Source organism: Tripterygium wilfordii, chromosome 20, assembly GCF_013401445.1.
Source record: "Tripterygium wilfordii isolate XIE 37 chromosome 20, ASM1340144v1, whole genome shotgun sequence".
NCBI classification, from domain to species: Eukaryota; Viridiplantae; Streptophyta; class Magnoliopsida; order Celastrales; family Celastraceae; genus Tripterygium; species Tripterygium wilfordii.
In genome coordinates, this window is record NC_052251.1 from 6,820,248 (window position 1) to 6,892,336 (window position 72,089).

At 39.0% G+C, this 72,089-nt stretch overlaps 2 protein-coding genes and 1 non-coding gene across 3 annotated transcripts; 1 reads left to right on the top strand and 2 right to left on the bottom strand.

Annotated features, from left to right (window-relative positions):
* Nucleotides 1-15,392: 15,392 nt before the first annotated feature.
* Nucleotides 15,393-18,055, top strand: LOC119986894. The gene is made up of 7 exons (XM_038831586.1): nucleotides 15,393-15,722; nucleotides 15,861-16,233; nucleotides 16,317-16,931; nucleotides 17,043-17,189; nucleotides 17,268-17,327; nucleotides 17,511-17,644; nucleotides 17,927-18,055. Exons 1-7 carry the CDS (start codon nucleotides 15,393-15,395, stop codon nucleotides 18,053-18,055), a joined length of 1,788 nt encoding a protein of 595 aa, XP_038687514.1.
* LOC119987607 lies at nucleotides 15,771-15,877 on the bottom strand. The gene has a single exon (XR_005465494.1). It is a non-coding gene; the product is annotated as a small nucleolar RNA R71 (small nucleolar RNA).
* Nucleotides 18,056-44,289: 26,234 nt separating the features above from the next.
* On the bottom strand, nucleotides 44,290-45,004 carry LOC119987336 (disease resistance response protein 206-like). The gene has a single exon (XM_038832215.1). It carries the CDS (start codon nucleotides 44,995-44,997, stop codon nucleotides 44,425-44,427), a length of 573 nt encoding a protein of 190 aa, XP_038688143.1. The 5' UTR covers nucleotides 44,998-45,004; the 3' UTR covers nucleotides 44,290-44,424.
* Between the last annotated feature and the right edge of the window lie 27,085 nt (nucleotides 45,005-72,089).

Here is a 72,089-nt window from a genome sequence, read left to right on the forward strand (position 1 = left end):
AGTATAAGAGGGTGAATGTCCTATGTGATCTGTGATTTCATGATCCAAAAAAATCTCTGGCCAGAGTAGGAGAAAGTTAGAAAAAGAGTTTCATACTTTACTCGTGGATTATGTGAATAAAGATCAGATGCATATGACTTGGCTTAGGGCTTGACATTATCCATGCCCCGTATGTCTTGCCGGGACATTGTCTGATAGAAGGACCAAATTGCACGCCAACCATGATTGAAAGGTTCGCCAACATATTCGATATAATCTAGGTAGCCATGACATACTACTAGGTGTCACTCATGGTTTATGGAAACCTTGATCATTTAATTGCTCGAGAAGAATTAAAAGAGTTCTAATTCGTTTGCATAAATTGAAAAGAGTTTCAATTAGCACATCAATCGTTGATGTTCCATTACTAGATTATGTGGAACCTATTGATGTCACACACAATAGCGTGCGAAGAATCTTTGTAATTAAAGATGGTATTTTATTATATGATAATAAGAACATACTAATTAATTATTTGATAATTAATTATGCTCTTGAAAATAATCAATTGTTGATTATTAATTTCATATAATTAAGTGTTAATTATATTGAATTGGATTAGGATTAGGATAAGCTTTATTAGATAAAGTTGTTAATTATTTGTTTTATGAAAAAAAATATTTATGATAATAACTAATTATGAATTATTACTTATCCTAATAATAAAAGGAGAGAGGATCTTGACCATCGGATGAACAAGATCCAATGGTTGAAATTTAAGCTCTTAAGATTATCAAGATAATCTTAAATAAATAGAGGTGTAATTGATTTACAACTCAATAATTGTTTGTGCCATGTATGCTACTGTGCCCAAGGGGATTGAATCCCTTAGGAGAATAAATACATGCAAGGCGGCAATCAAGAGAAGGGTGGCGTGAAAAGGATCAAAGAAAGTCTTTTTCTTTTCTCTATTCTTCTTACTTTCTCCTTTACCGATTTCCGTTGTTGATCAATCAAGAAATTTCAAGTATTTGTCTTGCTTGTTAATCACTAAGAAACAAGTTTCTAAAGGGTGGTGGCGTTCTATTTTCGTGATCTTAAAGAGAAGAAAGGTTCATCTCAATTCAAGAGCATAAGGTGCAAGATTGTCAAGAACGTCTTTCTTCAATCTTGACCGTTTTCAAGAGCGATTCAAGAAGTTGTTTTGGACCTTTCTTTTTGTGTTCCAACATACTCTTGCTAGCACAAAAGAAGTGTTTGGAGCTTCCATCTATTCCAAAGGATCGTTCTTGATCGGTTTTGGAAGTTTCAAGATTCGACGTGCGTGTGTGGACTAATTAGAGGCCAGGCACTTGAACGGCTTGTGGTGAATCGAAGATCTTGATTGCTGAACATTTGTGGAAGCAAGGAGCTCAATCTAATCTCTAGAAAATCTGGTTCGTTGAGTTCGTGAGCAAGGAACACAAGGTACAAATCTGAACCGCTAATTAGATGACTATAGAATAGTCCTTTTCATGCATGTATGCTAATTGATCCTGCTCAGTCGCATAGTAAATAAAATTTTAAATTTCCGCTGCGTTAATATGCATAATCTATCAGTTACCACTCTTGGTCCTCTTCCTATCGCCCATTGCCTTGGACTGGGGGTCTAGTGTTTAAGAACATTGAACTCAGCTGGTGTTGATGCTAATCTGATGGCTACGCATATAAATATTATTTTTTTTATTTTAAGCTCTGAGTGATGCAGGGTGAGATTACTGACGCAAAAAATCAACACACAAGTAAAGAAAACAACTCTTCTATAACCTAGCGAAGGCAACAAGTAAAGATTATAGGTAATTCACCTCACACGCTTAGGCGGCCGTAGTTCATATCAAAATCAATAATAATCCAAACGAATAAAGTACCGAAATAAATAGGTTCACGCAGGAACCCTATTAGTTAACTAACAAAAGACATATCTGCCCAAAGGCTTATTAATCAAACTAATTAATTAACTTAATAACTAACAAATAACTATTTAGTATCACGTCCAGTCCATGCGAGACTCTGCCCTTGACGCCTACGATCAAAACCCTCTAGGCAAGTGAAAGCCATGTCGTCAGTTGCATCAATTGCATTTACATCATCCTCCCTAGGTAGGAAAAAAGTCGACCCTGACGATAATGGGCCATTCAACTCAGAAATCTCAGGTACATACAGAGCAAGGTGATGAACATTAAACACATCATGGGTCTTGAGAGTGAGTGGCAGTTTTAGCCAATAGGCATTAGAATTGGTTTTCTCAACCACCTCTACCATACCAATTTTTCTAGCTGCAAACTTATTATACGCACCGGGGGAAAAATGATCTTTTGTCAGAACTGCCCATACAAGGTCTCCAATAGAAAACTCCACCAAGCGTTGTTTCTTGTCGGCAGCCATCTTATGGGTATGTTGAACCTAGACCATAAAATCCTCGCCCTTGACATTGGGTTGTGAGAGATTAGGTACAACAACTAATCCATCGAAGCATGAGGATTATAGCCATAGATTATCTAAGAAAGACTAAAACCATAACTGTAATTTGTAGACCGGTTATAAGCAAATTTGGCCTGATAAAGGCACTGATCCCACAACTTCGGGTGTTCTCCTATTAAACAACGCAAAAGGAAACCCAATGAATGATTAACGACCTTAGTCTGGCCGTCTGTTTGAGGATGGTAGGCGCTACTAAAGTCCATCTTTGAATTAGAGAGATGCCAAAGACAAATGCCAAAAGTAGCTAAAGAACCTCGTGTCACAATTGATAACCGGTAAACTATGGCAACGATAGACTTCACGAAAAAATAATTGAGCCACGTGAACATCATCTGAAGTCTTCTTACAAGCAGTGAAGTGAGCCATTCTACAAAACCAGTCAACCATGACAAAAATGGAATCATGCCCCCGTTGTGTCCGAGGAAGTCCCAACACAAAGTCCATACTAATGCAAGACCACGGCCATCAGGGACAGGTAATGGCATGTATAGACCAACGTTGGAGGCACTCCCTTTGGAAACATGACAAACACGACAACATTCAACAAAATGCGCCACTTTTGCGCATAGATGGCCAGAAATACCATTTAGCAACTAACTTCATTGTCTAGGTCTGGTATTTTGAAAGAAATCGCGAAATGGGTGTTTTAAAACAATTCTCGGGGTGCAGATTTAGGGAAGTGTCCGGATACCTATAGACCTATGCCTAAAAATCACTCTGTTTCAGTTTCTTCTATAACTGTCCGGACGGCTTTTAAAAACTGTCCGGACGGTTACCTCTGTAGTCAAAAATTTCAGTTTTAGAACCACTCGTACACCCCCCTAATCACTCGGTATTAAATTCTAACGATTTTATATATATATATACACATACTCAACACATGTTGGTCCTACCTAATTTCTAAAAGGAAGGAAGTTCGGGGTATTACATAGAGTATCTTAAATGGAAACGATTTTGGTATTTACTAATTGGAAGAGTACTCGACCCGTTGTCATCCCTAAGATACACTATTCAATAACAAACTCAAACAAGAGTTCATAGAGAAAGAATTCATACCGGATCAGTGGAGGTCATGACATGGCCTGGAGTCTTACTACCCATAACCTTAGGTCCCTAAAACACAGAACCTAACTCCGATACCAAAATGTAACGCCCCGACCCAGAATGCGTTACTTTTGATACCATTTAATCAATCTACTAATTAACTCAATCATTAAATCATCAAAAATTTCGACAGTGTCTCCCTTATTACGGAGAATGTCAACCTGGAGTCAATGCGCAATAAATATCACAAATACATCCTTAAACCTAGGCAGGGCCTCAGACCATCTAACAACTCATATCACAAATAAATTCTCAAATCTAAGTAGGGCCTCGGGCCACCTAAACAACACATCAATAATCACATAAAATCCACACACAAGACCATTTAGTCGATACCATCAATGCAATGGGGTAACCCTACAAGTACAAGCAAAATCAGGACAAATGGTCCACAACCCGGTACAGGAGTCCCGATCACACGGAGCATTCTCCCAACAGTCCAACCATCCATCGAATTGGCGTATCAATTAACAGTTCTCAAACATAGAGATTCGAATACAACAAATACTAATATCATAGTTAATTACTCAAACCATCTAGATTCTAATATTCTCTAGGGGCCTATCCATGTCACGCACGCTCCTTCTGATCCGTAACCCTGCATCAGAACTAGACTCACCTGCGAGGAAGGAATAAGAAAAGAAAGGGTGAGTGAAAAGCCCAGTAGGGAATAATAAAGAGTGAATAATCAATATCAAGGTTGAAATATCAATGAAAGGCACAGATGCATCAATATGACAGCTAACATCATGAACAACAACACACAAATAGATAACAACATCATATGGGATCCTGATCCGACCCACTGGTATCCCTGTACTCAACGGGACTCTAAACAGCCCAACGATAAGCCGCATGGTGTCCAAGCACATATGGAATCCTGATCCGACCCACCGACGTTCTTGTACTCATCGGAACCCTGAATAGCCCAACGACATTTCACATGGCATTCAAGCACATCTTCAATGCATGTCCAACATAGCTATGCAATAAGGTATATATACAACCTACATATATATACTATTACATGATGCATGTTCAAGAATACTTCATGCTGAATAGAACATTGAACAAGTAGGGTATGCAATATAACTCAAGAAATCACAAAGTGGGGTTGCTCTCCCTTAGGTTCAATTAAGGCAAGAACGAAATCATAATGAACAATGGGAAAAGATGAACGTTCTTAATAGGAGGACATCTTCAAAGAAAATAGCAAAGGGGTGAAATTTTCCTACCTCGCATTCCAAAACCAGCTATATAAAACCAATACTCAACCTTGAATGGTTCGGCCTCAATCGACCTTTTCTTACCCAAGACTTTCCAAGTTCTTGAACTTCATCTGCTCAAACTTGCTATTCCAATCAACAATAGAATCTAGAAATATAATCATAAATAAGTCTAAATCAACCAATTAAATCACTAATTTTATCTAACTCAAAGATTTTTTCCCAAATCTACAAAACCCATGAAACCCTAGAATCCCAAATCACCCAATCTCTAGATACTAGCTTTTAGGTTTAAGAAAACTTACCAAGGTTGTAGAAACAAGTAAAAGGAAGGGATTCAAGCTTCCTTTAGGCCTCGAATGATTTAGAAACTCATGGATTTGAGTTTGGGTTCAAACCTTGAAAGATTAGGACAAAGAGAGAAATTTAGGAATATGAAATCTAGAGAGAGAGAATTCCTAATCCATCTTGAATCAATTTGAAAGAGGACAATCTTACCTTGGTTGATGATCTTGGATTGATAGAAGGGAGGAAATTTGAGAGAAAATGGAGTTTAGGGTTTGTTTAGGTCGGGTATTTGTGGAGAAATTGCAAAATGGGGGTTTTTAAACAATTCACACGTGCTGATTTTTTAAGAGCTATCCGGACACTCTGGATGGCTGTCCGGACACCTCTGACTTTTTTGGCATATCTGCATCCATTTTTCTATGGTTGTCCGGATAGCTTTTTCTAAAGCTGTCGGGACAGCTACACCTGCAAATCAAATTTCTGCTTTTAAACCACTTGTATACTCTCAACTCATTTGGTATTTATTTTGAATGATTTTTTTAAACCCCAAATGTGACCATTCACACATGTCTACCTAGCTCAAATGGATATATATATATATATATATACTCAACATATGTTGGTCCTACATAATTTCTAAAAGAAAAAGACGTACGGGTATTACACCACGTACCCTAGAAATAAAACATATTCTTTCTTAAAAGAACACTTATTCAATGTGGCATAGAATTTCGCATCCCGTAGCACATTCAACACCTATCAGGTGACCTACGTGTGCCTCCATAGTGGTACTATAGATTAGAATGTTGTCAAAATATACTATCAAAAACTCCCCGATGAATGGCCGAAAGATTTGGTTCATAACCCGCATGAATGTGCTTGGTGCATTAGATAATCCAAAAGGCATCACTAGCCACTCATACAACCCTTTCCACTTCTTGAATGTCGTCTTCCACTCATCTCCAGGGCAGACTTGAATTTGGTGATATCCACTCTTTAAATCAAGCTTAGTAAAAATCGTGGCACCACTCAACTGGTCGAGTAAGTCTTCTAATCGTGGTATGGGGAACCTGTACCTCACCGTGATTTTATTGATAGCATGACTGTCAACACATATTCACCATGTTCCATCCATCTTCGGAGTGAGTGAGGCAGGAACTGCACACGTACTAAGGCTCTCCCGAATATGGCCATTCAATAATAAAGCTTCAACTTAACGTCGCAATCTCTTTATGTTCTTTGGGATTCATGCGATAGTACGACCTATTCAGAAATGTCGAACCTGGGATTAAGTCAATTTGGTGTTGCATGTCATGCAAGGGTGGTAATTCATTAGGTAGTTCGTTGGGGAAAAAATCAGTGAACTCTATCAACAACTCCTGCGCTGCACCAGGCATTTCATGCTCCGGCACGACCTCTTTGCCCACTAAGACGAATATCACTTCTGCATCTTTAGCCTCCATCATAAAGTCTCATCTTGACAATAAGTTTGTATTCATAGCTATCGACGATGGAATTGGAATTTTCTCTTTCTTGACCGGATACAAGACCGTCTTGACATTATTAAAAACAAAACTATAAGTGTTCAATTTACCATCATGAGTGACATTACGATCGAATTGCCAGGGCCTTCTCAAAAGAAGATGGCACACATTCATATCCACAACATCGCACTAGACCTCATCCACATATCGAGTTGCCACTTAGAAAGGTACCAAACACCGCTTAGAAACTCCTACTGCGGCTCCTTTTTTTAGCCATGACAATTTGTAAGGTGTGGAAAATTTCTCAGTAATTAGCCCAATTTTCTTGACTACCTCCTTGGCGACTATATTCTCAAAACTCCCAAAATCAATAATGAGTTGACATACCTTTTCTCTAATCATACACGTTGAATTGAAAATATTATTACGCAACCATTCTTCTCTAATATCCTCTCGGGGTGAAAGGAATACACGTCTCAACATGAGCAATGAACCATTATCCCCATGGACATGCTTCTCCTCATACTGCCCTTCCTCATCAAAACACGGGTCCTAATCAAGATTTATCTCGTTGGCCACTGGTGAGTCCTCAGTTTCCACAAACAAACCTTTACCATATTTCTCACCCTTCCTACAATTAGCTATACGGTGTCCTACCTCCCCATATTTGAAACAACGCGATCTAGAACTTGACCCACGATTTGCTTGAGTGCCCGCAGGTCCCCTACTCTGCATGGGTTTGGATGCAGCCTCAGATGGTGTCATGGCCTGTGTTCCACCAACTTGTCGTCCGCTAATTTCGCCCTCCAGCACTCACATTCTCCTAGTCATTGCCTTTTCTAAGTGTAGTGCCTTTTGGTGTGCTTCAGACACTGTCATGGTATCTAGAAAATTTAACGAGTCTTGAAATTACTGGCGCATACCCCTAATGTATCGTGACACCAGTAAATCCTCAGATTCATTCACATCCATCCGTGTAATAAGCCTATAGAACTATTCCGTGTACTCATCAATAGTTCGGGTTCCTTGTTTGAGGTTCTATAATTGTTGGTACAAGGTTCGCATGTAATTGTACAAGGTTCACATGTAATTGACGCATACCCCTCTATACTCTACTTTATTTGAACTGTTGTCACCATGCCGCAGCTCATCCTCTGAAATGGGCTGCCACTAATGGCACACAACGATTGTTAGGAACTTATTTGAACTCCAAGATTTCTTCGACTGAGCGATCCAATCTAATAACTCCTCAGGTTGCAAACATCCTTGAAATTTCAGTATATCAATTTTAAGTCCTGCTTCCCATATGCTATTGTCATGCCATTCGTAGGATCTATTTCTATTACCCCCACCGACAAACATATTCGTCATACTCTCTTTGTCACTATCATATACCTCAGATCTCGTAGCTTGAAGATCTTGGTGGCGTCTCTGGTTTCGATCTGCAGATAAGTTGGCCAACTGTTCAGTGATAGTTTTCAGGCGCTCATCCAACAGATCCCAACGCTAATCTATTCTTCTAACTCGTGCACCTAGTTATCTTCTTATGTTGTTTCATTGCGTGCATAAATCTCTTCCAACACTACTCGCCTCCCTCCACAGCCTCTTCCTCGAACCATGACTCCGATACCAACTGAAATAGCGTGATATTATTGACACATAAATCAACACACAAGTAAAGAAAACAACTCTTCTATAACCTAGCTTACGCAACAAGCAAAGATTATAGGTAATTCAGTTCACGCGTTTAGGCGTCGTAGTTCATATCAAAATCAATAATAATCCAAACGAATAAAGTACCAAAATAAATAGGTTCACGCAGGAACCCTAGTCATTAACTAACAAAAGACATATCTGCCTAAAGGCTTATTAATCAAACTAATTAATTAACTTAATAACTAATAAATAACTATTATATTATCACGTTCAGTCCATGCGTGAGCCATGTCCGTGACTTAGCCTTGCCCCCAATGTCTGCGATCAAAACCCTCCAGGTAAGTGAAAGCCAAGTCATCAATTGCATCAATTGCATCTACATCACTGAGTAAGTGCTTCGACGAGAAATCTGTTTTACAACTCACCTTGTGCGTTATTCTTAGACTTTCTATGTTATTGTTTCATTTTATTTCTTTACTATTTCCATATATTATGTATGCTCTATTTCTATTTGATATTCTTGTAATTTTTTTTTTGTTTCTTGTTACAAAACCTTAATTGACGAATTCATATCACATACTTTTGTTGCATAATTTGAATTCTTTTTGACAAGCCCTGTAATACCCCGAACTTCTTTTCTTTTAGAAATTAGGTAGGATCGACACGTGTTGAGTATGTATATATATATATATATATAATCATTATAAATTAATATCGAGTGATTTGGGGGATGTACGAGTGGTTTTAAAACTGAAATTTTTAACTACAGAGGTAACCGTCCGAACAGTTTTTAAAAGTCGTCCGAACAGTTATAGAAGAAACTGAAACAGAGTGATTTTTAGGCATAGGTGTCCGGACACCTCCCTAAATCTACACCCCGAGATTTGTTTAAAACACTCATTTTCGCGATTTCTTTTAAAATACCCGACCTAAACAAACCCTAAACCTCATTTTCTCTCAAATTTCCTTCCTCCCATCAATCTAAGATCATCAACCAAGGTAAGATTTGTAATACCCCGTCTCTATAAAAGAAGATAAAAGTAAAATAAAAATAAATAGGGACTTAGTTATGAAATAAATAAAAAATGAGGGTAGAAAGAAATTTCAAAAGGGTTTAAAGGATAATTAAAAAAAAATCAATTTAGGGTCAAAAGTAGAAATGGGAAAATATTGAGTTTTAATTAAAAAAAAATGAAAGAGAAAAGGATGCGGTAGCACCCGATTCTCATAAATAAAATAAAAAAAGATTTGTTTTATAAAATAAAAGAATAAAAAAATAATAGAAGAGAAAAGGATGCTACTGCACCCGTCTCTCATTTTTACAAAAAAGACAAAAGGGTTGTCTTTCCCTTTTCCCACCACCACCTCCGGCCAGCTGCTTCCGGTGACATTCTGGCGAGTCTTCCGGCCGGCAAGATACTCTTCTCTCTAAGACCACACACATGCTTCAGTTTCTTACAAGAAAATAGAATAATTAAGGTTCAAGTGTTGGTTTTGAATCAACTCTAGAGAAGAGTTTGATTTCTTGGATTGAAGACACTAACAAGTTTCAAGGTAAGTATTATTAATTTTAATTGTTCTATTTAAGGTTGGGTTACAATGAGAAATAATATATGGTGAGATTAGATTGTTTAACCTTTGAATTTAAGGTAGAATGTGGATTTCTAAGAAATTAGTTGAATTTTAGAGTATGGAATGTGAGACTTGAGTGATTGGTGAATATGGAAAATTTAATGAAGTTTATTTTATTGAATAGGTTAGTGAATTTACGTGGAGTATACGTTGCGTTTGTGGTAAGAATTTACAATTCGTTTTGAGGTAGGGAATTCTCTCCATTTTTGTTGAATTCTTCAAGTTTCATAAAAATATCTTGAATTTCCTCTTCTTTGATATCTTACCATTGTTTCATTGATAAATTCATTTGGACTACTCTTTGTTTGTTCCAAAGAGGGTCAAGCCCCTATTTTATCCATGTTATTTGTCAATTCTACAATCAATTATTCTTTGTATATTAAACCTTGAAAATGTCAAGTTTGATTGACATGTTTAAAATGCTCTTCATGAAACGTGTGTGTATGTGGACATTGCACTCTTTTGTACATTATTAGTGACATGGTGGATCACCGAGTATGGACTTGGGTGGTTCACGTTAGGTGTTGGTGGATTGGAGGTTAATATGGTTTTTGGGCCAAGTGGGTGCTCCGTGAGATCGGGACTCTTGTGCCGGATTTATGTGATGGTCAGGTACTAGAGAACTGCGTGGCGGCTCTAGTGTGGCTTTATGTGATTGACTCGGTACTAGAGAACTGCATGGCGGCTCTAGTGGGGTCTTATGAGATTGTCATGTACTAGAGAACTGTGTGACGGCTCTAGTGTGGCATTATGAGATTGACATGGTAACATTGTGATAATGATTGAGGAGTCATTGGAGGTGAGTTTGAAGGTTCGGATGGGTGACCGGGTGCATATTTTTGGATTGACATGTTGTTGCATTTACTTTCTTTGAATTCAGCCTTTCATTACACTCTATTTATATCCCTACTGGGCATTCGGCTCATTCCCTCTTTTCTATCATTTCAGGAGAGTTGTTTCTGATGCCGATACTACAGATCAGCAAGAGGGGGCGTGACCGTAATGCCCTGGACGGTGATTAGCATGTGTTGGACTTTGGATGTCCTCTGTTAGTTTGGGATTATATATATATTATGAGATTGTTTTCGAAATTTATGTTGGATGACTAGGAGGGTGCTCCGGAATATTAGGACTCTTGTGTCTAGTCGTATGGTTGTGGCAGTGGACCCTGAGGGTCTTGACTGGATTGATTCGGAATGTTTTTGGATGTTATTAGATTATTATGAACTGGTTGGGTTTTCTGTATATGTGCAGGATGTCATTCTCCAATTTATGGGAAGATGCCGTCCTTTTTTCTGCTCGGTTTACTGTTATTGTGTCATTTTCCTTTTCTTCATGCTCCGAGGGTCGGGGCGTGACAAGATTACCCTCTTTCAAGTTATTTCAAGTTGGATTCCTAACTTCTCTCTATAGTTTACATATTCTTAAATTCCTCTCTTTATTCTAATCTTTCAAGGTTTGAACCCAAACTCAAATCCATGAGTTCCTACATCATTTGAGGCCTAAAGGAAGCTTGAATCCCTTCCTTCTACTTGTTTCTACAACTTTGGTAAGTTTCTTAAACCTAAAAGCTAGTATTTAGAGATTGGGTGATTTGAGACTCTAGGGTTTTATGGGTTTTGTAGATTTGGGGGAAAATCTTTAAATTTGATGAAATTAGTGATCTAATAGGTTGATTTAGACTTGTTTATGGTTGTATTGCTAGATTCTATTGTTGATTGGAGTAGCAAGCTTGAGTAGGTGAAGTTCAAGAACTTGGGAAGTTTTGGGTAAGAGAAGGTAATGAGTTATTGATTTATTGGATTAATTTGTGTTAGATATGTGAAATTGAAGTTGTTTATATATTGATTGGAGGATGGGTTTACCGAATAATAGGTCGGTTGAGGCCGAGAAAAGTCAAGGTTGAGTATTGATTTACATAGCTAATTTTTGGAGTGCGAGGTAGTGAAATTCCACCTTTATTATTCTCTTGAATATGTTATCCTATTACGAATGTTTCTCTTTCCCAATGTTCATTAAAATTGGTTCTCGCCTTAATTGCACCTAAGGGAGAACAACCCCACTTTGTGATATCCCTATTGTATGATTTGAATTATATCCCGATATGTGTAGGGATGCCGGTGGGCTAAGTTAGGATCTCGTATGGTGTGGTTATCTACTTGTGTTTGGTGTACATGATGTTAGCTATCATATTGTTGCATTTGTGCCTTTCTTTAATATTTCAGCCTTATGTTATTCACTTACTCTTTATTATTCCCTACTGGGCCTTTTGCTCACCCTTTTCTTTCTCCTATTCCCTCCTCGCAGGTGAGTCTAGTTCCGGTACTAGGGTCGCGGATCAGGAGGAGGGAGTGTGACATGGATGGACCCCTGGAGAGTGATAGGACTAGATAGTTCTAAACTTGATTTATGTTATTACTATTTTGGTCGTATCTATATTTCTTAGTTGAGACGTTGTGTGATATCCCTATTCTTGATTGGGGAATTGACGGTAGGGAGGGTACTCCGTGTGATCGGGACTGCCGAACCAGGTTTGTGGACTTTGTGTCTTGACGATTTATTTGTTTGCTGGATTGCTATTTGTGTTGGATGCTGATTATATATGTTGTTGTGTGGAGAAATTATGTGTGACTGTTAGGTGGCCTGAGGCCCTGCTTAGATGTGAGAATTTGATTGATTGTGTGATTTGTTAGGTGGCCTAAGACCCCGCTTAGAATTGAGAATTAAACTGTGATATGAATTGTTAGATGGCCGGAGGCCCTGCCTAGGTTGTGATTATATTAGTGATTTTGCCGCGTGTTTACTCTAGGTTGGCATCCTCCATATTATGGGGAGGTGCTGTCAAAATTTTCGGTGTTGTGATGATTGAATTTATTATGGTTTGATTTAGATGGTACCAAAAGTAACGCATTCCGGGTCAGGGCGTTACAAGCCCAATATTCTAACATTGAGCATATAAATCCAAATCACCTATAGTTATTGTAACAAAAATGTGGCACAAAGATACCACACAACTATAATGTAGTAACCGGTTTTTGTCCGATTGAAGAATAATTAATAAAAGAAAAAATATACGAAAATGCAAAAATTCAAAGTTCAAAAGCCTGTTTCTTGGGTCCACAAGCTTACAAAAATCCAAAACCTGTTTCTTATACAAACAAGCCCACAAATATTCAAAAGCTCGTTTATTGGACCCATAAGCCCATAGAGATCCATAATTCAATTCTTGGGACCAAAACCCATAAAAACTCAAATCTTAGCCCAATGCAACCCAAAAAATAGATCTAAAAAATAAAAGAATTAAAAGTAATGAATAAAAAACCTTAAGAGGGAAAATGTGGTACCTTTATTAGGGTTTTACAAAAGAAGAAAATGTTAGTCTTGAGGATTTTAAAAAAGAAAGAAAAATAGGGTTTAAGGGGCATTTTCGGAATTTAAAAGGAAAATACAAGTTAAAGAAGAAAAATGGGAATTGCTTTTGGGAGGGGCCACACAACACACAAAAAAAAAGAAAAAAGAGAGAATCTAGGGGAGAAAGGAGAGACGGGAGAGGCATAGAAGGGGGAGAAGAAAAAGGAAAAACATAGAGGAGATTTTGCGAGAACAATCGCAGCCGTCACACACTAGTTGACAAATAGGTTTTGGGAAGTGAATCCACCACTGCTGGAGAAGAGATCGGGAGGAGAAAAATCAAAGAGAAATAGCAGAAAAAATGGGAGAAGGTAATGATCCATTCATACTTTAATCCTTGGTATATCTCCTTGGTTCTTTTTCTTTGATCTTGTTTCTATATTTTTCGGGTCCCATTTCGGTTTTGCTTCCTTAAACTATGACCGATTTCGATTTGTGAGGCTCTGTTAGCATGATGGTGATGCCGATTTTCTCTTGGTTGTGAGGTTTGATCTGGATGTATTTGTTTGCATGTTGTGTTCATGTCGGGCTGTAATGTCTTGGTTTGCTTATTGTACATATATGCCTTTCATCTATATTTGGTTTTAAAACCTACTTTGATACGTGATCGTACTATATTTTACATATTTTTTGTACCTCAATTTACACTTCTTTTTGTCTCTATTTATGGGAATGGACATGAATATTGCATAATTTATCTTTGGTTTGGTTTGTAGGTTAATTTGCACAAAATGGTGAAAAAAAGTATTTCTTGGACCTATGATTTACGCCCAACGGAGAAGCCCACAAATTCAAGGATTATTTCAAGTCCAATCCTAATCAAACAAGAAAAGAGGGCATTGTAAGGTTTCCTAAAAAGAAGAATAAGAAGAAAATCAAAAGAAGACAAATTAAGCAAAGAAAGGACAAAGGAAGGACTTTTGTTGTTCAACTCAAAGAGACTTCTCGGGCAAGCAAATTAAGCAAGGAAAGTGAATCTTTTGAAGAGTGAGAGAAGGAAGGCAAAAAAAGGAAGCTTTGATATGAAGGACTTTGAAGGAAATATTTTGGCAAGAAGAAAAAGGAAACAAAGAGACCGAGTCATGCAAGGAATTGGAATTAAAATTTGGCATTAATTGAAGGAAGCTTTTGTCACTATAAAAGGGAGTCCTCTACCACAATAGAAGGCACGAATTGGAGTGCCACATTCTCTAGCTTTTGTTCTTGTTCTTGTCTCTAGTTTTCTCTTTCTTTTTGTTCTTGGTTCATGATGTTCTCATATTTAGTTTCCTTGTGTTCTTATAACATGAGTAGCTAAACTTCTTTGCTAGGGCTTGATGTAGCCTAGTATGATTATTGCAAGTACTTCAATTAATTGAATGCATAATTTTGGTTCATGATTCTTGTCTTTAATTTCTATGTTTATAATCTATTGTTTGTTTGGTTGATTGGCCACCAAATGAATGCTCAATTAGATTCATCTAGCTAGGACTAAGGAACGAACCGAATTCACGTGTCTTAGTGGAACTGAAATTAAGGAAATCAATTGTCGACTGCCATGAACAAGGTTTAAGGGATTGATTGGTTGTTATAGTTCTTTAGATCGTAATGAGTTGTTAGCCTTGGGTTAAAAACTGCGAACCGAACAGGATTAATCCATTGTTAATAATATTTGTTGGCACCGCGAACGAACGAACCAACATATTTAAGAAATAATTAACCGTTGAATCAGAACCATAATTGTGTGTTTGTTAATTGGATGCTTGTGATAGGATTACTAGGTGAAATCATTGCCCTAGTGTTCTTCTCTTATTGGATACAAAATCTGAATTTTATTTCTTTGTTTTTATTTAATTTTATTACATCAATCATTCTCCTTTTTTCCCCAAATCTCAATCATTCATCACGTTAGGTACATAAATTAGATTAACTAGTCTCCGTGGGATCGACCTCGTACTTGCATACATTGTACTATTCGTGGACTCTTGTGCACTTGCGAGAATTATTACATCAAGTTTTTGGCGCCGTTGCCGGGGACTAGTTTAGTTTAATTGTGTACTTAGCTTTCTTTTTAAATTTTTTTATTTTTTTTTTATTTTTCAGGTTGTAAGTAATGGCGGTGGTTGTGCAAGCCGAAACGATGGGTGATCTTGACATCCCCACCATTCCAGAATCTCCATCTTGCATCGTACTTCCGACGGCAGCTAGGAACTACGAGCTCAAGACCATACACTTTAACATGATGCCTTCTTTTCATGGTCTAAGTTCGGAAGACCCACTTAGCCACATTCGTGAAATTTTGAATATGGTTTCCAGCATGTCTTTGTCTACAGGAGTTACTGAAGAGCACTTGAGGTTGAAGATCTTCCCTTACACTATGAAGGACAAAGCAAGGACATGGCTTAATGGTTTGAGGCCGGGTTCACTGGCGACATGGACTGAGGTACAAAATAAATTTTTAGAAAAATTTTTCTCAACTCAGAAAACTGATGCTCTCAGGGACAAAATCATGCAATTTGAACAACAACTTGATGAGTCGTTTTCTGAGGCGTGGGAGAGGTTTAATAACCTGTTAACTCAGTGTCCCCATCATGCTTTGCCTTTATTAGTGTTGATGCGTATTTTCTACAAGGCACTGACAGTTTATAGCAAAGCTGCAGTTAATAATTATGCAGGGGGATCGATTAGGAATATGACCCCAACTGAATGTCAAAATTTATTTGAGAGACTAGCTATTGAGACGCAACATTCGAAAGTCAGAGGTAAGCGAGCTGGTGTGTATGAACTTAATAATTCCGACACTTTTGCACCGAGATCGCAGGTTGACGCCATTGCTAGTAAGTTGGACATGCTTCTAGCGATGAATGGGCGTACAATTCAACAAGAGCTATGTGTCATATGTCATGTTCCTGGCCATGCCACCATTACATGCCCTCAAGGAGTGGATTTCCAGAGTTTGTGCAAGAGCAAGCAAATATGATGAACTCCTACAATCGGAATCCAAGGTTTGATCCTTATTCTAACTCCTATAATCCAGGTTTCCAGGCACATCCAAACTTTTCTTGGAAAAACACCCAGAATCAAGCCAATCCACCTACCACCACATTGGAGGACATGGTGCGACAATTGGCTATCAGTCAACAGAAATTGGAGGCTCAAGTGGGGCAAATTGCAGAGGCATTGAGTCGAAGAGAGGCCAAAAAATTTCCAAGTCAAACTGAGATCAATCCGAACACTAGAGAGCAAGCCATGGCAATTACCGTTTGTGATGAGCAGCAAAGCCGAGTTGCTACAGATTTTGGAGAACAGAAAGCTGTTGATTATAATTTGAAAATATCAGTAATATCGAACAAGATTGTCACATATCAAGCAAAAGAACAGCCACGATGTACAGTCATGAATGGTTGGTCTGACCCCGACAAACTTGCTCCACCCGTGAGACCTTATGTCCCTCCAATCCCGTTTCCGGGACACCTTAGAAGAAATAAAGAAGAAGTGCAATCATTACAAAAGACAAACCCGAAGAGGGACGTGGAACCTTCTGCTGTGCAAGAAAAGAATGAGTTGGATGAGAATAAGGTGGTTCAACTAACTGAAGAGTGTAGTGCCATATCACAAACGAAGTTGCCGCCAAAGCTTAAGGATCCAGGGAGTTTCACTATACCTTGTTGCATATCCAATCAAAATTTTGAACATGCTTTATTGGATTTGGGTGCATCAATTAATCTAATGTCTCTTTCTGTTTTTGAATCTTTGAATGTAGGTGCACTCAAAAAGACCTCTGTGGGCATACAATTGGCCGATCGATCTATTCGATATCCTAAAGGAGTACTAGAAGATGTTTTAGTTAAGATACATGGATTAATTTTTCCGGCTGACTTTCTAGTACTTGATATGCGAGATTGCCAAGGTCATGGAGAAGAAATTCCATTGATTTTGGGGCGACCATTCATGAAGACTGCAAAGATGACAATTGATGTGTATAAAGGCACGCTAACAATGACAAATAATGAAGAAACAGTGACCTTCAAGCCCAAGGCAGCACAAGGTGAAAAATCAATGGAGAAAGTGCTCACTATTAAAGATTACATTGTGGAGAAAGAAGGACATCCAACTGAGGTTGAGTCTATGAATCGACCTAGAGTCATGCCATACGAGAGAGGTAAGCATACTCCCGCCATTGAGTCCTTTCCTTTATCCACTAACAAGTTGTTCCCCTCAATTGTGAAAGTACCCCAAGATAAAATCCTCCAACAAGCGGTTTTTGGAAAAACGGAAAAAGGATATTCAGATCCTTTTGAGGAATCAACTGCTCTTACAATTCTGAGTAACAAAAGGCATACTTTGGATGTTGAACTGGGTGTGGTTAGAAGAAGGCGATGGCTACAACCCAATGAACTAAAAGTGGGATTCCAAGTTCACTAATTTAGCTACTTGAAGAGTTACGTCTCGCCTAGACGTTAAATAAAGCGCTTGGTGGGAGGCAACCCACCCGGTAAATTCGTTCCTTTTTATTGTAGATTATTTTAGTTCATTATAGAAGAGCACTCATCCCACATTGAATTGAATTGCTATTTGTGCATCAATTGCAGAAAGAAAAAGTTGTGCCAAAGCGCTGGATTGAAACAATTTTCTGGGACAACTCAGGACGAATCAGAATGCAAGCCATATATGTACAGAAAGATACGGATGTCTAGTTTCTGTAGAATTTTACGGTTCGTGAATCCGACGTTAGATGAAGAAGAAATTGATGATTTTATGACAGCGGCTCAGTGAAGAATTCTACGCGGGAATTACTTCCCGAATGTTTTCGCAGTCAGGTTGTATCGCTCTAACTCAGTACTTTTTCTCCGCGTTATTTTTCACATTATTTCATGCACTGAGGACATTGCATAATTCAAGTGTGGGGGTGAGAATAGCTTGTTTTGAAAAAAAAATAAAAAATAAAATAAAATTTAGTTCCTTCCAAAGCGATGATGAGACATAAATTGTTTAGGTCTTAAATTAGTTTGTTAGTAAAGAGAATTTTCACGAGAATTGACCTTGAATCACAATTTTCATGGGCCAATGTTAACATGATATGTTGATTGAGAAAGAAGCATGTTTAGACTTGATGTAGACTTGCATAATTACCCTTGTGAGTTTTGAGCCTATATGACTGATACATTATGCAAATCAATCCAATTTCTTTCTTGTGTGCTCTCATGATTATATGTTTCTCTAGAACTTGCTTTAAACCTTTATGAGACTATATTGATACATGTGATGACATGAATATGATTGAGGCATTAGGATAATACCTCTATAGCCAAATTGCCTATACCCTAATGTATTTATCCACTAGAAAGCCCTTTGAGCCTAAATAAGCCTTTTTATTCATGAAACTTATCTACTTACCCTTTAACCCGAAAAACAATTACTTACCTAATTTTAAGGAATTAGTAGAGCATACCATGAGATTTTTCAAGTGATGATGGTGTTTAGTATGTTGAGTTTGATGATGAAAAGAATTAAGTGTGGGGGAGTTCTTGTTTATTTTGGGATGTTATTTGGTGGAGAATAAATTTGATGTCGAACACATGTGCATTAATGTGTCGAAAAGAAAAGAAGAAGAAGAAGAAAAATATGTAGTATGATTTGACATTGTTCTGAAAAAAAAAAAGAATAAAAGAGGAAAAAAATTTATGTGCATAGTGAAAGAAATCTTGAAGTTGTGAAGAATTGGTAGAGTATTGAATATTGAGAATGAAGATTGGGCCGACAAGATGATATATGCCCTAATTTTTGTGTGCTCTACTAGTTCTTTAGAAATTTTGTGATTTCCTATACCACTTTTTCTTTTTACCTTCACCCTTGGCCCCATTACAACCTTGAATAAAGACCTCTTGATTCATGAAGTTACAAGTTTTTGATAGTGTAGAATGGGTGGACAAGCAAGCATATGGTAGGACTGTTTTCATGAGATTAATTGAGTGCAAACACTTTACTACCACTAAATTGAGTGAATCTTGAGAGAATTCCTTGTGAGAAGTTGAAATTGAGTTTGAATGTGCGCTATTTCGATTGAGATATGTTGTGTTGATATTGGCCTAATTCTAAACATATATATTTGAGCATGATTCTTTGTGAAATTCTTTAGCTAATGACTAGTTTATAAGACATCTTTGGTGCTTGAGCGAGATTGGAAGGACTATTTTAAATGTTTGTGGGTGTCGTTCTGGTAAACCCTCACGAGACTATAACTCGTCCACTAGGGACACCTAGGGGTTTAAAGGCTTGTGTCACATGCTGAGTGCCACCGCGATTCCTGCGAAAGTGAGTTAGGTTTTTTATTTTTGTTTTACTCGAGGACGAGCAAAAGCTAAGTGTGGGGGTATTTGATCGTACTATATTTTACATATTTTTTGTACCTCAATTTACACTTCTTTTTGTCTCTATTTATGGGAATGGACATGAATATTGCATAATTTATCTTTGGTTTGGTTTGTAGGTTAATTTGCACAAAATGGTGAAAAAAAGTATTTCTTGGACCTATGATTTAAGCCCAACGGAGAAGCCCACAAATTCAAGGATTATTTCAAGTCCAATCCTAATCAAACAAGAAAAGAGGGTTTCCTAAAAAGAAGAATAAGAAGAAAATCAAAAGAAGACAAATTAAGCAAAGAAAGGACAAAGGAAGGACTTTTGTTGTTCAACTCAAAGAGACTTCTCGGGCAAGCAAATTAAGCAAGGAAAGTGAATCTTTTGAAGAGTGAGAGAAGGAAGGCAAAAAAAGGAAGCTTTGATATGAAGGACTTTGAAGGAAATATTTTGACAAGAAGAAAAAGCAAGCAAAGAGACCGAGTCATACAAGGAATTGGAATTGAAATTTGGCATTAATTGAAGGAAGCTTTTGTCACTATAAAAGGGAGTCCTCTACCACAATAGAAGGCACGAATTGGAGTGCCACATTCTCTAGCTTTTGTTCTTGTTCTTGTCTCTAGTTTTCTCTTTCTTTTTGTTCTTGGTTCATGATGTTCTCACATTTAGTTTCCTTGTGTTCTTATAACATGAGTAGCTAAACTTCTTTGCTAGGGCTTGATGTAGCCTAGTATGATTATTGCAAGTACTTCAATTAATTGAATGCATAATTTTGGTTCATGATTCTTGTCTTTAATTTCTATGTTTATAATCTATTGTTTGTTTGGTTGATTGGCCACCAATTGAATGCTCAATTAGATTCATCTAGCTAGGACTAAGGAACGAACCGAATTCACGTGTCTTAGTGGAACTGAAATTAAGGAAATCAATTGTCGACTACCATGAACAAGGTTTAGGGGATTGATTGGTTGTTATAGTTCTTTAGATCATAATGAGTTGTTAGCCTTGGGTTAAAAACTGCGAACCGAACAAGATTAATCCATTGTTAATAATATTTGTTGGCACCGCGAACGAACGAACCAACATATTTAAGAAATAATTAACCCTTGAATCAGAACCATAATTGTGTGTTTGTTAATTGGATGCTTGTGATAGGATTACTAGGTGAAATCATTGCCCTAGTGTTCTTCTCTTATTGGATACAAAATCTGAATTTTATTTCTTTGTTTTTATTTAATTTTATTACATCAATCATTCTCCTTTTTTCCCCAAATCTCAATCATTCATCACGTTAGGTACATAAATTAGATTAACTAGTCTCCGTGGGATCGACCTCGTACTTGCATACATTGTACTATTCGTGGAATCTTGTGCACTTGCGAGAATTATTACATCAATACGCAATTACAGCATGATGGTGATATTCAACCCTGTTGATCCGCAAGCGAATACCAGAGTAAACCGCCTCAACTTCGTCGATTCAATGAATACCGAAATCAAGCCCTCAATTCTCGTTGAATTCTATGAATGCCCAAGAATTGGAAAGAAAACTTGTACATCAAGTTTTATTATTTCATTCAAAAACTGCCCCTGCCTTTTGGAGGCCTACATGCATAAATACTCGAGCATATGAGGTTTAAACAACCTTTTTGGAAACAAGATAATAATGAGCTAATAATGGCCAACAATAAAGGAATAATAAAATGCTAAATTAACGGAATAGACGTAATGTAAATATTCTTGATCCCGTGATTGTAGTAAGAGCCTTGCAGTCTGTTGAATTGAAGGAATAGCTGATCCCATCCTTAATTCATGTGCCTGTCATATCTCTCCCTGAATGCATGGGCCATGTGGGCTGCATCATCCTCCCCTGGTGAGACAAAATTTGACCCCGAATTGGAACTGTGTTCTCCTTCAGATGAGTCATCTTGAACTGGCCATAAGTGCCTCACATTGAAGACATCCGAAGTGCGAAGGTGGCTTGGTAACTTGAGGCGATAGGCATTAGAATTTATCTTCTCAAGGAGTTCAAGGGGGCCAACTTTGCTTGCTGATAATTAGTTATACTCGCCTGGTGAAAAGCGGTCCTTTGTTAAGATAGCCCGCACGAAATCTCCAACTTCATAAGTCACCGAACGTCGCTTTCGATCAGCCATTTGCTTATATTTTGTCGTGGACTCAAGCAGCCGTTGTTGTGTACTATGATGCAACTGTTTTAACTCAGCAATAAAATCTTCAGCTCGTCCATGTGGACGCTTATGATCTGGGACAGCAGCTAAGTCCATTGGAGCTCGGGGAACCATGCCATGTACAATGTAAAAGGGGCTATACCCAGTGCTGCGATTAACGGAGTAGTTATAGGCAAATTCAGCTTGACTAAACTTCTAATCCCAAACCTTCAGATTATTGTCGACAAGACATCGTAACAAATTTCCTAGCGAACGATTGACCACTTTCGTCTGCCCATCCGTTTGGGGATGGTAGGCCCTACTAAAATTCAAATTAGTATTGGCGAGGCGCCAAGTGCTGCGCCAAAAGTGGCTCAAGAAGCGCGTATCTCTGTCAGACACAATTGAAAGGGGTAACCCATGCAAACTGTATATTTCACGAAAGAATATACTTGCAACATTGCTCGCATCAGTTGTCTTCTTACAAGGGAGGAAGTGTGCCATTTTCGAGAAGCGATCAATAACAACAAATATGACATCATATCCTCGTTGGGTTCGAGGTAAGCCTAAAACAAAATCCATACTTACGTAGGTCCATGGTTGCGATGGGATTGGAAGGGGCATGTATAGGCCAGCATTAGTAGCCATACCCTTTGAAACTTGGCAGACATGGCATCCCTCCACAAAGCGGTTAATCTCGCGTCGCATACTAGGCCAATAGTAGGAGGTGGCAACAAGTTGATATGTCTTATCGTGACCCACATGGCCTTCTCTATGAGCTTCTCGAATAATGAGTTCGCGACGACTGGATGTCGATATACAGAGTTGAGCACCCTTGAATAAAAATCCATCTTGCAAGTAAAATGTCGAAGGTTCATAGGCTGCTACTTGAAGGAGGATTGGTGCAAAAAATGGATCCGTGCTAAGCAAATCTTTGATGGAGTCAAACCCCACTACTTTGTTTCGCATTATCGATAATAAACAAGATTGACGACTTAATACATCCACAACACAGTTTTGCATTCCTGACTTATGCTTGACTACTAAGGTAAACTGTTGCAAGTAGTTGATCCGCAAGCGAATACCAGAGTAAACCGCCTCAACTTCGTTGATTCAATGAATACCGAAATTAAGCCCTCAATTCTCGTTGAATTCTATGAATGCTCAAGAATTGGAAAAAAAACTTGTATATCAAGTTTTATTATTTCTTTCAAAAACTGCCCCTGCCTTTTAGAGGCTTACATGCATAAATACTCGAGCATATGAGGTTTAAACAACCTTTTTGGAAACAAGATAATAATGAGCTAATAATGGCCAACAATAAACGAATAATAAAATGTTAAATTAACGGAAGAGACGTAATGTAAATATTCTTGATCCCTTGATTGCAGTAATAGCCTTGTAGTCTGCTGAATTGAAGGAATAGCTGATCCCATCCTTAATTCATGTGCCTGTCATATCTCTCCATGAATGCATGGGCCATGTGGGCTGCATCAGATACCCAGTTTTGGTATTATTATTCGCTCTCTGGTTTTGATTTTTCAGGTTTGGATCATTGTATGCTGTGTTGATGCCTAGCTTCTGATATAAGACTTTGATACTTGATTTTGATATTTGGCTTTGAAGATACCGATTACTTGCTGTGTTGAAAGTTGATATTGATACTTGATTATGATTTCCCTGGATTGGATCTTATTTGTGTATGATATTGAAATATGGATTTGCACATTTGCTGTAATACCCGGTTATGATATGTTGGGCTGATGTCGGGGTTTTGATGGTTGGTGTGTGATATTAGTAGGTCTTGAAATCTGGTTTAGATAAAATTATGCTGATAATGATGAATGATTGTGCTATCAAAGATAAGATTGAGGTTATGTTCATGTTCATGTTGATTCTCTGGGTTCAAATCCTTACTGGTTTCAGATGTCTCTGTTTGTATATATGTATATGATATACACATTTGTGGGTATATGAGTGTATATATCTACGGTTTGTATGTGTGTGTGCGTATATGAATATATAGCATGTGTTTATACGTGTCTATAGCATGGTTCGGGCTATACATGTGTATATATGTATCTATATGCATGGTTTGGCCATATATGGCATTATGCAACGTATGTTTATATGTGTATATGGATACTTGATGTGAATTTGATCTCTTGATTATATTTGAGTATCCATTTGACCATTCTTTCTGTTTGATGTTGGGTTTGGACCCGGCTTGACCATACTTGAGTCGGAGGGCATACTTAGAGGATTTTGGCCGGATTTGAGCCATGAGTCCCGTGGATAATATTGGATTTTTTGTACATTTGTATAATTTTTTTAATTTTATTATTTATCATGTATAATTGTAAAGATATAAACTTTGTAATAGTGTAGCGAAAATAGTGAAAAATGCATACATTATATTATTGGATGTTAGAAGAATATATACATTAGGAATTGATTATATGGATGATGATTGCATTAGATCGTATGCTTAGGACTTTGAATTCTCACATTATGCCATGATTCTTAGATGTATGCTAGGATTGTTTGAGTGCCATGAAAAAAAACGCAATGCGTTAGTCATTGGATTAATCCAAACCGTCTCACATTAATAAACACATCAAGATTAAATTATGGAATCCTTATGTTTTGGTTAAATACCAATGAGTCTGCAAGATATTGGGGTTCCATTGGCATTCATTCAAAATATTTGAATTTCATGGAATCGGAAAACAAATATGTTTTTAGGGATTAGGAGAATTTATTTGAGAACTCAAAGGTGAGTTTAAAGATATTTAGCCCATTCAATGAGCCTTAAATGAATTCTTTCTTTTCTCATGAAGAACATAATTGTAAGTAAGACTTGAATTGAACCTTTTTCCTTGATTGTTGGCCCTTTTGGTGCATCAACTAGTCCCTAAAAAATCATTTTTCAAAAATATCAAAACCCACTCCAATGTGAGATTTTCCATCAAACCCTATCCAAACATCTCTTTTCCAAGTCATCAAAACCCACTCCAAGTGGGATTTTACATCCAGATCAAGCAAAACAAACATTTTTGGTCAAGCTAAGAATGGCTCCAATGATCCCGTGCACATTATTTTCAAAAACCACTCCAAGTGGAATTTTTCATTAAATATTTTTTGGCCAAGCCGAGAATGGCCACAGTGATCCCTTGTATCCTATTTACAAAACCCACTATAAGTGGGATTTTATCCGATTTTTGGCCAAGCCGGGAATGACCAAAGTGATCCCATGCATCTTTTTTCCAAATCATCAAAACCCACTCTAAGTGGGATTTTTATTCATTTTTGGCCAAGCCAGGGATGGCTGTAGTAATCCCGTGCACCTTTTTCTCAAAACCACTCCAAGTGAATTTTTCATCACATTCCAATAAAACCTATCAAAATGGGATTTTCAAAATGAAAGCTTGGTCTAAAAATAATTGAACATTTCCACCCATTTGATAATACATGATTTTGTAGGCATATGGAAAACTCATTAAAACAATTTGGACATATAGTCATTCCTCAAAAACAAATTAGAACCAAATAGGAAAACATTCAAAGGTAACTGTTTTCGGGAGTTGTGGGGTGCCTAACACCTTCCCCATGCTCAATAGACTCCCTTGCCCATTTTTCTAGCAAACCAGAATGGATGTCCAATTGCATCCTAAAAATCAATTGGTGGTGACTTCATTGTTTTTCATGTCCGTTGCTTCAGCTGGTGACTTCATTGGGGACACTTGATTGTTGTACCAAAGGGGTCTGACCTTTTTTGTGTTGGTGTTTTCTTATTTTTGGCTCATGTGTTTATTTTGTTGTATAGTTTTGTGGAATCTAATGTGTTTGTTCGTGATTGTAGGATTTTGGATTTTTGGTCTTCATGAAACATGAGTATTTGAGTGTTGTTAAGGATACGGTATGATCCCCCACACATACATCACTATTCATATGCACGCAAATGGCCCATAAAACCTGGGTTCTGCTAGTGATTAGTGAGGGTTGATCTTTTGCTTTTGATGGATTTTGTCCTCACGTAAGCAAGGAAAAACATCCTCCTGGATTGACGTCCCTTCAAGATATTGAGGGATGGGTTCCACTTCCAGATATGGGGTGCGAACTAATCTGATCCAGTGGTCTCTCGCGTAGCCGCGTTATAGTTAGAAGTGCCACCTATATGCACATTAGATAATCCTTAGAGCTGGTTCGAGTCCTTCAGAAGTTTGTAGGAACCTGATTTTGTTTAGAAACAATGGGGGATTCTCCTATCCTTAACTCTATTTATTTCTTGTACATTTAAATACCTTGCACCTTTATTCCTCATTTACATGTTTATATGTACTCGATGCATACCTGTATATATACATTCATTGAACCATATATGTACATCTTTTATACACTTGTCATATATATGTTAGTATACTCATAACATGTCCATATATACTTGTACACTCGCACATGTCCATATATGTTTGTACACTCATTAATCGTTCATGTATACCTGTACACGCGTTAATTGTCCATGCATGTTCATATATACTTGCACACTTGTTAATTATCCATACATGTCCACATATGCCTGTACACTTGTTAATCACCTATACCTATCCATATATATACCTTTCATATGCATTAGTGAACACAGAAATTCACAATCATGCATAGGAATAAATAATAAAATTGGCCAAACTAATAAAAATTGTTCTCATCATTTAGGTGGCAAAGAGAAAAGGAAAAACACCAACTAATTCATATCACCATCATCCTTATTGCACCATATTACAGTTGCGAATTGTTAGGACGATGGAGAACAAACAACAAAGGGAACTGATTCAGAGGCAAAGTCAGGAAATCTCAGATCTAAAAGAACAAATGGCTAGGATGATTACTCAGATGTCACAATTTATGAAAGGAAAAGCAGTTGCTGAAAGCTCAGCACAGAAAGAAGATCCCATGCTTTAGCCTTATGACAACACGATAATGAATTTCTCAGGATATGCGCCAGTAGTTGGGCTAACTCGAGATGGTGGATTTCCATCACTGGATTCCCAACAGAAAACATACATCATACCCGCAGATGTTAAAGAGGAAGAAGGAAGGGGTCATACTGTAGAGCAATACAAAAAGATGAAAAAATGGATGAATTCAATTGAAGGATTTGGGTTTGTTGGTGCTTTAATCCCCCACAAGCTATGCCTGGTGAAGGATCTGATCATTCCTCCTGATTTCAAGCTTTCTGGTTTTACTCTCTTCGATAGTACTGGAATTCCTCTAGATCATCTGACCATGTATTGTCGGAGAATGTAGCCATATGTTCACGATGAGAAGATACTGATTCACTTTTTCCAAGAAAGCCTGACAGGGAGTGCAACTCGGTGGTTTACAAGCTTAGATCCGTCTTTTGTTGAGACCTGGGAGGATCTGGCTAATTTGTTTCTTAAGAAGTATTAGTATCATATGGAGAAGGTCCCTACCATCTATGACCTTCAGTGTACTATCATGAAGGAACGAGAAGGTTTTCAGGATTGGGCCCATAGATGGAGAGACCTAGCATCCCAGATACACCCCCTTTTGGCGGAACAAGAACTGGTTAACGCATTCATTGACGCACTCCGAGAACCTAATACATCAAAAATTGCTAGAGGGGGCACGCAGGTTTATGAGAAATGATCTGAGCAGGGGAACATATTGAGAGATGCATACAAAGAGGAAATATCAGCATTAGCATCCCGATGCTTGAGAAGCCAGAATATCAGAAGGGACGGGGGATGAAAAAGAAAGAAAACGAGGTGCATACCGTTAATTATAGCAGTAATCCCACTTATGGATCTTCCAGTTTTGATTACAGGTGATATGAATTTAATTGTAAGCGCAAAAATCGCACAAGTAATAAAGAGATAAGTAAATTATCGTTTCCACCAGGCATGTGTTGGCAATAGAAATCAATGTCAAACAAGCAACAATTATGCAAATTGGGTAAAAAGGATGAGTGGTTGGTTTTGATTTTAACTAAACTAATTAAAAAGAACAAAGAGCAATTAAGTAATCACAAATCTAATCAAAGATGGGAAGCACTAGACTACTTAATTTCATCTCACCTATCCAATTCAACTCCCTTGGTCCCTTAATCCCTAATTCATCTCTCAATAATGACAATCGATTTCCAACCTATTCAATGTTCTATTCCTAGATACATCAAACATATTTTCAATATAAATCCCTGTTGTTCCTAACCATCGGATAAATATATCAAAAACCCTTTAAGAACTATGGAAATCATTTAGCGATTGCACAAGTCACGAACCTATATTCCTATGGTTCATGCACCCCATGTCATCTATAGATTGAGGCAAACCCTAGATATCTCCTTCCGGTCTCAATCTAGGCAACAAAGTATTTAGATGGTGATCAAGCATCCAAAAGCATTAAGCACACCCATAGATAATCAATAAGAGAGAGAAATCAAGAAATAAGGAAACCAAGTTTATTGAATCTTCGAGGTTTGGTTACATTAAGACCCTAGAAAAGAAATCTAGCCACTCATAGAGTCAAGATACATCATCAAGCAATGGAAATCAACCATAAAAACTAAGAAAAAAGAGGAGAGAGAAAACCCCCTTGTGAACTATCTTCTTCTCCAAGCTCCGATGGTGGCCTCCAAGGTAGAGAATGAAACCCAACTCCAAGAACACCCCCAAAACCCTATTTTATGTCCTTTTATACTTTCCCAAACTCTTATGTCGTTTCCAAAATAAGTTGGGGTCATTTTGGCTCAAAAACACGTGAATTCAGAAGTTTTTCACAAAACTGCGCGTGTTGTGAATAGTAAATCCGATCGATTGGACATTGTTCCGATCGATCGGAAATGCAATCTGTCTCCATGAATTCAAGGTTGTTTTGGCAGATCCGATTGATCAGGAATGGCTCCGATCGATCGGAAATCACTTCTGGAGTCCAAACCTTCATTTTGCACTCTTTTCCTCCCTTTCTTGCCTTGGCACCTACAATATGCAAATATAGCTTTCTTAGGCAATATCAACTCTTAATCAAATCAAAATGGGATGAACTTATATATAAAGGATGCACAAATGTATGTATATATTTGGCACATCAAACACCCCCACACTTAATCTTTGCTCGTCCTTGAGCAAATTGAGAATGACTAAAAGAAGGAAAGAGTATTTTCCGTTAAGCTCAAATGAAAAATAAAAAAACTAAGACCAACTCTAAATAAGCAACTAATCTATGCCACTTTCGTAGGGCTCACGATGACACTTAGCATGTGTCACAAGCCTTTAAACCCCTAGGTGCCCCTAGTAGGAGGAGTTGTGTTTCCTGAGGGTTTACCCGAATGATACCCATAAACATTAAACAACTTCAATGCCAAAATTCATGTCATTAACAAGAGTATAAAATGGATTCTCAATTGCAACCTTATCCACACTAACAAACCAAGCATTAGGGCACGCAAATCAATGAAAGCATTCCTTCAAGAATCTTATCTCATCCACTTTGCTTATAAATTCAAGGAATGATGCACATAATGGATTTCACTTGATATTTGGCTTCAAAGTGACATAAACAATGGCCATGTAGTCTTTCAAGAACAATAAGAATCAAAGAGCAAATACAATGAGCATTTATTCATTTGTAAAGCGCACAAATCGCACAAGTAATAAAGAGATGAGTAAATTATTGTTTCCACTAGGGATGTGTTGGCAATAGAAATCAATGTCAAACAAGCAACAATTATGCAAATTAGGTAAAAAGGATGAGTGGTTGGTTTTGATTTAAACTAAACTAATTAAAAAGAACAGAGAGCAATTAAGTAATCACAAATCTAATCAAAGATGGGAAGCACTAGGGTACTTAATTTCACTTCACCTATCCAATTCAACTCACTTGGTCCCTCCCTAAGTCATCTCTGAATAATGACAATCGATTTCCCAACCTATTCAATGTTCTATTCCTAGATACATCAAACGCATTTTCAATATAAATCCCTATTATTCCTAACAATCGGATTAATATATCAAAAACCCATTAAGAACTATGGAAATCATTTAGCGATTACATAAGTCACAAACCTATATTCCTATGGTTCATGCACCCTATGTCATCTATGGCTTGAGGCAAACCCTAGATATCTCCTTCCGGTCTCAATCTAGGCAACAAAGCATTTAGATGGTGATCAAGCATCCAAAAGCATTAAGCACACCCATAGACAATCAATAATAGAGAGAAATCAAGATATAAGGAAACCAAGTTTATTGAATCTTTAAGGTTTGGTTACATTAAGACCCTAGAAAAGAAATCTAGCCACTCATAGAGTCAAGATACATCATGAAACAATGGAAATCAACCATAAAAACTAAGATAAAAGAGGAGAGAGAAAACCCCCTTGTGAACCCTCTTCTTCTCCAAGCTCCAATGGTGGCCTTCAAGGTACAGAATGAAACTCAGCTCCAAGAACCCCCCCAAAACCCTATTTTATGTCCTTTTATACTTTCCCAAACTCTTATGTCGTTTCCAATACAAGTTGGGGTCGTTTTGGCTCAAAAACACGTGAATTGGGAACTTTTTCGCAAAACTACGCGTGCTGTGAATAGTAACTCCGATGGATCGGACACTGTTCTGATCGATCGGAAATGCAATCTGTCTTCACGAATTCAAGGTTGTTTTGGCAGATCCGATCGATCGGGAATGACTCCGATCGATCAAAAATCACTTCTGGAGTCCAAATCTCCTTTCACACTCTTTTCCTCCCTTTCTTGCCTTGACACGTACAATATGCAAATATAGCTTTCTTCGGCAATATCAACTCTTAATCAAATCAAAATGGGATCAACTTATGTATAAAAGATGCACAAATGTATGTATATATTTGGCACATCAACAGGCTGTGGAGCAATGCTCCCAGGCTCTCCAGTCCATATAACCATTACCCAAACTCAAATTCTTACCAACCATCTCATCAAACTTACCAACCACCTCAACAAAATTACCAGCTACCTCAGCAAGCTTACCAACCACCCCGCCAAAATTAGCAAAGCTTTGAAAATAATCCCAGACCCTGAAGGCAGCTAGAACAGTTCACTCCGATGCCCATGACCGATGCCCAATGTTATGACAAGTTATTGCCTAATTCAGCTATTGCACCTATCCCGAGAAGAGGACCCCAAAATCCACCTTACTCTCCTTGGTATAACCCTGAGGTGACATGTGCCTATCACGGGGATTCACCTGGACATTCAATTGAAAATTGTCTGACCTTCAAGAGGATTGTGCAAAATATGGTTAATTCTGGATGGTTGAATTTTGATGGGATCAGGAAGCCCGATGTGACCGCTAATCCTTTGTCGGACATGGCAATGGAGGTACCAATACCGTTGAGGGTTTGGGTGAGTTTAGGAGGATAATTACAGAGGTAACTATGCCTTTAAGTTTGGTGCTGGGTGCTTTGGAAAAGGAGGGACTTATTAAAAGAGAGGAGTTGGACTTGACATTGGGATATGATGACTATGATGAGTTGAAGACTTGTGAATTTCACAAAGGCGTTCAAGGACATTCTCTGGAGAGTTGTTTTCATTTTTAAGCAAGAGTGCAGGATGTGATTGATAGCAAGAAAGTAGTATTTGGGGTAAAGTCAAGGTGTTTGAATGTAATCAATGTTATCGGGGATGAATCCTATAAAGGACCATGGCCTGATGGGTGGGCAAAACCAATTGTCTTGTAGTACTTTTTAGAAGATCAACCAATTCAAAAGTCCACATCCTACAAAGTCTTCTTACGAGAGTGATAAGGTTGTTCCGTGGGTATACGAGAAAAGTGATCTTGGGGTTGCTGTGGATAACATCTCAGGGGTGAGTAGGATAACCCGAACTAGACGGGTTTACTCTCGAGAGGAGTCAAGTGACCCAATCTCAGGAGCGGAAGCTGAAAGGAAAAGGAAGGGAAAAGATGTTGTAGGAGCAGAAGAGAATTTGAGAGATTTGGAAAAAGATCAAATTGTATATGAAGAAATTAAGAAAACAGTGACTGATGGAGAAATTCAAGAGTTTCTAAAGATTTTTCGTCAAAGCGAATATATGATTGTAGATCAGCTGAAAAAGACCCCGATAAAGATTTCCATCTTGGAATTAATCATGAGTTCGGAGCCACACCATAAAGTGTTGTTAAGAATGCTGAATCAAACCTATGTGCTAGAAAGGATACCAACATAATCTTTTGACGGGATCGTCGGAAATGTGTTTGCAACTCACTTGTTATGATTCACTGAAAAGGAGATTCCAGATTAAGGGATGGGCCATAACAAGGCGTTGCATATTTCTGCCATGTGTAGGGGTTTTGAAGTGATAAGTATCTTGATTGACAATGGATCGTCGCTGAATATCCTGCCAAAAGAGACTTTTGATAGGTTGCCAATCGACAGATCCTACTTAAAGCAAGTACCAGTGGTGGCCAAGGCTTTTGATGGAACCAGGAAGGAGATAATGGGGGAGATCGAGGTCCCACTGGAGATTGCAAATGTGACCTTCAATGTTCCTTTTATGATGATGGATATATCGCCTACTTACAATTGCTTGTTAGGGAGACTGTGGATCCATATTGCTGGTGCAGTACCGTCGTCTTTACATTAGAATCTCAAATTTGCTCACGGAGGAAGAATTTTCATTGTTAAGGGCCATTCGGAATGGATGGTGGCTAGCATTTCAAACTCACTCTATATTGATGTGTCCCTGCAGGGGATTGAATGCTCATTCCAGTCCTTTGAGATTGCTACTGCTAGTTTTGTGAAGGAATAGTAACTTTCGGTGCAACCCCGTTTATCGAAAGTGGCTAAGTTTATCGAAAGAATTATGTTGAAGATGGGATTCCGACTAGGAGGAGGTCTGGGGAAAGAGGAGCAGGGGATAAAGAAGCCGATAGTTGTATTGGAACAGGCTGAGCACTGGGGGCTCAGGTACAAGCCAAGTAGAGCTTATAAGGTACAGGCCCAGGCTGAGAAACAGGCAAGGTGAATAGCTCATTTTGAGGGTCGAGAGCTGGATGTTCCGAAAAAGCCGATCCCTTAGCTCTATAACAGTTTCGTTTTTGGAGATTTCTTGGAAAAGGTCAATTTGCTCAACGCAGGGGCAATTCCAAGGATATTGTTCCTTAATCTTCCTGTTGATCAAGTTGAAAGGGATCAAATTGGGGCAAATTTTGGAGAGATGTGTGAGTAGTTTGAGGATTTTCATGTTGTTGTTATAGAGGAGGATCAGAACTTTGTCGCTAAGCCTTATTATGCCGTCCCTTGGCCTCCAGGTTTTGAGCTCAACAACTAGACCAGTTTTGAATTGCTAGTCTCTATCAACAGCCTTCAAGAGTAATCTCTATATGCACTATAATCTGTGGTCCAGCTAACGGCCACTGATTGGGTTTTTGTAATGAGCATGTCTTTACTTTATCTTTGATGAATTCGCATAGTATGGCCTCTGCATGTTTTCGTGTTTCCAATGATCATGCTATGCTCATCGTAAATAAAAATCTTTGTTCAAAATTCTCACATCTATTCACCTTATTTCATCCATCACTTCCAAAATTCCAAATCTCACACATTCCATTTTAACATGACTAAAATTGATGATAATGAAGAAGATGAACCTAATGAACCAGATTTTGGGACACCCATTAACAATGTTGAATCTGACTCCAACATCGAGGATGAATTTGAGATATTGCAAGAAATGTTGAGAAAAGGTAACCAAGAAGAGAAGATAATTCAGTCGCACAAAGAAATAACTAAGGTTGTTAACTTAGGAACTGAAGATCAGAAAAAGGAGGCTAGGATTGGTGCAGCCTTTGAAAGAGAAGATAGGAAAATATGGATAGGTTCGCTGTATGAATACCAAGATTTTTTGCATGGTCATATCAGGATATGCCCGGACTTGATAAGAACATAGTGGTCCATAGATTGCCATTAAAACCAGATTGCCTGCTAGTGAAACAAAAGTTGAGGAGATTGAAGCCGAAGATGCTTTTGAAGATTAGAGATGAAGTAAAAACGTAGTTTGATGCAGGATTCCTTGCTGTGGCAAAATACCCCAAATAGGTTGCAAATATCGTATCAGTCCCGAAAAAGGATGGTAAGGTTCAGATGTGCGTGGATTACAGGGATCTTAATTGAGCGAGTCCGAAGGATGACTTTCCTTTACCCCAAATTGACATATTGGTAGACAACACTGCTAAACATTTCACGTCCTCCTTCATGGATGGATTCTTAGTTTATAATCATATCAAGATGGCACCAGAAGATCGAGAGAAAACCACTTTCATCACTTTATGGGGTACCTTTTGCTACAAAGTCATGCCATTTGGTCTAAAAAATACAGGAGCTACATATCAGCGAGCCATGGTCACTCTGTTTCATGATATGATGCATAAAAAGATTGAGGTGTATGTGGATGACATAATTGCTAAGTCAAAGGAAGATGAAGATCATATGATTGACTTGGAGAAGTTCTTCAAGAGGTTGAGAAGGCACCAATTGAAGTTGAACCCCTCAAAATGCACATTTAGGGCAACCTCAGGGAAGTTGTTGAGTTTTATTGTTAGTGGGAGAGGTATTGAAGTGGATCCGGATAAAGTGAAGATGATTATGGAGATGCCGCCTCCTCGCACTAAGAAAGAAGTCAGAGGTTTCTTGGGAAGACTCAATTATATTGGTAGGTTCATTTCACAATTGACAACTACATGTGAGTCAATTTTTAAGTTACTTCGGAAGAATAACCTGTCAGAATGGAATGAAGAGTGTCAAGGTGCTTTTGAGAGGATCAAACAGTATTTACAAAATCCACCGATCTTGATGCCTCCAATTGCAGGAAAGTCGTTTATCCTCTACTTAACTATATCAGACAATTCGATGGGGTGTATGCTGGGACAACATGATTCATCTGGGAGGATAGAACATGCGATCTACTATTTGAGCAAGAAATTCACCAGTTGTGAGACCAACTACTCCATGTTGGAGAAGACTTGTTGTTCCTTGGCATGGGCTGTGCATAGGCTCAGGCAGTATATGTTGTATCACACTACTTGGTTGATCTCGAGGATGGACCCGATCAAGTATATCTTTGAAAAATCGTCTCCTTCAGGGAGGATTGCAAAATGACAGATGCTATTGTCAGAGTATGATATTTTGTATGTTACTCTGAAAGCGGTCAAGGGAAGTGCAATAGCGGATTACTTAGCAGAGCAGGCAATTGATGATTCTCATCCTATGAATCCAGGGTTCCCAGACGGAGAATCTTGTCCTTAGAGATGGAGAGTCAGAAGGATCCGAATAGATGGGTCATATTGTTTGATGGTGCCTCTAATGTCGTTGGTAGTGGGATTGGGGCTGTGCTTATTTCTCCAGAGGGCAAAGTTCCCCCGTTTATTGCTAAGCTTTATTTCGACTGTACTAACAATGTGTTTGAGTATGAGGCCTGCGCCATGGGAATTCAAGCTGCTATTGATGTTGGGATTAAGAATCTTCAGGTTTGTGGTGACTCTCAATTGGTGATCAAGCAGTTAAGTGACGAATGGGAAACCAGGGATGCCAAGTTAGTCCTTTACTATCAGCATATCAAATAGTTGATCAAGTTTTTCGACTGTGCGGAATTTGATCATATTTCGAGTGAAGAAAACAAGATGGCAAATGCTTTGGCCACTCTAGCAGCCATGTTTGATCTGAACCCTCGAGGAGAAGTGGAGGTTATCAAGATTGAGAAGCGTGAAGTTCAGGCACATTGCTTGAATATAGTAGCAGAACTTGATGGTAAACCCTGGTATTATGATGTGAAGCAATAATTGGAGAAAGGAGAATACCCTCCAGAGGGCTTAGATAATGACAAACGCACCATTAGAAGGCTATCAAGTTCCTTTTTCTTAGATAAAAGTGTGTTATATAAGAGAAGCTCGGGATTTGTACTCCTTCAATGTGTGGACACGGATGGAGCCAAGCATATTATGGAAAAGATTCATGAAGGAATATGTGGTACTCATTCGAGTGGATATTCAATGGCAAGGAAGATATTACGGACAGGCTACTATTGGCTTACCATGGAAAGAGACTGTATTAACTATGCAATCAGATGCCATAAGTGCCAGATTTATGCTGATAAGACTCATGTTCCAGTGAACCCTCTGCATGTATTAGCAGCCCCATGGCTATTTTTGATGTGGGGTATAGATGTTATTGGCCCTATTGAGCCCAAGGCTTTTAACGAACACCACTTCATTCTGGTTGCAATTCATTATTTTACGAAGTGGGTGGAAGCAAATTCTTATGCCAATGTGACAAGTAGTATCATCGTTAGATTTTTGAGAAAAGATATTGTATGCCGTTATGGGGTTCCTAAAAGGATCATTATTGATAATGGCACGAATTTCAATAGCAAGATAGTGAATGATTTCTGTGAGCAATTGAAGATCAAGCATCATAATTCATCTCCTTACTGTCCCAAGATGAACAGGGCCGTTGAGGCGGCCAACAAAAATATCAAGAAGATTATTCAAAAGATGACGGAGAATTATAAAGATTGGAATGAAAAGCTTCCTTTTGCTTTATACGGGTACTGAACTTCGGTGCGTACATCCACTGGTGAAAGTCCTTTCACTTTAGTATACGGGACGGAGGTGGTTTTTCCCACTGAAGTAGAAATTCCCTCGCTAAGAGTGGTGGTGGAGGCCAACTTGGAGGAGACGGAGTGGGGCCGAACTCAATACGAACATCTAAATTTTATTAAGGAGAGAAGATTGGGGGCACTCTGTAGATGACAACTTTACCAAAGACGATTGATAAGAGCACATCATAAGAAGGTTCGTCCTCGTTGTTTCAAATGGGGGGATGTAGTACTGAAGATGATTCAACCGCCTCAAAAAGATCATCGTGGAAAATGGACTCCTACCTATAAGGGACTATATGTGGTGAAGAAAGCATTTTCTGGTGGAGCAGTAATTTTGACAAAGATGGATGGTGATGATTTCCCTCACCCAGTGAATGTCGATATTCCTAGGTGGTATTTCGCGTAAAAAAAAAGAAGAAATCCCGCTAGAGTAAAAACCCGAAAGGGCGCTCTAAGCAAAAATTAGGGACAAAGAAACATCATTGAATTTATCACTGATAAAGTTTTGATAGGAAATATGAATAGTGCATTAGGACATTACTTTTGATAGGAATTTGATTGGATTTTGGCATCCTAAGCTGGAAAGGATCTGAATGAAGAACCTGTAACCGAGGTAAGCATTAACAGAAAAGAGAGGATTGCATTCCTAAGGCATATGCAAAATGAATAATGAAAATTTAGGTGAACTGATAGTCTGGAATTTGGAAGTGTGCATACATGCAAATTTTAGGGAAAAGAATTGGTTGTGGAAACATAAGCAAGGAAAAGGAAAAGCGATAGCTCAAGAATTGGGTTCTGGAACGAGTAAGGGCCTTTACTAATCAAAAAGAGAAGACGCACTAAAAATCTAGAGTCAGAAAGTCAAACCCTACAAGGAAGCAGATTTGGTCTAGCAATTCGCAACTATACACGTGTTTAAGGATGGCAAAGCCTTGAGAGAACATGCATTCATATTTGAACAAAATAGGTCATTACATGCATCATTGCTGCATATTGTTTGCCATTTTTGTATTATGGCAGGTTTATGCAAAAGGTACAGCTTGGACTTAGTCATTTTTCTCAAATCAAAGGCATATCACTTGCTCGAAACATCTTTCTGTTAAGCCAAGCCGGGAATGGCTACAGTGATCCCGAGCATAGATTTCAGCTAAGCAGGGAATGACTACAGTGATCCCGAGCACTTTTTCAACCAAGTCGGGAATGACTACAGTGATCTCGAGCACAAATTTCAGCCAAGTAGGGAATGGCTACAGTAATCCAGAGCACATATTTCAGCCAAGCCGGGAATGGCTACAGTGATCCCGAGCACAGATTTTAGCCAAGCCGGGAATGGCTCCAAATGATCCCGAGCACCATCAGCCAAGTCGGGAATTGCTACAGTGATCCCGAGCATAGATTTCAGCCAAGCCGGGAATGGCTACAGTAATCCTGAGTACAGATTTCAGCCAAGCCGAAAATGGATACAGCGATCCCGAGCACAGATTTTAGCCAAGTCGAGAATGGCTCCAAATGATCCCGAGCACCATAGCCAAGACGGGAATGGCTACAAATGATGCCGAGCACCATCAACCAAGCCGGGAATGACTACAGTGATCTGGAGCACCTTTTCTCAAAATAAAAAGTCTTTTTTAGTCTAGCCGGGAATGGCTATAGTGATCCCGAGCACTTTTTCAATCAAGTCGGGAATGGCTACAGTGATCCCGAGCACTTTTTATGTCAAGCCAGGAATGGCTACAGTGATCCCGAGAACTTTTTCAGCCAAGCCGAGAATTGATACAGTGATCCCGAGCACAGATTTCAGCCAAGCCGGGAATGGCTACAGTGATCCCGAGCACAGATTTCAGACAAGCCGGGAATGGCTACAATGATCCCGAGCACAGATTTAAGCCAAGTCGGGAATGACTACAGTGATCCCGAACACTATTTTAGCGAAGCTAGGAATGGCTCCATTGATCCCGAACATTTTTTCAGTCAAGCCGGGAATGGCTACATTGATTCCGAGTACCTTTCCTCATACTTTCAGTACGAAACTCGGCTAACTACACCTTTGTCTGCCTTTTACTTTATAAAAGGCATACAAAGGGGAGCAGCTGTAGTAACCGGTTTCTGTCTAGTCGAAGAATAATTAATAAAAGCAAAAATATACAAAAATTCAAAAGCCCGTTTCTTAGGCCCACAGGCTTACAAAAATCCAAAGTCCGTTTCTTGTACCCACAAGCCCACAAATATTCAAAAACCATTGGACCCATAAGCCCATAGAGATCCATAATTCATTTCTTGGGCCCAAAACCCATAAAAACTCAAATCTTAGCCCAACGCAACCCAAAAAATATATCTAAAAAATAAAAGAACTAAAAGTAATAATGAACAAAAAAATCTTAAGAGGGAAAAGGTGGTACCTTTATTAGGGTTTTACAAAAGAAAGGAAAAGACGAAAAGGTTAGTCTTGAGGGTTTTAAAAAAGAGAGAAAAATAGGGTTAAAGGGGCATTTTCGGGATTTAAAAGGAAAATACAAGTTAAAGAAGAAAAAGGGGAGTTGCTTTTGGGGAGGAGCCGCACAACACAAGGCAAAAAAAAATTAAAAAATAAAGAAAAAGAGAAAAGCTAGGGGAGAAAGGAGAGACGGGAGAGGTAGAGAAGGGGGGAGAAGAAAAAGGAAAGACAGAGAGGAGATTTTGGGAGAACAATTGCAGCCGCCGCACCTAGTAGACAAATAGGTTTTGGGAAGTGAATCGACCACTGCTGGAGAAGAGATCGGGAGGAGAAAAACCAAAGAGAAATAGCAGAAAAAACGAGAGAAGGTAATGATCCATTCATACTTTAATCGTTGGTATATCTCTTTGTTGTGAGGTTTGACCTGGATGTATTTGTTTGCATGTTGTGTTCATGTCGGGCTATAATGTCTTGGTTTGCTCATTGTACATATCTGCCTTTCATCTATATTTGGTTTTAAAACCTACTTCGATACCCGGTTTTTGTATTATTATTCACTCTCTGGTTTTGACTTTTCTGGTTTGGATCATTGTATGCTGTGTTGATGCCTAGCTTCTGATATAAGACTTTGATACTTGATTTTGATATTTGGCTTTGAAGATACCGATTACTTGCTGTGTTGAAAGTTGATATTGATACTTGATTATGATTTTCCTGGTTTGGATCTTACTTGTTTATGATATTGAAATATGGATCTGCACATTTGCTGTAATACCCGGTTATGATATGTTGGGCTAATGTTGGGGTTTTGATGGCTGGTGTGTAATATTAGGTCTTGAAATCTAGTTTAGATAAAATTATGCTGATAATGATGAATGATTGTGCTATTAAAGATAAGATTGAGGTTATGTTCATGCATGTTTATGTTGATTCTCTAGGTTCAAATCCTTGCTGGTTTCAGATGCCTCTGTTTGTATATATGTATATGATATACACATTTGTGGGTATATGAGTGTATATATCTATGGTTTGTATGTGCGTGTGCGCATATGAATATATAGCATGTGTCTATACGTGTCTATAGCATGGTTCGGGGTATACATGTGTATGTGTATTTATATGCATGGTTTGGCCGTATATGGCATTATGGAATGTATGTTTATATGTGTATATGGATACTTGATGTGAATTTGATCTCTTGATTATATTTGAGTATCCATTAATTTGACCATTCTTTGTGTTTGATGTTGGGTTTGGACCGGGCTTGACCCTACTTGGATTGGAGGACATACTTAGAAGATTTGGACCGGATTTGAGCAACGGGCCCCATGGGCAATATTTCAATTGTTGTATAATATTTTTATTTCTCATTTTTTTATTTTTCCTTTTGTACATAATTGTAAAATGTAAACCTTTGTAATAGGGTAGTGAAAAATGGTGAAAATGCATACATAATATTATAGGATGTTAGGAGCATATAGACATTAGGAATTAATTTTGTGGATGATGATTGCATTAGATTGCATACTTAGGATTTTGAATTCTCACATTATGTCATGATTCTTAGATGTATGCTAAGACTGTTTGAGTGCCATGAAAATAAACGCAACGCGTTAGTCATTGGATTAATCCAAGCAGTCTCACATTAATAAACACATCAAGATTAAATTATAGAATCCTGATGTTTTGTTTAAATACCAATGAGCCTTCAAGATATTGGGTTTCATTGGCATTCATTCAAAATATTTGAATTTCATGGAACCGGAAAGCAAATATGTTTTTAGGGATTAGGAGAACTTATTTGCGGACTCAAATGTGGGTTAAAAGATATTTGGCCCATTCAATGAATGTTAAATGAATTTTTTCTTTTCCCATGAAGAACATAATTATAAGTAAGGCTTGAATTGAACATTTTTCCTTGATTGTGGGTCTTTTTGGTACATCAACCAGTCCCCAAAAATCCATTTTTCAAAAATATCAAAACCCTCTCCAATGTGGGATTTTCCATCAAACCCTATCCAAATAGTCCTTTTTTCCAAACTTATCAAAACCCACTCTAAGTGGGATTTTTATCCAGACCAAGCAAAACAAACATCTTTTGGCCAATCTAGGAATGGCTCTAATGATCTCGTGCACCTTTTTTTCAAAAACCACTCCAAGTGGAATTTTTCATCGAACATTTTTTGGCCAAGTCGGGAATGGCCCCAATGATCCCGTGCATCCTATTTACAATACCCACTCCAAGTGGGATCTTATTCAATTTTTGGCCAAGCCTGGAAAGGTCCTAATGATCCCGTGCACACCTTTTTTTAAATTACCAAAATCACTCCAAGTGGGATTTTATTCATTTTTGGCCAAGCCGAGAATGGTCGCAGTGATCCTATGTACCTTTTTTCCAAATCATTAAAACCCACTCCAAGAGGGATTTTTATTCATTTTTGGTCAAGTCGGTGATGGCCGTAGTGATCCCGCGTACCTTTTTCTCAAAACCACCCCAAGTGGATTTTTCATCACATTCCAATAAAACCCATCAAAATGGGATTTTCAAAATCAAAGCTTGGTCTAAAAATAATGGAACATTTCCACCCATTTGATAATACGCGATTTTTCGGGCATATGGAAATCTCATTAAAATAATTGGGACGTACAATCATTCCTCAAAACAAATTAGAGCCAAATAGGAAAACATGTTTGAAGATAACCGTTTTCGGGAGTTGTGCGGTGCCTAACACCTTCCCCATACTCAATAGACCCCCTTACCCACTTTTCTGGTAGACCAGAACGGATGTCCAATTAAAAATCAATTAGTGGTAACTTCATTGTTTTTCAAGTTGGTTGCTTCAAGAATGAAAATAAGAAAAAGATCTCTCCCAAAAGGCTCTCTCACAACAAGGGTTACATTTATGTGATGATGTATATTTGATTATTATGCATTTGATCTTGAAAAGTTGTCAAATTTGAATTTTGTTCATATTTTATACTTATATCATCCTACACATATCTTATTAAGTGTAGGGTTTAATATAGCTGTTGGAAATAAGATACATACACACATGTATTAGTACGCAGCGGAATACCTGTTGTAGCGCAGATTCACGGATCGAGCTGCTTAGTTCCATGTCGCTTATCGTTGGCACGTCGATGACTAACACGGATCTATGAACACGTCTGGACTCGGGGATCGCTACCAGTGTCCTCCCACTATTCACACCCTAACTAGCCTTGATCACATAGGCGGAAGATCAAAGTTTGAGAGAGAGAGTGTTTACGTATATTATTTGGTGTATCAAATACAAAGGACTAACCTTTGTATTTATAGGCATTTAAGTGATAAGGATGATGTCTCCTAAACTGATTAGGTGACTACTTTATCACTTTAAGATAATATCCAAGAATAAATCAAATACTCAATTTGATTTGGATTGAAGTCTCCTAAACTGATTAGGTGACTACTTTGTCACCTTAAGATAATATATAAGAATAAATCAAATACTCAATTTGATTTATCTCATATATCATTAATTAAGTGGACGTATATCCATATCTCCCACTCTTCCACATAGGACTCTCTCTCAAACGTTGAACAGGTAGTAGGGCGTGCAACCAGACGAAGAAGATTCAACACTAGGTTGAACAGTTACACTAAGTTACCACATAACTAGCGTAACATATCATATAGATATAGTTCGTCTTTTCCCTAGACAGTTTGACCACACCAAACCAAACACTCTCAACCCCTTTTGAGAATAATCTTTGAGCATGCTTGATTTCCACACAGGTACAGGTACTCATCCATGATTACTTTGTTGCAAAAACAATTTGTGATCGCCTGGGCTATGGATTTGTACTATTAAGGCATGTTATCAAACAATCTTCCTTAATGACTCATATCAATTCATCTTTGTTTTAATATTTTCTAGTTGTGCCTTATTCAACGGTAATAATATTCATGGCCGTGTATGACACAATTAAAAAAACACTTCAAACTCCAACTACATGATATAGTCTTAAGTCGTAAGAGCATAAATAATTTTCAAGGCTCACACAAAGACAGATAAGGTGTTTTTCATGTCACTCATTAAGTGGTCGACTTAGCACATATAAAAACATATTACATGCTATGATGAAGCTCCCACTTGCTGGGACGTCACTTGCTCAAACATTATACGGATTTTTCATAGATGTTACACAATCATCCAGCTTAAAATGTCAACTCATGCATTTGGTTCGGCTTTCATAAGGCTTATATGTGGTGATTAATCACACATTCGACTATAAAAATAACCTCATCTCATACTTACTGAGGCGACGTATAAATTAAGCGACTTATGCAAAAATAAACCACACATGTCAGTACTTAAGTGACAACTAGGTTCCTTGTCTCTTTTTGCCAACCACGCAGGTGACAGAACGATCCCCCGTGTGAGTGAGGAGATCGTAGCCTTATCACATTAAATTGTGCCTAAATTTACGGTGTAATAAACATAAACATATTATGAATAATACTTCATTTTATTTCATAAAAAAAAATGAGAATCCAACAAATACCCTTTACATAACTAGAGTCTACATAGACCTATTGTTCTAACATGAAATGAAAACAAATCTCTAGGTATTGCTTTTGTTAACGGGTTAGCTACCATCTCTTCGGTGGAAATGTGTTTAAGGGTAACTTCTTTCTGGTTGACCATAAGTCGAATATTATGATAACGAATATCAATATGCTTTGTCTTCCCATGATATTTGGGATTCTTTGCATACTCTAAGGCGACCATGCTATCGGAGAAAATCTCGACAGGCTTTTTAACCTGAGAGGTAGCCTCAAGATGTCGTAAAAAATGCCTTAATTAGACGGCCTCTGGGACTACAGTTGAACATGCAATGTATGCAGCTTCCATTGTTGATAGAGCGATGCAGCTCTGCTTTTTGCTACACCAAGATATTGCTCCTCCACCAAGGATAAACATATATCGAGAGGTGGATTTTCTTTCGTCTTTATCACTGGCCCAATCAGCGTCACTGAATCCAGTTCGTTTTAGATTTCCTCCACCATATCAGAGGGCTAGATCTGTGGTTCCACGAAAGTAATGAAATATTCTTTTCACGGCTTCCTAGTGGACAAGACCTGAATTACTTTGATATCGGCTCTCTAGGCCAACCGCATTTATGTGATGATGTATCTTTAATTATTATGCATTTGATCTTGGAAAGTTGTCAAATTTGAATTTTGTTCATATTTGATACTTATATCATCCTACACATATCTTATTAAGTGTAGAGTTTAATATAGCGAATTGAATTTGAGTTCCCAATTGGACGGATTCATTCCTAGCGAACTCAAACATCCCAAATCTTTATTACAACGTAAAATTGCAACATTAACATAAATTTGAAATGTAAACAAAATTTATGGCATCTTTAGTTATTGTCGATCAATCTTTAGTAACACTTTCTTGATACCAGAAATTATCAAACCTTATTCAAAAAACGAAAAAAGCAAAAAAGCAAAAGAAAAGCATTCTTACATATATGTCACCAACACTCGTACAAGTTGATATCGACCCGAAGACGAAAGTAAACTTCGCCTTCAAATGCATCAGTCATCAACGTTGCAATCCCTCTGGCCATGAAAAAATCACCAGTGCCACCAATCACTGAAATATCCCTAGTCTTGTTCATCAATGGGTCAGCCCCTGCGAAATTGATACTCCCCGAATGGCTTGTAGAGTTGAACACAAATGAAAAGCCAAGCCAGGCAGTGAAGATTTCTTTCTTGTCATAGACATACAACCCTTGTGCACGCCCGACTGGGGTCGAGTGGAGATTGTTGTCTAATGTGATTGGGTCATCGAACACAACCAAGTCACCAAAATGGTTCTGACCAGCCAATATGGTCTTGTTGCCCCATTTTGGTGTACCAACTATTGCTGATGTTGCATTGTGAGAGTTCTTGCCGTTGTAGATTATGTCATGGAAGTAGAATACCAGATTCCGGCACGGTTTACGAGGCAGGATTTTGGAAGATGGGTGAAGGGCAGAGGATGCGGAGAGTTGGAGTAATAGGTCGACGATCAAGAGGAGTAAAATTGAACATTTAGATGCCATTGCTCAAGGAAATTATGGAATTGAAACTGGTTTTGCTTCCTTATATATATATTATATATATATATATACATGTGTAAAATGTATACATAGATGGATTAGTTAGAAACTTGGCTTTAAAGGCATTGTTTGTGAATGGAGGCTAACTCCACCAAAGGAATCTCCATCTTTATCCACTTGAACTAATTTTTCTCTTTTTGATGACTTGATGTCTACGATTTGGTCCACTCATTTGGTGAATAAATATTAAGTTGTCAAATTGTGGTGGCAGTTAGACAAAACATAAGAATAGTCGTGAAGTTAGATATTCAGTGATAATGACGGATCAAAGTTTTAAAAAACAAGTTTTTAGCAAATTCACAAATTTTCTTAGGAAAAATAATTAATTTTTTTAATATATATATTATGAAATTATGTAAGGTAAAATTTCTTCAAACAATCATTGAACATGTCTATCTTTTTCGGGAATAGTTCTCAAAAAAGACAATATGTCATTTGGGTTATTTGATTGGTTGGTGGATAAGGTCAAATTTGCAATTGGGTAGCTCTAACCTAAAGTAACAGACGTCTATTTATTTTTAGGAATAGACTATCAAACGAACCCAATATATCATTTGAGCGTTCTGAACACCTCTCAAGGGTTCGTTATGTTAGCAAATCTAACCCCCACTCACATCCATGATATCGTATGCTTTAAATTTATTAGTTTCCGTAAATATATCGAGCCCGCATAATTTTGTTTCTCCCTAACCCATATTATTTAATGATACTTGAGTCCAAGAAAAAATGCCTCATCATGTGAGAGAGGGGACTTACTGCTATAAACTCACATCACTTGACTTAGCCAAGCGATGAGGGACAAATAACTCTTGTAAACTCTTCCGCTTTTGTGGGCTGAGTTATGTCAGATCCAATGGGACAAATAACTCTTGTAATACTCCCTTGATCTTGTTGGCTGGATTATGACAGACCCAACTAGTGAACAAGTGGAGACCCATCCAACAGGACTGAGACAATCCATTGATACCATGTTGAAAATCCCGCTCCTACTCACATCCATGATATTGTTCGATTTATGTTTTTTGGTTCCCATGAATACATCGGACCCGCAAAGTTTTGTTTCTCCCTAGGCCGTCTCGCTTGATGGTACTTGAGCCTAAGGGAAAGGTTTCATGGATAAGAAAGGGGGTTGACTCTTATAAACCCACATCCCTTGAATGAGTTTTAATGTGCGTAATATCTATTCAAAGTGGAGTTATTATAAAATCCTATAGATGTTCGATCCATTTTTCAAAAAAAAAAAAGATATTCAACCATAATGACGGATCAAAGTTTTTAGCAAATTCATAAATTTTCTTTAGAAAAATAATTAGCCTTTTTAATATATAATTTATGAAAAATATGTAAAGTAAAATTTCTTGAAACAATCGTTGAAAAATTATGAATGAAACACAAACGACATCTATTTTTCCGGAATATATTCTCCAAAAAGACATAATATATCATTTGGCTTATTGGATGGGTTCGTGGATAAGGTCAAATTTGCAATTGAGTAGCTTTAACCTTAAGTAAGAAAGACATATTTATTTTTAAAAATATACTATCAAAAGAACCCAATATATTATTTGAGCATTTCGATGAGTTTTTAATTTTATTGAGGTAATTGTGTATATTTGTGTTGCATGTCTTCTGTGCTAGACAGGAGATATCCAAAATCCGACTATTTTGGGTAAGGAGTGTTTGAGTTATGGAGGATGTGTGTTCAAGTGTGCCAGGACTTACTATCAGTGCAAATATTTTAATAAGGGGTTGCACCAAATCTGACATTTTCACCAAACGAACTGAGTTTAGGTTGAGAACACAAGGTTGCTAGTTCGAGATTGCCTTTCAGAAAAAGGACTTAAAATTCATATTGAGCCAAGTTGGAAAAACATGAGACGGAAGGCTATCATTGGAATGAAAGAACTTCTATAGGAAAGAACTAAAAAACAACACATTGCTGGAATGTATCGAGAATTTCATTAAAATGGAATACATATTGAAATGTATTTGGTGTGCTTTTACAAGCTATAACGAAACATAGCAGCGGAGACTTTGAAAAGTAAAAGGCTAAGTTAGGAACTAGTTGGCCGGAGCCATGTTAATTGAAAAGATAAGTGACCAGAGTCATAGCCTAAAAAAACAGTTTAGATATGTAGATGTGCAATTTGTATTTGAGGTGGGGTGCTTGTAGACTTCTCTTCCTTTTTTCCTTTTATAGTGCTCATCGTAACCATGGTGACCTTCCACACCTGTTCTCTATGCACGTTCTTGACATGTGCGAATGTGACAAATTGTGAGAAACTGCCATCTTGCTTGTTGCTTAAATTGCTAGGTCAGAATTCTGAATAACCATAAATATTTCCTAGAAATGGGGATGATGGTACCATCTCTCTAGTCGTGCTATTTCTTCGAAGTGGAAGTGGGTGCTCTAGGAGGCTGTGATACGTTCCACCTTCTTGATTTGCAAGCTTCGTTCTTGAAATTGTGTAAACATGACAATCAATCGCCATTTTATTGATACTCCTACATGAAAGGTTGTGGAAAAATGTCTTCTTCAATAAAGTGCAAGACGAACATGACCTTGCTTTTTAGTGTCATGCAATAGCTTGAAACGCATTTGAGAAAATTCATGGACGTAAGGATAACAAATTCCAACATCTCCTAGACTTTCTTTGGGATAATTATGCTACAAACTCGGTTCTTCTTTAACAAAATGATTTGAAAAGGATAAACCGTTAAGACAATAATTTTTCCATTTGTAGCCTTTTGGACATTGATTTTCAGACACTCCTGATCTCCAACAACTTATTCCAGGATTTTAGGCTAGTAAACACAAGAAAATCTGCAAAATGAATAAACATTAGAAATAAAATCATTCTGCTCTTGCCACGTGTCAGTTGGAGGTTGGCTGCTCCTTGCAAAATGTGGGACCCAAGTTATCACGTGTCAATAGATGTGTGAGGGTCATTTATGGTACAAACAATATCCCCTTCAAACCCCCCTCTTTTAGAAGAGAGGATTTGAATTTTTACTTTTGATTTTATCCTTGATCACACCACTTCTTGAAATTTTAAATCACCCCTTTAATCCAATTAAGGAAGAGACATGCTGCCAAATGCTTTTACTACAAAAATTTCACCTTAACAAAAATTTCTGACAGAGTTGAATCACTGCGCTGCCTTTTCACTTCTTCTCTAACCCTTCTTTCTTCCCAAGTTCTCCTCTGCACTCTACTTTCTCTCTCTGAAATGGCCAACCCTAGCTCTAACCACCATGAGTCCAGCCCTAGAATCCAAATTCAAAAGATCATGGTAGAAGAAGAAATACTCATTAACGCTTATCCTCTTCTTCGAGTACCAACTTCAGTTTATGGCCCTAAAAAATTTGGTTTGGCTCCTTCCTTTGTTGGCTCTTTCCCTGAATCTCTCCATCCTTTCTACCTTCTTTGTGGTCAAATACTTCCTTTTACTCACCCCCATACCTAGAATACTTACTTCAAAACCTCCCCAATCCGTCTACGGCCTTCAGAGGACCCATGGTATGGCCTATGGTTGGGTCATCTTTACCTTCACTTGGATGTAAAATGGTGGGCTAAATTTGGCATTGGTTTGAATTCCTAAATGATAGAAATTTTATTTTTGGTAAATGTATTTTCTTGGCTTTTCTGTAGGATAAAAGGCTAGTCCAAAAAAATGTTTATCTATAGCTTCCTATAGAGTAGGATAATACATTTTAAGACACTTTCCATTTATAGGGTGCTTGTGTTAGGTACCATCCAGATCTTGTAATCAGTAGACTCCGCCTTTATTCACCTCTATCACCTGATAGGGTCCCTCCTAAGTTGGTGACCATTTGTCATATGCTAAATCCCCGTGACCAATTGGAAGAACAACTTTCCACACCAAGTCTATTATGGTAAATGTCTTCTCTCGCACTCTTTTATTGTATGCCTTCACTACCTCCTACTTCTGAACTTATAGATGATCATAGGCTGCAAGTCTGACTTAATCTGAGCTTTCTAATTTTGTCATCATGGCGTGATAATAATTTGTAGGAGATAATTGATTTTGTAATGCTACCCTTATTGATTTGACTACCATCTTCATAGGAAGGGCTTCATCCTATCCATTAGTCAGCATAAAAGGTGTAGCTCATGTTGCTGTTTTGTAGGCCCAAAAAGCTTTTGATAGGGCCTCATGCCAAGTTCTTGGCCTATTCTACACCATTCATTCAATGATGTTCTTCAAAAGTTTGTTAGTAGACTCTGCTTGGCCATTACCTTGAGCATAATATGGTGTAAAATGTGAAATCTCAAACCGTATTTCAAGACAAAAGCTTGTACCTGATCACCATTGAAGACTATGCCCCGGTTGCCACAACGTGCTAGGAAAGACCAAATTTGTAAATGATGTTCTTCTTGAGGACCTTGATCATATCCTACTGAGTTACAGATCTAAGTAGAAAGGCCAACGCCCATTTTGTGAAGTAGTCCGTAGTCATTTTGAGAAATAGTTCGTAGCCATTTTGTGAAGTTGTCTATAGCCATATTTGGATAAAGGTCCAGCATCAAAAGGATAAAAATACACTCACTAAGACTCATAAAAGAAGATTGCAAAAGAAACGACAGAAGGAGAGGAATGCATCCAAGCACTCAACAGTCATTTGAAGAGCCTGTCCAATTTCTATTTAGGCAGTCTATTGAATAAAATGTTCAATTCGTTGCTGGTGACTTTCTATCATTAGCCTTGGGAGGAATCGACTACCATTCACTTTTCAGGCAAACGACTCAATATCCAGCAAAAAAAGTGCATGTTCAACAAAGGAGTTCGTACCAACAAGAAACTTAGAAAAAAAGAAACTCTTGACTTAAAGAAGATAACATTCTTGAGGTGTCAGCTTACTGTACAGCAAGAATAGAGCTCGGGGGCAAGAATGGAAACTCTTCTGCACACCCAAGGTATCCTGAATATCTCTCCTAAGATATGACTTATAGTCTACCTAAAGATATTGGAAATGTTGAAGCAATCCAAGTAGCAAGTCTATCTATCAAGGAGTAGCCAGTAGTTGCTACTATCTTGAAAGAGCCAAGTAAGGAGCAAAGCTAGAAGTCAATCAAAGATGAGTCCCAGAGACGTTCTCAAAAAAAGTCTTAGGGAAACCAGCCAGTGGTGATCATTCAAGAAAACGCTTATACAAATTCAAAAGATGTAGCAGCATCATGCGTTATGTTTGAAAAGCCAACACTCAACATGATTCAACACCTGCGGCTCATCTATCTTGCAGGACATGGCATGGAATGCTAGTCAACAGGCTCTTGGTTCAGATCAGCAGCAAATCTTATGCCTCGATCTACTATGCCCAAAATTAGTAGGCAATAGTCTGATTTGGTTTCTACTAATGCTACTATATCAGACTTTGCAGGAGGTATATATACAGCTTAGGGTATTCTGGCTGTAAATGTCACTATTGGCAACAAGACCATGATCACTCCATTCTTTGTGATTAATTCACGTCTTCATACAACCTCTTATTAGGAAGAGATTGGATACACTCCTGCATAACAGTTCAATCCTCTTTACACCAATGTGTGGTATTTTAGAACAAGAATGACATAGAAGTGATCAAGGCAGACAAAAATCCATTTTTAGTGTTAACAAATTGTACAAAAGCTAGGCTTTATGATGAAGACATTGGCAACCTCAGAGTTACAGGCCTGGACAAACAAGGCAAACCCAAATCACATACCTTTAGTAAGGATTTGTCCTTGGAAAAGGTAAAATCTATCTGCACTCAGGTTTTAGACATTTTAATTACCAGAATTTATAGGCCAATTACCCCTATCATTTAAGAAGTCAATGATGTCGTGACCACCGACAGAAGTTGAACAGGCTCAGGCCTTGAAAGTCACCATGCAAAAGATGACCTCCTATTTAGCGGAAAAACATTTGGAGAGTTTGTTTCAGACTGACTCCCTAGTAAATACAAGTGAATTTGTCTTTGAAGAGGACCAACCAGAAGATTATGCTATCCAGATAGAGGAACTCGATACAACTCCAGCAAAGCTAGATGACCTAAAAGCTGACACTCGAGATCCTCTAGACAAAATCAATTTTGAAAAAAAAGAGTCTCCATGACCATTGTTGATCAGTCAATTCTTGCCTCCAGACATTAGAGAAGATATGATTCAATTACTTGAAGAATTTCAAGACTACTTTGTATGGGAATACAAGGAGATGCCAAGCCTCTCTAGAGAATTGGTGGAACATCGGTTACCAAACAAGGAATGCTATAGACAGTACAAGCAGCCTCTTAGAAGAATGTTAAACGAGGTGACATTAGTGGTCAAAAATGAGTTAGAGAGGCCTTTTAAGGTTTGGTTCACTAGAACTACAAGGTACGTGGAATGGTTATCTAACATCGTCCCTGTAGTGAAGAAGAATGGGAAGAACAGAGTCTACATCGACTTCTGGAATTTGAATCTTGCCACACCAAAGGACGAGTACCCATGCCTATGGCACACATACTGGTGGACTAGCAACAAAGCACCAAGTCTTATCCTTCATGGATGGGCATTCAAGTTACAACCAGATTTTCATTACAGCAGAAGATACATCCAAAACAGCATTAAGGTGCCCAGGTGTTGTGGAGGCATTTGAATGGGTAGTGATGTCATTCAGCCTAAAGAATGCAAGAACTACATATCAAAGAGCCATGAATTCTATTTTCCATGACATGCTTGACTAATTCATGGAAAGCTACATTGATGATGTGGTGGTCAAGTTTTTTTCTCACAGGGAAGACCTTGCAGATCTTAGGTGAGCACTAGTCAAAATATAGAAATACAAACTAAAGATGAATCCCTTAAAGTGCACCTTTGGAGTTTCAACAAGAAACTTCCTAGGGTTTCTGGTTCATCAAAGAGGCATCAAGGTTGATAAGAATAAAGCCAGAGCCTTTCTTGAAGCAAAACCTTCTAGCAACAAGAAGGAACTCCAAAGATTCCTAGGACAAGTCAACTTCCTCAGAAGATTTATCTCCAATCTTGCTGAGAAAGTCCAGTTATTCTCTAAGCTCCTAAAACTGAAACAGGAAGAAGGATTCATCTGGGAGGAGAGACATCAGCAAGCATTTCAAAAGATTAAGGAGTATCTAGCAAGACCTTCTATCCTTACTCCTCCTCTGCCCAAAAAGGCGTTGAAGCTTCATATCTCAATAGCAAGAGGTTTTATTGGTTGTCTCCTAGCTTAAGACAATTAGAGTGGGAAAGAGCAGGCGGTCTACAACCTCAGTAGGCTTCTATCTCCTATAAAACAGAGATATTCTCCTATTGAAAAGCTTTGCTTGAGTTTGTTCTTTGCTGCCACCAAGCTTAGATGTTATATGCTGTCAGTCACAGTTTTGCTCGTATGCAAGACTGACCTCATCAAATACTTGCTGTCTAGATCGATTATCATGGGAAGAATTGGCAAATGGTCCATCGCCTTGATGGAGTTTTATTTTTAATATGTACATCAAAAGGCGATAAAGGGATAGGCACTTGCAAACTTTTTGCTAATCATCCTTGTATAGACATTGAAGAAACAAAGTCTCCAGAGTTAAGGACATATCAAATATCCTATTCTCCCTGGATGCTCTTGTTTGACAAATCCATAACAGACTTTGTGTTAGGATGTGGTATTGTTATCATTTCTCCTAAAGGTCAAAAAAACTTTTCTACCTTTTCAGTTTCATCTTGATTGCACTAACAATCAAGCGGAGTATGAAGCAGTCATCACTGGACTAGAGATCATCAGAGAGCTAGGCGCACGAAACATTGAAGTCTTTGGAGATTCACAATTGGTAATAAACCACTTGAGAGGCATATACAAATGTCATAGTCCAGACCTTGCACCCTATTACATGGTGGCCAAGTAGCTTCTAGAAGGCTTTGATGATGCAATTGTATCTCATGTTCCAAGGAGATTCAATATAGAAGCAAATGACCTTGCACAGGTGGTCACAGGAGTCAAGATTCCTCAAGGAACCTATGACAACCATCACAGTACACAGGAAACTTTTACCTTCTATCAAAAGGAGGGTGAAGCAACCGGCCTAAAAAACAATGAAGTCGCCACCAATTGATCTTTAGGATGCAATTGGACATCCATTTTGGTCTACGAGAAAAGTGGGTAAGGAGGTCTATTGAGCATGGGGAAGGTGTTAGGCACCCCACAACTCCCGAAAATGGTTACCTTCAAAAATGTTTTCCTATTTGGCTTTGCTTTGTTTTGAGGAATGATTGTATGTCCCAAATGTTTTAATGAGTTTTCCATATGCCCGGAAAATCATGTATTATCAAATGGGTGGAAATATTCCATTAATGTTAGACCAAGATTTGAATTTAAAAATCTTATTTTTATGGGTTTTGATAAAAAAGAAGGAAAAAGGGTGCACGGGATAACTATGGCCATTCCCGGCTTGGCCAAAAATATTTTTAAAAAAACTCCACTTGAAGTGGTCTTTGATAAAAAAAGGGTGCACGGGATCACTATGGCCACTCCCGGCTTGGCCAAAAATATTAAATAAAAGACTCCACTTGAAGTGGTTGTTGACAAAAAAAGGTGCACGGGATCACTCCGCCCATTCCCGGCTTGGCCGAAAACATTTAATAAAAAATTCCACTTGAAGTGGTTCTGGATAAAAAAGATGCACGGGATCACAACGGCCATTCCTGGCTTGGCCAAAAATGTTTAACTTGGTCTTGGATGAAAAAAATCCACATCGGAGTGGGTTTTGATGTCTTTGATGATTTGGAAAAGAGTCTATTTGGATAGGAACATTGGAATGGGTATTGGAATGGATTTTGACGGTTTTGGTGAAGAGATTTTTGGGAACTTGGTTGATGCACCAAAAAGGCCCACAATCAATGAAAAAGATTCAATTCAAGCCTTACTCACAATTATGCTCTTCATAAGAAAAGAAAGAATCCATTTAAGGCCCATCGGACGGGCCAAATATCTTTAAACCCCCCTTTGGGTCCTTAAATAAATTCTCCTAATCCCTAAAAACGTATTTGCTTTCCGGGTCCATGAAATCCAAATGTTTTGGATGAATGCCAATGGAACCCCAATATCTTGAAGGCTCCTTGGTATTTAAACAAAACATAAAGGTTCCATAAGTTAATCTTGGTGTGTTTATTAAGGTGAGACGGCTTTGATTAATTCTAATGACTAACGCGTTGCATTCATTTTCATTGCATTCAAACAATCCTAGCATACATCTAAGCATCATGGCATAGTGTGAGAAATCAAAGTCCTAAGCATGCATTCTAATGCAATCATTATTCACAAAAATCATTTCCTAATGTCTATATGCTCCTAACACCCTAAAATATCATGTATGCACATTTCACTATTTTTCCTACACTATTACAAAGCTTACACTTTACAATTATGTACAAAACTAAATAATAAAAATAAATACAAATATAACCCATGAAGGCCAATGCTCAAATCCAACCCAATTCCTCCATGTATGTCTTTGAGCCCAAGTCCTCTAAGTTGCCCTTCGACCCAAGTGGGATCAAGCCCGGTTCAAGCCCCAACATCAAACACAAAAATAATGGGGTCAAATGGGATACTCAAAATGTAATATCAAACTAAGCCCATATTTAAAGATTCATATACACATATAAACATATACAATATCATACACATTCATCTCCAAACCTTGTACATACATATACACACATAAACCCACGGTATTTATACCCACATACACACATTGTACATATACATACGCACTGTACTGCACACATACACACACACACACCCTGCACACATATACACACACTACATATATATACACACACACAAAACCTATACATACAAGAACACATTGTACACACACACCGTATATACATATACAAACACATAGGAACACATATATACAAGCACACATAAACCGGTATATATACAAACACATACATATAGATATCAAAAACCCAGCATATATACATATACATACACACACACACACATATATATATATATATAAACTCGTATATATACACAATACATCACAACATCCAAAGAACATATGTTACAGCCGGACCAACATAAGTGAGTAAAAACCTTATTTCAATAGTGAGCAAACAAGGACATAAACCTCCAACAATCAAATCCAAAGAAAGAAAGCCAGATCCAAAGAATCAGACATAAAGAGATGCAAAGTAGAACTACAGGAACATAAATAGTGAAATGGAACAAGAAGTGTCAAATATGAGTGGATCTATTACCTTCTCGGAAGAACAAAACCGAAGAGAGTGAAACTCCTTCTTCTCCTTCTTTTCTCTTTTGTCCGGTGACTCCACTTCTTTTATACCCCAAAACCTCTTCACTACCCCTATGCCTTTTCTCTCCTTTTTCTTCTTTGTGCCGCCTCCCCTTTCTCTCTTTTGTTTTTTTCTTCCTCCCCTTGTGCGGCTGCTTTCCTCCTATTGTTGGCTTTTTTCTTACAAAAATCTCTCACTTATCTTTATATAATGACCACATAAAACCCTACTTTCTCTTTTTACCAAAATGTCCCCACAAACCCTACTTCTTCTCTCCTTAAAAATACTAAGAAACTAATATTTTGGTATTTTCCAATGTTTTTTTGCAAAACCCTAAAAAGGTGTCACCTTTCCTTTTTTAAGGTTTTATTTATTATTTATTTAATTTTCCTATTTTTTAGATATTTTCTAGGGTTTAGTTATATTGGGTTTGGGTTGGAATTTTTATGGGCTTATGGTCCAAGAAATAGGCTTTAGGATTTTTTGCATGCTTGTGGGTCCAAGAAACAGGCTTTGAATTTTTTGTGAGCTTACGGGCTCCAGAAAGGGCTTTTGAATTATTATTATTATTATTGTATTTTTTAATTTTTCTATTTTTTCTATATATATTTTTTTTGGGCCGGACGAAAACCGGGGTACTACAGCTGCTCCCCTTTGTATGTCTTTTATGAAATAAAAGACAAACAAAGGTGTAGTCAACCGAGTTTTGTACGGGAATTGAAATGCGTGGGATCACTGTGGCCATTCCCGGTTTGGCCAACTGTTTGTGCAAGAAAATAAAGGGCACGGGATCACAAGGCCATTCCCGCCTTGGCCAAATGTTTGTGCAGAAAAATAAAGGGCACGGGATCACAAGGCCATTCCCGGCTTGGCCAAATGTTGGTGCAGAAAAATAAAGGGCACGGGATCACAAGGCCATTCCCGGCTTGGCCAAATGTTTGTGCAGAAAAATAAAGGGCACGGGATCACAAGGCCATTCCCGGCTTGGCCAAATGTTGGTGCAGAAAAATAAAGGGCATGAGATCACAAGGCCATTCCCGGCTTGGCCAAATGTTTGTGCAGAAAAATAAAGGGCACGGGATCACAAGGCCATTCCCGGCTTGGCCAGAACTGTTTGTTTAAATTTATGTAAGAAAGTATCCATGAGTGTATGAATGCATGAAGAAAATTGTATTTTCTTTTATTTTTATCATTTTGAAAATTTGATTTTGGTTAATAGTCGTAAGCACCATCACCCCTATCATCCTACAATCATCCATCATGAGAAGACTGCATCTTTTGATTCCACCCTATCTTCAATCTGCCATGTTACGCTTATTCTTGTATCTTTCATTCTCTTTTTGTTTGGTCTTTCCATCGATTTACTGCTTCCATCTTATTTCCATCAAATCCGACATACCTTTAACGCCAAACAAAACTTTTCGGCTTCTGAATCTCTTGGGCCCCACTATGTCTTTTAACGTCATTTAATTTCTTTTAGCTCTCTTAGAATTAAGAACACCACAATCTTTTCGGCTCCACCATGCTTTTTAGCGCCATTTAATTTCTTTTAGCTCCTTTACAGTCAAGAACACCAAAATCTCTTCGGCTCCACCATGCCTTTTAGCGTCATTTAATTTCTTTTAGCTCCTTTACAGTCAAGAACACCAAATCTCTCAAGTTCCTGCTAAGAACAATGTCCTAATACACTTGTCATGATTCTTTTATTACTTCACTTAACTTCCAAATAAATTCAATAGTATGGCAATGCTTGTACTACATGAAATTTCTGAAGGCAAGATATACAAGCAATAAAAATCGTGAAGAACACAAACAATGAATGAGGAATTCAGAAATGAATTGAATGACCTCAGAGAGTTTTATTTAGAATAGATAGATAATAGGAGAGACTGATCAAGTATATATATGATTCAAGAGGGTTAGAAATAAAGGAAATAGCAGAAATTTTTACAGGATATAAAATGAAATAACTTTGATTCCGCACAAAACTACCCCAGTTTTGTGTGCCCCCATTTTGCAATTATTGAATCTGACTACTTCCATATCAATCGTCTCCTTCGCAGCCTCATCATGCATACCCCTGAACATAACCAATTCACCTTTGTACAGCCTCGCTATCTGTCATTCATTGTATTTCCTTATATTCATCTCAAATCCTCGAAAGGCCTCTGCCTCATTCCCCTTAGTTGTTTTCACCACACCTTTCTGATCTCAATATTATTTGAAGCTCCCATGAAGGGTTTTCACTATAGTAGAGACTTTTCTTTTTTCCCTAATTTTTCCTGAAGCGCCCACGAGGGGTTTTCACTCCAGCGGGATTTTTATGGCTCTAATTTTTGCCTAGACCGCCCTTGGGTAATACTTTTTGATGGCATCTGCATTCACCGGATTAGGCAATTCTTCTCCATCCATTCTTGTCAAAAATTAATGCCCCTCCTTCAAAGGCTTTCTTCACCACATATGGTCCCTCATAATTCGGTGTCCACTTCCCTCGGTGATCCTTTTGAGGCGGGAGGATCATCTTCAACACTAAATTTCCTTCCCTGAAACAGCGAGGTCGAACTTTCTTATTATGTGCTTTCATCAATCTTCTTTGATACAATTGCTCTTTACAAATTGCTCTTAGTCTTCGTTCTTCAATCAAATTCAACTGTTCATATCGCATTCGAGTCCATTCTGACTCTTCCAATCCTGCCTCCAGAACTACTCGAAGGGATGGAATCTCCACTTCGATAGGCAAAACCGCTTCCATACCATACACCAAGGAGAAAGGCGTCTCCCCGGTAGATGTCCGTATTGATGTCCGATAACCATATAAAGCAAAAGAGAGCTTCTCATGCCAATCTTTGTAATTCTCTGTCATCTTCCCAATGATCTTCTTGATATTCTTATTCGCCGCTTCGACAACCCCATTCATCTTCGGACGGTAAGGAGTCGAATTATGGTGATAAATTTTGAACTGGTCACAAAAATCCTTCATCATTTTGCTATTGAAATTCGTGCCATTGTCAGTAATAATTCTTTCCGGGACTCCATATCGACAAACAATTTCTCTTCTAAAAAACCGAACAATCACGCTACTCGTCACATTAGAATACGAAGCAGCCTCCACCCATTTGGTAAAATAATCGATAGCAACCAGAATAAACCGATGCCCATTAGAAGCCTTCGGCTCAATTGGACCGATGACATCTAATCCCCACATTGAGAAAGGCCATGGTAATGTCAACACATGCAATGGATTAACTGGAACATGTGTTCTGTCTGCATAAATCTGACACTTGTGGCATCTGTTTGCATAACTTATACAGTCCCTCTCCATGGTTAACCAATAATACCTTGCATGAATAATCTTCCGTGCCATCGCATATCCACTGGAATGAGTCCCACATATTCCTTCATGAATTTCCTCCATTATTTGTTTAGCCTCAGCAACATCAACACAACGCAAGAAAACTATCCCATCATTCCTTTTATAAAGAACATTTCCACCCAAGAAGAAAGATCCTGCCAGTCTCCTGATGGTACACTTATCATTCTCTGATGCCCCTGATGGATATGCTTTCTTTTCAATGTACTGTTGAATATCATGATACCACGGTTTACCATCAGGCCCTCCCTCCAAATTTGAACAGTAACCTCGAACTTCTCGTCTCTCGATTTTAATCACCTGCACTTCCCCTTTTGGGTCTACATCAAACATTGCCGCCAAAGTTGCCAAAGCATCCGCTATTTGATTCTCCTCTCTTGGGATATGATCAAACTCAACCCAATCAAAAAACTTGACTAAATTTTTGATATGTTGGTAATATGGAATGAGCTTGTCATCTTTAGTTTCCTACTCATCATTCAATTGCCTAATCACCAACTATGAGTCACCATAAACCTGTAGCCTCCTAATCCCCATATCAATAGCAGCTTGAATTCCCATCGTACATGCTTCATACTCAGCCACATTGTTAGTACATTCGAAATACAACTTCGCTGTAAACGGTATAACATTCTCTTCAGGTGATATCAACGCTGCACCAACTCCACATCCTACGATATTAGAAGCACCATCGAACAACATAGTCCATTTTGCCAAATCCTTCTGATTCCCCTCTTCTATCGACACAGTCATGACATCAATATCTGGAAACTTCAAATCCATAGACTGAGTATCATCAATTGCTCCATCTGTCAAATAATCTGCTATCTGCTATTGCACTCCCTTTGATTGCATTCTGTGTGACATACAAAATATCATATTCTGATAGTAACATCTGCCATTTAGCTATCCTCCCTGAAAGAGAAGGTTTCTCGAAAATGTATTTGATAGGATCCATCCTGGAAATCAACCACGTCGTATGATAAAGCATATATTGTCTAAGTCGATGTGCAGCCCAAACCAAAGAGCAACACGTTTTCTCCAACATCGAATAATTTGCTTCATAACTAGTAAACTTCTTGCTTAGGTAATAAATAGCATGCTCTATCCTTCCCGAAGAATCATGTTGTCCAAGCACACATCCCATCGAACTATCTGAGACAGTCAAATAGAGAATAAGCGGCCTGCCCGCCACAGGAGGCATCAATACTGGAGGACTTTTCAAATATTGCTTGATCTTTTCGAATGCAATCTGACAATCTTCGTTCCACTCAGTAGAGTTACTTTTACGCAACAATTTAAAGATAGGTTCACAAGTAACTGTCAACTGTGAAATGAATCTGGCAATGTAATTCAATCTTCCCAAGAAACCCCTAACTTCCTTTTCTGTCCGAGGGGGTGGCATCTCCAAGATCGCCTTCACTTTATCAAGATCTACCTCAATTCCTTTCCTGCTTACAATAAAACCTAACAACTTCCCCGAGGTTGCCCCAAATGTGCACTTAGCTGGATTCAACTTCAATTGATGCCTCCTTAATCGATCAAACAACTTCTGGAGATTCACAATATGATCTTCACCTTCTTTGGATTTTGCTATCATATCATCGACATATACTTCAACTTCTCTATGCATCATGTCATGAAACAAAGTGACCATGGCTCGTTGATAAGTAGCACCGACATTCTTCAGACCAAACGGCATGACTTTATAACAAAACGTTCCCCATAGGGTAATAAAAGTCATTTTCTCACGATCCTCTGGTGCCATCTTAATCTGATTGTAACCCGAAGATCCATCCATGAAAGAGAAAGTTGAATGTCTAGTTGTATTATCCACCAAAACATCGATATGGGGAAGAGGAAAATTATCCTTCGGGCTTGCACGATTGAGATCTCTATAATCGACACACATCCTAACCTTAGCATCCTTCTTGGGAATAGGTACGATATTTGCCACCCATTCAGGGTATCTAGCCACTGCTAAAAAACCAGCATCGAACTGTTTCTTCACTTCATCTCTTATTTTCAAAAGCATATCTGCTTTCAATCTCCTTAGCTTTTGTTTCACTGGGGTACATTCTGGAATCAATGGCAACTTGTGAACAACAATACTTGTATCAAGACCGGGCATGTCCTGATAAGACCATGCAAAGACATCCTGGTAACTATGCAACAAATCTATCAATTTCTTTTTCTTTTCTCCTTCGAAGGCAGCTCCTACCTTAACTTCATTTTTCTCCGTTTCAGTTCCCAAATTAACAACTTCTGTTACCTCTTGATGTGGCTGTATTATTTTCTCCTCTTGATTGACTTGTCTTAACATTTCAGGTAAAATCTCAATTTCTTCCTCTATTTCATAGTCAGATTCAACATTGCTAATGGGCGCATCAAAATCTGGTTCATTAAGTTCGTCATCTTCGTTATCATCATTTTCAATCCTGTGAAAGAAATGAATAAAAATGGTTTTGAGAATGGAGAACAAAACTTAAGTGGGAATGAAGAAACATGAATATGGATAACTGTCAAAAGACTTTCATTTCATGGAAAAGGGAATATGTACAAAGATAGAACATGCAATCGCCATACTATAAAATTTATTGAAAGCAAAGTAAAGCATGCTCATTACAAAAGACCCAAACGAAGGCCGTGAGCTGGGCCCAGTTGAACTCTCTTCCTCTTCCACCATAGCAACTTGAAACTCTCCAAACTGATCACATATGTTAGCGAGCATTGCCCCAGTTACATCAATCGAGTTTTCAAATAGCAATTTTCCAAAAACTGCCCCAGTATCAGCCAAACTTATCTTGTTCTGCATCCCTCCATACACAAAACTATCATAAAGCCAGGGAATTGGTTTATTTTCAACTTCCAACTCCTTTCCTTCCAAATGAGCAAACCTCTTCGCCTGTTTTTCTGCTTGTACATGGTTCCTATCAGCTCTAGTTGGCTTATAACCCAAACCCCAACGTTTTGGATATTTCACCATTTCTACTGGCTTCTTAATTCCTTGTCGATTCTTACCAAGTCCTTCTACCGGGTGAAATCCCTTTTTCAACATAAATTTTGCTACATTCTTCGTAACCTTGGATACTTGTGGCTTTAAGGGAGAAAGTCATTCCTTCACATAGCTAGCACTAGCAATTTCAAAAGATTGGAATGAACTCTCAATCCCCTCCGTCGGAGTATCAATAGGAGAACTATTAGACAAACTAGCAACCATCCATTCTGACTGGCCCTTTACTAGATAAACCCTTCCATCATGAACAAACTTGAGCATCTGATGCAACGATGAGGGAACGGCTCCTGTAGTGTGAATCCAAGGTCATCCCAACAGGCAACTATAGATTGGTGAGATATCCATTACCACAAATGGTACATTGAAAGTTACGCTTGCAACCTGTAAAGGTATTTCAATTTCTCCCATAATCTCTCTACGTGTTCCGTCGAATGCCCTTACTACCATCGGCACTGGTCTTAAATAAGATCTGTCAATCGGCAGCTTTTCAAAAGTCTCATTTGGTAAAATATTGAGCGATGACCCATTATCCACCAAAATACTTGCTAATTCCTTTCCACGACACATGGCTGAAATATGCAAAGCTTTGTTGTGCCCCATCCCTTCAGGAGGAATATCATCCTCAGTAAAGGACAACAAATGGGACGCCAACACATTTCCCACAATGCCATTAAAAGAGTCTGTAGGAATCTTGTCTGATACGTACACCTGATTTAACATTCTCATCAAGACTTGTCGATGCGGTTCAGAACTCATTATCAACTCCAAGATCGAAATCTTTGCAGGGGTTTTCTTCAATTGATCCACTATCATGTACTCACTCTGTCGAATAATTTTCAGGAACTCCTGGACTTCCACATCAGTTACAACTTTCTTTTTCTCTTCTGGGCGTACAAAAAGACCTTCTTCTGGAATAGAACTTGATCTTTCAACTTCAGGTATTGCTTTCCCTTTTCTTTTGCGTTCAGCTTCAAGATCCACTACTGGATTCCCTTTTGGCTCATTTCTCGTGTAACATCTCCCACTTCGGGTAACTCCACTGACACAAGAAATATTATCTACCATTTCTCCTTGCTTTCCTCTAACTTCAGCCTCATAATTCCATGGCACAGCCTTGTCATTCTTGTACAAAGGATCTATCTTTGGTTTTAATGGCCCAACTGGCTTGTCCTCTATAGAGTATTGTAGAACAAAAGGTTTCACACAATTCGGCCTTGGTCCCTTGATAATATCCTCCTATGACACTGACTTCATGAAAACAGAGATGAAATTGTATGTGCGTATATCATTCCGAAAGAGTATACAAGAGTATATATACAACAACTCATGAGAAGACCAAACTACCCTTCAAGACTAAAAATACTAAATATATACATCTCTAACACCCCCCCTCAAACTCAAGGTGGGTCAAACACCGAGAGTTTGCCAATGAGAAGCTGATGACGAGAAACAGTGTGAGACTTCGTGAAGAAATCAGCCAACTGTGCAGCAGAATAAGTGAAAGGTAGGGAAAGAACATCCGACAGAAACTGCTCACGAACAAAATGACAATCAATCTCAATGTGTTTCGTCCTCTCGTGAAAAACAGGATTGCAAGCAATATGAATAGCACTCCTGTTGTCACAATGCATCGGTGTTGGTCCAGGAATATGGACACCCAAGTGACTAAGGAGACGACGAAGATGAACAATCTCCTTAGCGGTAGTGGCCATAGCACGATATTCTGCCTCAGTGCTCGAAAGAGATACTACATTCTGTTTCTTGCTACGCCAAGATATAAGAGAGTCACCAAGAAACACACAGTAGCCTGTAATAGAGCGACGAGAAGTAGGATCACCTGCCCAATCAGCATCTGAGTAGGCCTGAAGAGTGAGAGACGAAGATGATGATAAGAACAGGGACCGAGTCATAGTCCCACTGAGATACCTGAGAATCCGGAGAAGAGCACCATAGTGAACTGAGCTGGGAGCAGACATAAACTGACTCACAATACTCACAGCATGAGCAATATCCGGACGAGTGATGCATAGGTACACAAGCTGACCAACAATCTGCCTGTAGCGAGTCGGATCAGGAAGAGGCTGACCATCAGTCGGCCGGAGCTTCACATTAAGCTCAAGAGGAGTGTCAACACTGTGAGTATCTGAGAGAGCAGCCCGACTAAGAATGTCGGAGAGATACTTCTGCTGGGACAGCAGAATGCCATGATCAGAACGAGTAATCTCAATGCCAAGAAAATACCGGAGAGATCCAAGATCTTTCATTCGGAACTGAGACTGAAGATGTTGCTGAAGATACTGAATGGCAGCGGTATCATCACCTGTAATGATCATATCATCCACATACAACAACAGAATCGCCCGCCCCTGAGGGGATGACCGGACAAAGAGAGAGTGATCCTGAGAGCTCTCAATAAATCCAACCTGAGTCACCACCTGACGAAATCGCTCAAACCAAGCCCGAGGGGCTTGTTTGAGACCATAGATAGCCCGGCGAAGGCGACAAACATGCTGAGGAGGAGTGCGAAGTCCGGGAGGGGGCTGCATGTAGACAATCTCTGAAAGATCGCCATTGAGAAAGGCATTCTTCACATCCATCTGAAGAAGAGGCCACTGACTAACGGCAGCAACGGCCAATAAAGTGCGAACAGTAGTCATCTGAGCAACAGGAGCAAATGTCTCATCATAATCAATACCATGTACCTGAGAAAAACCTCTAGCAACAAGACGAGCCTTATAGCGCTCAATAGACCCATCAGGGCGACGTTTAACCCGATAAATCCATTTGCAGCCAATAGGCCTAACACCAGCAGGAAGAGGAACCACATCCCAAGTCCGAGTCTCCCTAAAAGCCTCAAATTCCTCTGCCATAGCCTGCTGCCACTGAACTAACTGAGAGGCCTCACTGTATGATGTAGGCTCAGACTCCGAATGAAGAGCAGTAAGAAAAGCAGTAAACTGTGGAGCATAAGTAGAAACAGAACTATAACCATACCTCTCCACAGGGCGTCGCTCGCGCTGAGGATAGCGAGGAGCAGGAGGATCCATACTAGCAGGGGATGTACAGGTGACCGAGGAGGGTGAGGTAGGATCAGGACTAGCAGATGGGACATAGTCAAGATCACGGGTGTAGTGAAGAGGATAAGGGGTAATACCAGATGAAAGTGGAGGAGATGAAGGATCAGGCTCAATGGGATCCGGTGTGGTGTGAACAGGATCAGGTGCAGAAGATGAGGAGGAAGATGGAGGATCAGGCTCAGTGGGAGCAGAATCCGAGGGAGTGGAAGAAATAGGAATATCTAGAATGGATGTAGAGGAAACAGGAGGAGGGGAAGGAGAAATGTCAGGAATGGGTGAGGGCGGAAGCGTAAGAAAGGTAAGATCCTGAGGTGTCGAGGAGAAATAAGGAACATCCTCAAGAAATGAGACATGACGAGAGATACGGACGCGTCGAGTCAAGGGATCGTAGCAACGATAACCCTTGTGTTCAGCACTGATACCGAGGAGAACACATTTGGCAGAAACAGGGGACAATTTGGAACGCTCAGGAGGAGGTAAGAGGACAAAACAAGTGCAGCCAAATGTGCGAAGACGAGAGTAGTCAGGTGAGGAGCTGAATAGCCGCTCATGAGGAGAGATACGACCAGGCAGAACTGAAGAGGGAGTAATGTTGATTAGATTTACTGAAGTGAGAACAGCCTCAGCCCAGTAAGAACGAGGCACAGAAGCAGAAAGGAGAAGTGCCCGAGTAGTCTCTAGAATGTGTCGATGCTTCCTCTCAGCAACGCCATTTTGCTCATGCGTGTAAGGACATGAGTGCTGAAAAATGGTACCGTGAGAGGAGAGCAACGAGCGCATACTAGAAGACAAGTACTCAAGAGCACAATCAGAACGGAGCGTCTTGATGCGACGATTGAACTGAGTGAAAATCATAGTGGTAAACCGGTCATACACATCGAGAATCTCAGAGCGATGCTGTAAGAGATAGACCCAAGTATAGCGAGTAAAGTCATCAATAAAGGAAACATAATAACGATAACCACAAATAGAAGGGAGAGGTGCAGGGCCCCAAATGTCTGAATGTAATAGATCAAAAACACTAGAAGTTTGGGATACACTGGGGGAAAAGGGGAGTGCTGTAGCTTTAGCAAGCTTACAACCAAGACAAGGACTCAAAGCAGAAAAGGAACTACGACCGAGAGCTCCAGACAAGGAGAGACTCTTCAGTCGCGACTCAGAAATATGACCTAATCGTCTATGCCAGATATCAGGAGTAGGAGAGGCAAGACCGCAAAAACTGGGACGCAAGGAGGGAAGGTGGAGAGACTGGAGATGATAGAGACCACCCACTCTACGACCACTGCCAATCACCCGGCTGGTAGACGGATCCTGCACACGACAAGAAGAAGGCGTGAATAAAACATCATAGCCAAAATCACATATACCACCAACTGAAATAAGATTCATGCTCAACTGAGGAGCATGAAGAACAGAGGGTAGAGAGAGATGGCCTGAGGGCTCTGAGGTGGTAGTAATAGAGCCAGCCTGAGAGACTCTCAATGGAGAACCATCAGCAGTGTAAATAGAGGGAATAGGAGGTGTGGGACTACAATCAGTCAACAGTGAGGCATCAGAGGTCATATGATGAGAGGCCCCCGAGTCAAAAATCCAAGTACTAGACATACCAGTGGCTGAGAAAGCAGAGGGTGCTGGAGTGCTACCAGTGCTGGTGGGAGCAGTCATCTGCTCAAGACGCTGCTGATACTGCTGGAACTGCTGGAACTGTTGAAACTGTTGAATATCAATAGGAGACATAGCAGAAGCAGGAGAAGGAAGTGCAGGAGTAACAACCGCAGCAATAGGAGTGGAGGCACGGCGACCACGACCACGAGGTCCAACACGACGCTCGGGGTGAAGCTTCCAACAGTCAGCCACAGTATGACCTAGCCGCAGGCAATGAGTGCAAGAAGAACGACCAGATGAAGGTGAAGGAGCTGTGGAAATACCAGAGGGTGCCGCAGCAAGAACACCAGAGAAACTAGAGGGTGCGGGAGGTGGCCTAACACCACCTAGCAGGTGCAGACGAGTCTCCTCTGCAACCAACTCAGCAACTGCAGTCTCAAGACTGGGAGATGGGTCACGATGTATAAGCTGACCAACTAGAGAACCAAACTCAGGGCGGAGAGCCATCATAAACTCATACATATGACGCATATCCCAAAAGGCCACATGAGTAGCAATATGACTGTCAGCAGGGAGAAAGGCCTCCAACTCACGCCAAAAACCACGCACGTGCTGATAGAACTGCTGGATAGACCTATCATCCTGACGAGCAGCAGCAGCCTGAGTAAGAAGAGAATACTGACGAGCCCCACTGCGCTCAACAAAACGAGCAGTAAGAGACCTCCAAACCACATGGGCAGATCGAGTAACCAGATCAGGTCGAAGAGTCGGGTCGAGAGACTCAATGAGATAACTGGAGACTCGATTAGTCCGAAGACTCCAAGCAGCTAAAACATCATCAGAACAATCAACGGGTGGACCATCCGTGAGATAAGATAAGAGCCCACGGCCAAACAAGGCATTACGAACCGTGGCACTCCAGGTAGGCCAATCACTAGCAACGCTGAGCCGAAAATCAGTCGAAGTGGGAAGAAAATCCCGAGGAAGTTCAGAGATGGTCAAGCCAACAGTCGTCGAGGAGGATGAGAGTGACGTAGCAACAGCCGAACTCGACTGAGACTGAGTGGCGGAGGAACCAGTCCCCGACAAGGGAGGAAAATCACCGCCAAGAGTTGCCATCAACACAAACTACAATTTCAGAAATCTGTAGGGACTAAACTGTAAGTTCAGAAAGCTAGAGGGCCAAACTGTAATGGTAAAAAAAATTGGAGGGACCAAACTGAAAATTCAGAAATCGGGAGGGCCAAACTGCAATGTTAAAAATATTGAGGGACCAAACTATAAATTCAAAAAAAACTGGAGGACCAAATTGCAAATTTAAAAAAAATAACATCTGGAGCTGGTTCGATCCAACATTGTCAGCCGCCACAATCAGTACCTGCCTTCCGTCGTCCTAGAATTTATACCTTTCAGGTGGCTTTTGTTTGAATCTCAAGAGGGTCGAATGAGAACCAGAGATGGTGCATAAACCCTCCAAGGCCGACAAGAAGCTCTCCTATGATGCAAAGCTGTGCAGATCTGGAGAGATCATCCAGAGATGGTGCATAAACCCTCCAGGGCAGACAAGAAGCTCGCTTATGATGTGAAGCTCTGCAGATCTGGACAGACCAAATAGATCTTGCGCATGAGGAGAGTGATCTCGCCGAAGAGAGAGATCTCGCCGGAGAAGCAGCGAGCAGAGTGACAGCAGGAAGCTCGCTGGAAAAAAAAAAAAGGTAGAGTGCGGTGGCAAACGGCAGTGAACTCGCCGGAGAAGAAGAGGGCCGCCGCACGAAAGAGAAAAAAAAACTAGCTCGATACCATGAAAACAGAGATGAAATTGTATGTGCGTATATCATTCCGAAAGAGTATACAAGAGTATATATACAACAACTCATGAGAAGACCAAACTACCCTTCAAGACTAAAAATACTAAATATATACATCTCTAACACTTCATTTGATTGGCCTTTCACTTCAAACTTTATTATCTTCAAATCCATCAACTCTTGTACCTTCTCCTGAAAGCCACAACAATTCTCAATAGCATGTCCCCTTTGTCCTCTATGGAACTCACAAGTCTTCATGTCATCAAAAAGTCCACGTTGAACGGGCGTATCCACTGCCACTTCCTCAACTAATCTTTCTTTCCTCAACACCCTAAACAACCGGCCCAACGGCATTGCAATCTCTGATACCCATCTTTTTGTAGCACAAAATTCTTCAATGGCATTCACCCCCTCCTTCTCATGATTAGGCAATGGATTGTTGTTGACATTTGGTTTATTGATTGCACTAAGATCCAGCCATTTCGCTTCAATCATCCCCTGGACTATCCTTTTGAATTGTAAACAACCTTCAGTTGAGTGTCCGGGTGTACCTCCATGATATAAGCATGCGGCATTAGGATCATACCAATGGGGATATGGAGGTTGGTGGACCCGTCCCGGAACAGGAGCCACTGCTCCTTGCGCTTGAAGTTTCGTGAAACATTCAGCATAGGTTATGGGCAAATGATCGAAATGCTCAATGGGCCTTCTGGGTCTTTGGTTTTGGAAATTTGGACGAGGGTTTTGGTAAATGTTTGGGTTTTGAAAATTTTGGTAAGTGTTTGGGTTTTGGAAGTTTTGGTAAGTGTTTGGGTTTTGCGAGTATTGATTGGGTGATGGTGCATTGAATCGGGGTGGATAAGGATTTTGGGTGTGGTTATGATTATAGTAGGCTCCTGGGCTTGACATCCTTGGGGCATTGCTTCTAGGGCGATAATCTGAAGTAGGCGCACCATAAACAGTTGGATTTGAATCAAAATTCACATAATGCACTTCAGCCTTCTTGCCTTTACTTGCTTTAACTGGGTCTGATTTATCAAGGGTGGGATAATGCAGAGTACCTCTCTTCATACACCGTTCAACTCGTTCGCCTGCTTGTATCATATCAGCCAAGTTATTATGGCCGCCTCCCGCCAGATTCGAAGTATAAGGCTCCTGGAGAGCATCTATGAAAGCGTTCAACAAATCCTTTTCTGAAAGGGGTGGAATTATCTGGGCTGCCAAATCCCGCCATCGATGGGCAAATTCCCTAAAGCTTTCCCCACTCTTCATTGCTGTGTTCTACAGATCGTAAATGGTAGGGATCTTCTCTTCATTATGCTTATACTGCTTCATAAACATTTCAGCCAAATCCTCCCACGAAGCTACTGACGAAGGATTAAGGGTATTGAACCACCTTTGAGCTGCCCCAGTCAGACTATCTTGGAAATAATGCATCAACACTTTCTCATCACTTGCATATAGCTGCATACGCCGACAATACATCGTTAAATGATCCAAAGGGACTCCAGTGCCATCAAACAAACAGAATTTTGGTAGTACAAAGTCATGTGGAACATTCAAATTCTTCACCAAGCACAGATTGGCTGGGTTCAGCATCCCTGAAGCATTGAAACCCTCCATTGCTCTTAATCTCTTTTCTAACTTCTTGATGGCATCTATTGAGCTACTTTCTTCATACTGAACTCCCTCAGTCACTACTCCGCCAATTAAAGTTCCCGCAGTATCAGCACCGATTGGGAAGGGATTGTTCTGCACATGAGGATCAACTTGATGAATGTAAGTTGGGTTCTGAGTCGTTGCCTGTTGAGAAACATATTGATGCTGATGCAAACCAGGCAAAGATTGGTTACGCACAGGAGTGAACCCGGGTGGGTAAACTGGTACTTCTTGGTGCCAATGATTCTCAGGAACCTCTGGTGTTTCAAAATTTCCAACTACTCCTTTTCCCTTCATTAGCAACGCCATATTCTTCATTAATAGGGTCATCTGCTCTTTCAGTTCGGCTATATCCTGATTCTGACTATGCTCACCCGTTTCCTGCTCCATATTCTCAATAATTCTTGATTGTAGGCGAGTCTGATAGGGGTGTCGATGGTGCTTCTTGGGCGCTATGATTATTTATGATTTTCTGTGCATTGTACAAACAACGACATTAGTTCTCATTTATTTTACAAATGTGCATGTATGTGGCTATTATTTGTGCAAATCCTATTTCAATTAAAAGATGTCTTGAAAATTTTACCAAACCAAATTCCAATGACTATACCTATGTGAAGAGTATGAGATATGTATGAACATGTACGGGTAATTAACAATTATGCAAGTATATATGGACATGTATGGGTAATTAACAAGTGTATATGAACATGTATGGATGATCAACAAATGTGCAAGTATGTATGGATACGTAGAGATAATTGGCAAGTGTACAAGTATATATGAACAAGTATGGATGATTAACAGATGTACAAGTATATATGGACATGTATGGATGATTTACAAGCGTGTAAGATCATAACATAGGCTAACATATATGACAAATGTATAAAAGATGTACATGTGTGTTTTGATGAATGTATACATACAGGTATGCATCAAGTACATATAAGCATGTAAATGAGGAATAAAGGTATAGGATATTTAAATGTACAGGAAATAAATAGAGTTAAGGATAGGAGAATCCCCCATTGTTCCTAAACAAAATCATGTTCCTACAAACTTCTGAAGGTCCCGAACCAGATCTAGGGCTATTTAATGTGCATATGGGTGGCATGTCTAACTATAACGCGGCTACGCGAGAGGCCACTGGATCAGGTTAGTTCACACCCCATATCTGGAAGTGGAACCCATCCCCCAATATCTTGAAGGGACGTCAATCCAGGAGGATGTTTTCCCTTGCTTACGTGAGGACAAAATCCATCAAAAGCAAAGATCAACCCTCACTAATCACTAGTAGGACCCGGTTTTTATGGGCCATTTGTGTGCATGTGAATAGTGATGTGTGTGCGGGGGAACATACCGTATCCTTAACAAACACTCAAATTTTATGAAACCAAAAACCTGTTATTTTATCTACAATCATGAACAAACACATTAGATTCCTCAAAATGTTGAAAGACTATTATACAACAAAATAAACAAATCAACCAAATAGGAAAACACCAAGACAACAAGAGTCAAGATTCCTCAAGGAACCTATGACAACCATCACAGTACACAGGAAACTTTTACCTTCTATCAAAAGGAGGGTGAAGCAACCGGCCTAAAAAACAATGAAGTCGCCACCAATTGATCTTTAGGATGCAATTGGACATCCATTTTGGTCTACGAGAAAAGTGGGTAAGGAGGTCTATTGAGCATGGGGAAGGTGTTAGGCACCCCACAACTCCCGAAAACGGTTACCTTCAAAAATGTTTTCCTATTTGGCTCTGCTTTGTTTTAAGGAATGATTGTATGTCCCAAATGTTTTAATGAGTTTTCCATATGCCCGGAAAATCATGTATTATCAAATGGGTGGAAATATTCCATTAATGTTAGACCAAGATTTGAATTTAAAAATCTTATTTTTATGGGTTTTGATAAAAAAGAAGGAAAAAGGGTGCATGGGATCACTATGGTCATTCCCGGCTTGGCCAAAAATATTTAAAAAAAAACTCCACTTGAAGTGGTCTTTGATAAAAAAAGGGTGCACGGGATCACTATGGCCATTCCCGGCTTGGCCAAAAATGTTAAATAAAAGACTCCACTTGAAGTGGTTGTTGACAAAAAAAGGTGCACGGGATCACTACGCCCATTCCCGGCTTGGCCGAAAACATTTAATAAAAAATTCCACTTGAAGTGGTTCTGGATAAAAAAGATGCAC

Bases quoted from the DNA above. Each gene is read 5' to 3' on its own strand.
- LOC119986894 (XM_038831586.1), top strand. From the start codon at position 15,393: ATGGCGGTGGTTGTGCAAGCCGAAACGATGGGTGATCTTGACATCCCC. The intron at 15,723-15,860 runs GTACAAAATAAA...CTGTTAACTCAG, and splicing joins CACTGGCGACATGGACTGAG to TGTCCCCATCATGCTTTGCC. The intron at 17,190-17,267 runs GTCATGGAGAAG...ATGTGTATAAAG, and splicing joins TGATATGCGAGATTGCCAAG to GCACGCTAACAATGACAAAT.
- LOC119987336 (XM_038832215.1), bottom strand. From the start codon at position 44,997: ATGGCATCTAAATGTTCAATTTTACTCCTCTTGATCGTCGACCTATTA.